This window comes from Elephas maximus, chromosome 2 (genome assembly GCF_024166365.1).
Source record: "Elephas maximus indicus isolate mEleMax1 chromosome 2, mEleMax1 primary haplotype, whole genome shotgun sequence".
In the NCBI taxonomy this organism is placed as follows: Eukaryota; Metazoa; Chordata; class Mammalia; order Proboscidea; family Elephantidae; genus Elephas; species Elephas maximus.
The window spans coordinates 130,212,962-130,285,050 of NC_064820.1; the positions used below are offsets into that span (position 1 = coordinate 130,212,962).

The 72,089-nt window shown below is 37.5% G+C and overlaps 1 protein-coding gene across 1 annotated transcript; it reads right to left on the reverse strand.

Annotated features, from left to right (window-relative positions):
• Positions 1 to 6,490: 6,490 nt before the first annotated feature.
• PRRC1 (proline rich coiled-coil 1) lies at positions 6,491 to 41,474 on the reverse strand. Its single transcript, XM_049873357.1, has 9 exons — positions 41,361 to 41,474; positions 36,088 to 36,212; positions 35,046 to 35,435; positions 32,363 to 32,523; positions 27,187 to 27,289; positions 25,243 to 25,406; positions 20,544 to 20,647; positions 14,302 to 14,404; positions 6,491 to 10,182 (listed from the first exon to the last, which is right to left on the reverse strand). The coding sequence occupies exons 2-9, from the start codon at positions 36,188 to 36,190 to the stop codon at positions 9,973 to 9,975; spliced, it is 1,338 nt and encodes a 445-aa protein (XP_049729314.1). The 5' UTR covers positions 36,191 to 36,212; positions 41,361 to 41,474; the 3' UTR covers positions 6,491 to 9,972.
• Positions 41,475 to 72,089: the final 30,615 nt, after the last annotated feature.

Sequence of the window (72,089 nt, forward strand, 5' to 3'; positions counted from 1 at the left end):
TCTGTCACCAGTCCTATCTCTTTCCGTAAGTCCTGTCATTTCTAGAACACAATTTTATAGAAAGGGCTTTTAGGAATGCATATATCAGATTATAACAGAAATGCCTGTATAGTCAAAACTACCCTTGAAAAAACCCTGCATCGTTATTAAGAAAGCCTATATTGGAGATTGACATGCCTTATGGTAAGTCCAAAAACAGTTCATTCTCCAGCACTGAAGCAGATAAATTTAAGTAGATAGCTAGCTTTTAGGGGTTACATTTCATGAAAAATTCCTATTTTTAAACATCAGGAAACAGTGTGGGTATAAGTTCGTAACACATATGTTCTCAGGAACTGAGTGTGGGTTTTGCACCTTTTATTTCCCACAACAGTCTTGTGCGTTGGGTCTTACCACCTGTATTTTAATAATGGAGATTCTGGGTTCGGTTCCAAACCAAACCCACTGCTGTCAAGTCAGTTCTGACTCGTAATAACCCCATAGGGTTTCCAAGGCCATAAATCTTTATGGAAGTAGACTGCCACATCTTTCTCACACGAAGCCACTGGTGGTTTCAAGCCACTGGTGGTTTCTAACCACTGACCTTTTGGGTTAGCAGTTGAGCGCTTTAGCCACTGTGTCACAACAGGAGATATTGAGGTTTGGTTCCAGACTACCACAATACAGCAAATATCACGATAAAGCAAGTTACATGAATTTTTTTGTTTCCCAGGGCAAAAAAAGTTATGTTTACACTATACTGTAGTCTATTAAGTGTGCAGTAACATTGTCTAAAAAAAAATGTACATACCATAATTAAAAATATTTTATTGCTAAAAATTGCTAACTTGCCTTCAGCAAGTCATAATCTTTGGCTGGCGGAAGATCTTGCCTCGATGTTGATGGCTGCTGACCAGGGTGGTGGTTGCTGAAGGGTGTGTTGGTGTGGCAATTTCTTAAAATAAGACAATGAAATTTGCTGCATCAATTGCCTCTTTCTTTAACGAAAGAGTTCTCTGTAGCATGCGATGCTATTTGATAGCATTTTACCCACAGGAGAACTTCTTTCAAAATTGGAGTCAATTTTCTCAAACCCTGCCACTGCTTTATCAACTAAGTTTATGTAATATTCTAAATTCTTTGTTTTCATTTTAACAGTGTTCATAGCATCTTCACCAGTAGTTTCCATCTCAAGAAACCACTTTTTGCGCTCATCCACAAGAAGCAACTCCTCATCCATTACAGTTTTAGCACGAGATTATAGCAATTCAGTCACATCTTCAGGCTTCACTTCTAATTCTAGGTCTCTTGCCATTTCCACCCATCTGTAGTTATTTCCTCCACTGAAGTCTTGAACCCTTCAAAGCAGTCAACTGTGCAACAGACCATCAATTGCTCATATACAAATTGAAGCTAAAGAATTAGAACGGTCCACAAGAGCCAAAGTATGGCCTCGCGTATATTTCACCTGAATTTAGAGGCCATCTCAAGAATAGGTTTGACTCATTTAACACTAATGACCAAAGAGCAGAGAGGTTGTGGAATGACATCAAGGACATCATACATGAAGAAAGCAAGAAGTCATTACAAAGACAGGAAAGGAAGAAAGGACCAAAATGAATCTCAGAAGAGACTCTGAAACTTGCTCTTGAGCACAGAGTAGCTAAAGCAAAAGGAAAAAAATGAGGAAGTAAAAGAGCTAAACAGAAGATTTCAAAGAGCGGCTGGAGAAGACAAAGTATTATTATGAAATGTGCAAAGACCTAAAGTTAGAAATCAAAGGGAAGAACATGCTTGGAATTTCTCAAGCTGAAATAACCGAAAATTCAAGCCTCGAGCTCCAATACTGAGGGATTCTACAGGGAAAATGTTAAATGATGTAGGAAGCATCAAAAGAAAATGTAAGGAATACACAGAGTCACTGTACCAAAAAGAATTGGTTGACGTTCAGCCATTTCAGGAGATAGCATAAGATCAAGAACTGATGGTACTGAAGAAAACCCAGAAACAGTTGCTGCAGTACATCAACAGGAATTCCAGCTGGATTCAGAAGAGGACATGGAATGAGGGCTGTCACTGCTGATGTCAGATGGACGTTGGCTGAAAGCAGAGAAAACCAAAAAGATGCTTACCTGTGTTTCATTGACTACGTAAAGGCATTTGACTGTGTGGATCATAACAAATTACAGGTAACATTGCGAAGAATGGGAATTCCAGAACACTTAATTGTGCTCGTGCAGAGCCTGTAAATAGGCCAAGAGGCAGTTGTTCGAGTAGAACAATGGGATACTGTGTGGTTTAAAAATCAGAAAAGGTCTGCACTTGCATTGTATCCTTTCACCATATTTATTCAATCTGTATGCTTAGCAAAAAATGCGAGGAGCTGGAGTATATGAAGAAAAATGCTGGGTCAGGATTGGAATAAGATCATTAACAACCTGTGATATGCAGATGACACAATCTTGCTTGCTGAAAGTGAAGAGGATTTGAAGCACTTACTGATGAAGACCAAAGACTACAGCCTTCAGTAGGGATTACTCCTTAACAAAGGAAACAAAAATCCTCACAACTGGACCAATAAGCAACATGATAAACAGAGAAAAGATTGAAATTGTCAAGGATTTCTTGACTGCTGCCCATGGAAGCAACAGTCAAGAAATCAAATGATGTATCGCATTGGGCAAATCTGCTGCAAAAGACATCTTTAAAGTGTTAAAAAGCAAAGATGTCACTTTGAAGACTATGGTGCACCTGACCCAAGCCATGGTATTTTCAATCACCTCATATCCATGTGAAAGCTGCACAGTGAATAAGGAAGATCAAAGAATTGATGCCTTTGAATTACAGGATTGGCAAAGAATACTGAATATAGTAGAAGAAAAACAAATTTGGCTTGGAAGAAGTACAGCCAGAATGCTCCTTAGAAGCGAGGATGGTGAGACTTTGTTTCAAGTACTTTGGACATTTATCATGAGGGACCACTCCCTGGAAATGAACATCATGCTTGGTAGAGGAAGACCCTCAATGAGATGGACTCACACAGTGGCTGCAACAACAGGCTCAAACATAGCAATGATTTTGAGGATGGCACGGGATTGGGCAGTGTTTTGTTCTGTGGTACACAGGGTAGCTGTCTTAGTTATCTAGTGCTTCTATGACAGAAATACCACAAGGGGATGGCTTTAACAAACAGAAACTTATTCTCTTACCATCTAGGAGCCCAGAAGTCCAAAATCAGGGTGCCAGCTCCAGAGGAAGGCTTTCTCTCCGTGTTGGGTCTGGGGAAAGGTCCCTGTCATCAATCGTCCCCTGGTCTAGAAGATTCTCAGCACAGGGACCCTAGGTCCAAAGGATGCTCTCTGATCACGGCTCTGCTTTCTTGGTGGTAGGAGGTCCCCCTAACTCTCTTCTCGCTTCTTTTATATCTCAAAAGAAACTGACTTAAGATACAACCTAATCTTGTAGATTGAGTGAGTCCTGCCTCATTAACATAACTGTCTCTAATCCTGGCTCATTAATATCACAGAGGTAGGATTTACAATACATAGGAAAATCATATCAAATGGCAAAATGGTGGACAATCACACAATACTGGGAATCACGGACTAGCCAAATTGACACACATTTTTAGGGAATGCAATTCAATTCGTAACGTTCAATCCGTAACAGTTGCTATGAATTGGAACTGACTCAACAGCACCTAACAACAACATTCTTCAAAGTCAGAATTACATTTATTTTAAATGTGTTTTTATTTAAAAGAAATAAAACAAACTATCCACTAAACAATGATGTTGCATGATACAGAAAGAATATGGCCTATGGGGTCAGACTTGAGTTCCTTTACTTAAAAAAAAAAAAAATTATTAAGTGGTTAATTGCGCCAGGCAATGGGGTATAGTGGCATTATTGACAGTTGTAACACTAGTTCCACAGAAGCCTAAGAGGCAAGTGGAATTTACAATAATGGGCAGTCACCACGTTGCGGACATGAAAGTTCAACTTGCACTGTGAAAAGTGGCTACTTCAGAGCAAAAGCCACGATGACCAATCATCCAAGTACCTGTGACTCTCCTTCGCTCCAATCAACAGGCAAAAGTCTCAGAGGTGTGCAGGCTGTGGAGTTGGGAGTTGGCTGTATACAAAAACTTAATTTCTTTATAGTTCTACTTGACACATTATATTGTAAGTCAAGTTACCTGGAATTTTAAAAGGTTTCTACAAAAAACTTCGTATTTGAAAATCCCTATCGAACCATAAATCCTGTAGTCTTCCCTGTGTGCTTAAAGACCAAAAGCATCTAAACAAAGTACATTTCACTTATAGCAAAATCAAGTTAGGTTGTTTAGATCCAACCCTCCCACTGAGAACAAACAGAAAAGCTGGACAAAATATTATGAGAAATATCTGCTTGAAATTATCAGAAAGCTACTGAATAGGTTAGAATTGGTACCACTTAAGCAACACCTTACTCATAGAAGGTATACAAGAAGTTGACTGAAATCCAGTTTCCATTTTATAGATTTAATTTGCTAAATACTGGAAAAGGTAAATAAACCAACAAACCAAACCTGTTGTCGTCAATTCTAACTCATAGCGACCCTACAGGACAGAGTAGGACTGCCCTACAGGGTTTCCAAAGAGCAGCTGATGGATCTGAACTCCTGACCTTTTGGTTAGCAGCCGAGCCCTTAATCGCTGTGACTAGGACAAAGTCCTCACGCCATTACAGCCATACGCTGTAACGTTGTCCGTTCAAATAACATTCGACAACATATACATCCATGGTCCCATAAGGTTATAATAGAGTTTGAAAATTCCAATTGGAGAACAGGACACACTGGACATAACTGGACGTAGCGAATGTTAACAGCTTCTTGCACATAATGCATGTATCTCACGTCTCCTGTATATGTAATACAGTGTTTGCACAATGTCCACATCACATTAATGTCCTCTCACAGAACATATAGTGGACGTTAAGCGGTGCTTAACTATATGAATTCTGATTCATTTGGCAAATATTTATACGATTAGTTATGCACCCATAAATTCCTGAAGCAAATATTCAGCATGTCGTGAAATGAAAATGGTTTAGCAAGTGGTACACTTCTATGTTTGAATTCTATCTCCGTGACTCATTTGTGGTGATGATCTTGGGCAAGCAGCTTAATATAAGTTACCTCATCTATAAAAACAGGAGTAATAAAATGTAGTCATTCGGACTAAATACCGCAATGCAGACTGAAGTGCCAACTTCAGTGTCTAACTAGCCATAGGTACGTATCACATAAATGCTATCTCCTCTTACTTTCTCACTGCTTTAAATACTTAAAATGAGTTTCCTTTAAGGAAAACTTAAAAGATTTCCTTTATCTGTAAATTCTTAAAACTCCTTCATACTCTAATCTTGTCAATTTTTTTTCTATTACCAAAACTTTTCCTCTCCAATTAATTTTGAAACTAAGTATAAATTTACCAGGGCCTTTCCTGGACCCTAAATTGGTGTTTTTCTAGTTTATTGGATACAATATTATCTTTTGTCTAACAACAACAAAAAAATCAATATTCTATTGTCTCTTGGCAAATACTCCCTCTACCCCCAAATCAGAACAAAAATTTCTTATTTTGGCATCATAGGCTCAGAATAGCAAATACAGTAAAGAATAATTAAAAAGACACTTCTGGAGGTCAAGGGTAAATTACTGTCTCTTTATGTACACAGGCCTTACTTAACTTGTTGCCTACTGCCCCTATCTCCAATGTATCCTCTCCTCTAAATATTCTACTTCTTTGAAATTGGAAGTTAGCAAGTCTGGTATATTTGAATGTTACAGTTCCACTAGAAAAATGGGATTTTGAAGTTGCTGTTCTACAAGAATTCTTGGCAGCCAATAACCAGTTCGCAGAAAAAAAGGAAAATGTATCCATCTCATACAATATTAATATTAAATTGGCATTTAAAAAAATTATTATACACTTTTGTGAAACCAAAATATCATTTATTTATAACATATTTACATACTTAGAAAATTGGTTTTATCCACTTAAAATGAATACCATATACTGGGAATAAAAATATGCAAGTCTCTTCATAATTTATGGATAACTCAACATCTTCTAGAACATAAAACAGCATCAATTTGGCGTAATGGAACACAAATTCCTGCTTAGAATTTTTTCTAGTAAAGGAACAAAGCAAATTTAACGACATATTAAAGAAATTTAGTTGAACCCTGAGTATACTGTTAATTTGCATAGTTTTTGAATAAATGTACGTAACACTTTCATTTATACTCATATACGATCACGCACCATATAACATTTGTTGGGGCAATGTCTGACCGTATATCTGCCCGTGGTCCTGTAAGGGCTATAACAGAGATCAGAAATCCCTACTGGAGAATGGGACTTAGCACAAGTAACAGAACGTGGCAGACGTAACTGGATGTATCAAACACAACTTCCCACATGTGACATGTGTATCTCTTGTATACAGACAGTCCCTGAGTTACCAACGAGATCCATTCATAAGTCTGTCTTTGTGTCGAATTTGTAGGTGAGCTGGAATAGGTATATATGGTTCTTATTTAGCATCAGTCAAACGTTTATCTTACTGTATAGTACATATTTTACCTTTCTATGCACATAAAGAGCCCTGGTGGTGCAGTGGTTAAGAGCTCAGCTGCTAACCAAAAGGTCAGCAGTTCAAGTCCACCAGCCACTCCTTGGAAAACCTACGGGGCAGTTCTACTCTGTCCTATAGGGTCACTATGAATCGGAATCGACTAGATGGCAATGGGTTTGTTTATGCATATAAAACACTTAAGAAACACCTGCAAACCATGCAGTGTTTTCAAACACATTACAAAGTAGTGCATGTGTTCATTATTATGAACCACTGTATGTATTTAACTCAAATTTTTAATATAATAGGCTTTATGGCAGTCCGTTATTCAGTATGAGTTGTCTGTAAGTCAGATGTCTGTAACTCGGGGACTGCCTGTAATGTGTTTGTACACGTGGAAATCACATAACGTCCTATTTCACAGTATGCATAGTGGATATTAAGCTACACATGACTGTCTATCTCTTTGTCTATATTCATCCATCTCAATTTTCTATCTCATTAATCCTCGAGAAATAAAAGAACAAAGACTGGGGAAGTATAATGACAAGAGACTCAGAGGGGAGAACTAAGACTGTTCCAACTCCAGAAGTCTATGGCACAGTTCTAGGCCCAAGGTTACCTCAATCACTTAAATGTAGGAGGGTCTTAAACTGAATAATCTGATAACCTTCTGTCAACTGAGGTTGCGGTTAATTTACTCTTTCTGCAGCTTTCCTGTTCTTTTTCAAACTATTTAATTAAAACAAGAAAGTGTATATAAGCTTATAAAATTCAGTAAGTAATTCCTGGAGCTCCTCAGGAGAAACTATACAACAAAAAAGACCAAAACAACATTGGTAAAGAACTATGTTAAACATAGGTTTTCTCAAGAAGCTTGAGGGAGAAAAAAGGAAATAAAGCCCCCCTCAAAAAAAAAAAAAAAGGTAAATAAATGTTAGTGTGGGAGCTATAAGCAAATGGGCAGGAAGAGAAAAGAAGGGGGAGAAGGAGTTAGATAATTGGTAAAGGCAACTGTGCCTTAGATTTAATGATTAGCATATTTTATGCCTAAATACCACCACTAAAAGGCTGCCTGGATAAAGTTGCCACGGTGTGTTAGAGATAACGAGTTACTTTTCTTGCCTCTTCTTAGTCTCGTGTACAACAGAGAAAAAACCAAGGATGAAAAAATAAATAAGAGATTGGGAAAGCTGAGCACGTGGAGTCAGCCATGGTCTGATGCCTTCCAAAGATAACTGGGCCAAAAAAGCAACCAGAGAGGCAGAACCAGTTCACGTATTTCTCTTCCATCTGCCCTCCTCTAGTCCTCCTCACCACTCACACAGCGACACAGAGCAGAAGGCTCACCAGGTTACCAGGTGCAGAAAAATTATCTGGCTTCGACCAAGCCATGGCATAACCCTGCCATTGCTCTGTGGAGATTCTAGGAAAGTCATCACATGTCTGGTTACCAATGTTTGTGATTCTATTAAAACAACACTCAAAAGCAACAAATAATAAGATAAGTGAAACTTAGTAAAATAAAAAGAATATACAAACTCCGATATTTCTAGAACCTGTAAAAATCTGCTATAATGAGGCGGTGGGGATAGCAGAAATTCCTTCAATCCCTGATGAATGACTCTGTTGTGCTTGTCATAAGGTCAATGCCATGACAAAATACTGTTAGAAAAGGGTAGCTTCTGATTTACTTTCATGGGTGATTCCGATTATTTTGCTTTGACATTAAAATAATCTTAATTTTTTTTTTTTAAGATAAAAGGTAGAAGCAAATGGTAGAAAAAGGCTTCTCTGTCTTACTCATGCAAGGTGAAGAAAGCATAGATAAAATATTCCAAAAATACCAATAGAGGAAAAAAAAGTGTTCTGTCCCTATTATTCTTGGGCAAAAAAGTTCCACTGCGACTGGCTCTGTCTTTCTCTCATTACTTGTAATGACAAAGAGGCCTGAATTTGTCTGAACAGTCATTATGCAGTGTTTGGAAATCAACATATACCATGATTGCAAAATTAATATTCTTTTCAACCTCAAGTAAAATATATCAGAAATCAAATAACTACTTGCAATAATATTCTCAATACAAAGCAAACTTTACATGTAAAGGCAGTGCAGGATAAGAGTTTCAACACCTTTTATAAAACTACAAGGGATTGTGCTGATCCTTTTACATCTCAAGAATTGTAAAGAGTAAATAAAAATTAAATTACATTTATACAAGAAAATATCTTCAAAAAGTTTATTTGAACTTGCAGATATAGAATAGTATAAGGGAAAAATTATTTGATTTATATAAATCCAAAAAATGGTAAAATATATTATTGGGTGGGGAACTTTCACTAAATACAAAATGGACTAAAAAAACTAGATTGAATATAAAATAGTTCTTTGAAAACTTCCAGAAAAAGTAATGACAGAATGGCAATGGCACAAAATTAGAAAAGTAGTGTTTAAGGCTAACCAATAAGGAGTAATCTTAACTAAACTAAGAGACATACAATCCCATAAACAATAATTCCCTCTCAAAATTTCTCTATCACAGCTGGGTGAATATGAGTGGGACAAAACCAATGGCTGCTGTCAGAGTTTATACTTGAAGTGTTGAACAGTATTAAACAAAATAACATGAATACTTCTGATTTAAAATATACTAGAATCACTTGCCACTTAGTTACCACGTAGCAATGAACAAACAAAATGCAGTACTCTGACGATCTTAGTAGGAATCTGTGGATGCCAAAAATGACAATAAAGTGGAATCTTTCAGCCTATACGTACACATGATGACAAAAAGAAAATGCTCAATTCACTTTGGCCCATGTTGTTAAAAGTATGCATAGAAAGGTACACCATCTGCCTACAGGCAAGTCTGTGATGCTAAACTGTGGAGCACAGCGCTCAGCATCAGCCCTGAGATCATGTGCGCACACAGACGCTTCCCAGACTGACGGGGAAGAGACTCATCAGGAATAGAAAGAAACAATGCTTTACTATTCAGTAAACACATTTTTTTAATTAACTATGTCTTCTTAAAAAAACAAAATAATCAAGTATATATCATTAATTTAAATGTTTTAGCACATGACTTTCCACCTTATAAATTTGATATATCAAATTGTGCTATAAATGTTTATATATTTTCTTTTCTGAGAACTATGGTATATGAAATTATATGATCTTAAAAAGGATCTGTTCCTTTTCATGTTAGAATAACATCATGCCTTTCCAGAAAAAGAAAAATTGGAGCCTACAGGAAAATTATAAAAGCTGGATTCATTGCAGCTGTTCAACTTAAAGAAGGTACAAAAGCTTCTTTTACATCAAGCTGAGAGGAAAAGGCTCAGTATCCCACACCAGTCTTCTCTCACAAGGTCCTGGGTGGTAGGCGCTGCTTATACATGCCTGCTAGTGCTTTGGCTGCACTGTAGATCATCTGTCGGCGAGACATGCCAGTAAAAGCCAGGTGCCAATCAGTCCGGCTGACGTTCAGTAAACTCTTTTCCAAGACTTCACCCACTGTTACCAAAAGGCCTGACCACCTTAAACTGTAGTCCTGGGGAGTTAGAATTTGAGCCTATGAAAAAAATTAAGTAGATATTATTTATAATACATTTAAAAATATCACTGGAACAAGCTGTGTTACTAAGTGACATTTCAAAGTCTCTCAGGTTACTTTTAATATAGGTTATGAGAAATCCTGAGAAACACACTAGGCTGCCAACTGCAATGAAGTTACAGGGCTATAAAAAAAATCAAAACAATACTGCATACATCTACTTTGTTTAAAGTATCTACAGTAAGCTCATTTTGTTGTTCAAATATAACCAAAGGCTTAAATCTAATGACCCCATCTACTAACGAAGTTCAGTCAGAGGGTCTAAGTTCTAGTTCTATATTCAGTGTAACCTCTAGCTAATAACTGGATTAGTTCTAAATTGGAAATATTACTTGTATCTTTTTACAGTCTTAAAGTTTCTACCAGAAAGAGGGGAAACTTAAGGCTTCAACTCATTTAGAAAAGAGTTGCTTAATTAATTTATACAAGTATATTCCCAGAAACTGCACTGGTATTTGAATAAGTTAATGTTGCTGTTGTTAGTTGCCGTAGATTTGATTCCAACATTTGGTGGCCCCATGTGTGCAGAGCAGAACTACTCCACAGGGTTTTCAAGGCTGTGACCTTTTGGAAGCAGGTTGCCAGGCTTACTTCCGAGGCACCTCTGGGTGTGTCTGAACTGCCAATCTTTTGGTTAGTAATCCAGTGCTTAACCGTCTGCACCGCCCAGGAACTAATGCCTATCGATATTATCCAGTCCAGGGGAGCATCAACTATTGTTATGTCATTTATACTTAACCCAACCTATGTTTGCTCCCACTCAAATCATTTCTTCATCTACACAAGCACAAGAGAAGAATAAACTCATTGCTTGATATCCACGAATAATGTGGTTTTTCTGTTTTAGGGTATCGGATATAGTCTAGAGGAATATACCCATCTATAAAATGGATCTATATCACGGTCCCCAAATCTGCTGTATATCACAATCTTCTGACAACCTTTTATAAAACCAATTTCTCAAGCCCCACCTAAGAGTACTAAACTGGAAACTCTGTAGCTGGGTCCCAGAGAAACGATACACTATTTACAAAATAGCTCCCTGAGTAAGTCTGATGCAAACAACCCAGCATATGGGAACCACTGTTTTAAGTTATTATCTTCCATAATCCACACTGCACTATCGGTATTTTACTGTTTCAAAGAAGAGAAATAGCAGATGTATCACTAAGGTGTTCAGAGTCACTAGCAGAACTGTGTTTCTCAAACTTTGATAAGTGTAACAATTACCTGAGGGTCTTGTTAAAATGCAGATCCTGATTCAGTAATTCTGGGCTGAAGTCTGAGTTTCTGCATTTTTAACAAGTTCCCAGGTGATGCTTATGATGCTAGGCTGAGGATCATACTTTTGAATAGCACCCAAAAATCAAACCTACTGCCAGTCCAGCTGATTCCAACTCACAGAGACTCTATGGGACAGAATACAACTGCCCCACAGGGTTTTCAAGGCTGTAAATCTTTATGGAAGCAAACTGCCACATCTTTCTCCCAAGCTGCTAACTGAAAGGTCAGTGGTTGAACCCAGCAGCTAAGTGCTTAGCCACAGTGCCATTGGGGCTCCTTATTTGAATAGTAAGGTATTTGATATTATCAGCGAAAACCCAGAACAGCTGGGTTTTTAATTGGGGGCTGAGAGGAGATCATTTATACTTAAGTTCAACAAGCAAAAATTATGAAAGTGTATTTTCCAGACTTTCACTTATAGGATTAACATACTAATGAAAGTTCTAATTCCCTGAGAGCTGATTTCTATTCCCTTAAGTAAAAAATTTCAACGATAAAGAAGCACAAACATAAAACAATTCAGGAAGGATAAAAAATAAATGGGTATCACTAACTATACTCCAGGGAGAGGAGCTGAATAGCTAAGGATGGAAGACATATCAAGGTATACACTTTTGTACCTTCTGAACTTTGAACCATATAACAAAAAAGAAAATAAAAGCAACAGAATTAAAAGCTGAGTAAAAAGCAAATGACACCGTTTAAATACCACTCCCCAGAATGAACCACTATTAATAGTTTGCTGTGTTATCTTTCCAGGCCTTTTTCTTTCTATTCACTTATATACATTTTAAAGCTCATTTACCCTCCGTGCCAATAAATGGGATCGCACTAGATGCACTGTTTTTGTTTTTAGTGTATGTCTGAGGTATCTTTCAATATTAATACATATAGGCCCCTCTTTGCTTTTTGACCACCATGTGTCTTTCTTTCCTCAAAAAAAAAAAAAATTTTTTTTTTAATTGTTCTTTTGTAATAGAACACCCAGAGCAGGAGTCGGTAAACTTTTTCTGAAAAAGGGCCAGATTGTAAATATTTTAGGCTTTGTAAACCAGGTAGGCTCCACTGCAACTACTTAATTATAGCTGTAATGTGAAAGCAGTCATAAGCAGTAATGTAAACAAATGGCATGGATGTGTTACAATAAATTTAGTTAGAAAAACAGGCAGTAGGCCAGATGTGGCTGTGGGCCATTATTTGCTGACCTTAAATCAGGTGCAATCATAGTGACAGTGACAAGGATAGCAGCATCCTTAATTACAAGGTTTATAATGTCTTATCAGTAGATCTGACGTTTGCTTTGATTTTCCAGTACACGCATACACTTCTATTCATCATTAGCAAATCCCTTTCAACATCTATTAAAATTTTTTCTCCTTCATCTGTTCATATATTGAATTATATATTGATTTGCTATTGTTGAACCATCCTGTCATTACCAGGACAAATCTTCCTTGGTCAAGATACAATGTTCATTTAATAATTCTAATTTTGACATTTATTTCCTAAATGATACTGAAGTAAAATATTCTTTGGTGTTACCATGTGTTTAGGAAACAGATAGGTCTCACAGAATGAACTAGAAATCTTTCTACCTTTATTTCTGATACTCTACACAACATGAGAATCATCTGTTCCTTGAATATTTGGTAGAGCTCACTTCCCAAGCCATAAGGACTCAGTACTTTTGGGAGCTAGGTGGATTTCTTTTGTTGTAATGCTTCATCTGGATAATCTCATTAAGTTGAATCATATGAAATTGCTAACATTTGACTATTTTTGACCTTCAAAGACAGCAATTTTATATGGTTCAATCTAATACTTATTCTTTAGTCAAGTATAGCAATTTACATTTTCTTAGAAAATCAACCATTTCATCTAATTTAGCAGTATAATAAATCACGCATAGTATTTGCTTATAAATCTTTTAATCACTTTCACACTGGAGTATGTTTAACTTTCACATCTATAAAAATGTTTTCTTGAACTTCTCAAAATAAGTTATGGTAAGACTGTGGCATAAATGAGAGGTTCAAGAAAATTTCAAAGTTCCAAGTGTCAATTCTTAGGCCCCTTTCTGAATTATAAACCTCCAAGAGTGCTTGAGGTGGCTTTCAAGGATTCTGTGAGCGTATATGCCAAATCTGTATGTAACTGCATACTCGTTTTATCAGGACCCAATAGTTTTATCAGATTCTCTCAAATGCATACAAGTCCCAAACAGCTTTCAGAGATAGTTTTAAAATAACATTAAGCAATGTATAAAAGTATAAATATGATAAGACAGATTACATAAGGAATCAACATCATTTTACATTTATGCCTGTATTCTTCTGAAAACTATGTTGATGTAAATATTAATTCCATTTTCAGTCAATGAAACTTAAGACATGTGCCTATCGCCTAAGGTTTCTAATACTGACTTGTTACTGAAGGTGAACAATTAGAGAAAGACCAAGTCAAAGGAAAAGGAGAAGGTAATAGTAGAAATAAAATGGGAGATAAAGGGGAAAGCGGTGGGTATAAAACAAGCAGAAGAGGTTAATCTTTTTCTAATTTAAGGGCAGGAAACACAATCATAAAAACAAAGGAAAAAAATAAGGAAAATACTGATTAATCATGCATTATCTATTCAAAGATGGTTGGAAAACAAGGAAAAAGGCTAAAAGAGAAAAGACTGGTCAAAATTAAGAATGTATATTTCAACAATATATCTAATACAAATTTTTATTTTGAAAACAGTATTACAAGTTTCTTCAGAAACATAATGAAAAAGAAAATAAGAAAACCAACCTGTCGTACAAATTCCAAAGGCACCGGTGTGGCTTGTGTAAATGTTTCTAGATGAATGCCATGGACAGGATCTTCAACTATCAAACAACCAATGTCAAACCATCTGTAATGGAATATATGAGTTTCACACTGTTTATATGCTAAAGAAAAGTTGCAGTGAATAGACAAAAAGAAAAAGTAAGTACTACTACTCAAATATTAGCAGATTCCAAAAAGGAATTTTTTTATATCAATTTGCAAGTGGATAATCCAAAAAATAAATACATAAAATTACCATTTTGACTGACTTCTAACAAGTAAAAAAGAACTAGGAATAAAAATAACATAATATGAAGAAAATGTCCTGCATCCCATTTTGGTGAGTGGTATCTGGGGGGTCTTAAAAGTTAGTGAGTGGCCATCTAAGATACATCAATTGATCCCATCCCACCTGGAGCAAAGAAGTATGAAAAACACCAAAGACAAAAGGAAAATACTAGCCCAAGAGGCAGAAAGGGCCACATAAACCAGAGATTCCATCAGCCTGAGACTGGAAGAACTACACGGTGCCTGGCTATTACCAACGACCGCCCCAACAGAGAACACAACACAGTCCCTGACAGAGCAGGAGAAAAGTGGGGTGCAGAACTGAAATTCTAATAAAATGACCAGACTTAATGGTCTGACTGAAACTGGGGGGACTATGGAAGACATGGCCCCTGGACTCTGTTAGCCCAGAACTGAAACCATTCCTGAAGCCAACTCTTCAGACAAAGATTAGATGGGACTCTAAGACATAAAATGATACTCGTGAAGAGAGTGCCTTTTAGCTCAGGTAGATACGTGAGACTAAGTGGGCAGCTCCTGTCCGGAGGCAAGATGAGAAGGCAAAAAGGGACAAAAGCTGGTTGAATGGACACGGGAAATCTGGGGTGGAAAGGACAAGTGTACTGTCACATTACAGGGAGAGCAACTAGGGTCACATAACAATGTATATATAAATTTTTGTATGAGAAACTAACTTGAACTGTAAACTTTCACTTAAAGCACAATTAAAAAAATAATAATTTAAAATTACTTATTAGGGAAAGATCACTTTTCTTGCTAGGATGGGGAGAGGAATAAAAGTGGGAGGGTTCAAATTTGCAGCAGATAAATTTACACTCATTTAAACATGAAAACAGCCTATCATGGTTACTATTTTTTAAATGTCACTTGCTAAAATATCAGAAATTTTGTATTACCAACCCTATCATTAATACGTAGGCAACTACTAGCAAATTAAAAATACGCTCAGAAAAAATAAGTACTCTTATCATTCCTGAAAAACCCTTCTAATCACATTTTCTGAATTATTCACAATGAGCCTGTCTTCAAAAACAGCTTTATGATACCAGGGAAACTTTCTTCCATTTAAAGATATTTATAAATTATAAAAAAGTGGTATATTTGCAAATTGACTTAAGTCAACTGCAGCACCACTAGCATTTTAGCTAACCAGGATCATAAAATAGTCAGATCTCCTGAAATCATGAATTTAAGTAATAAGAAGATATGGAACAAGTAAACGTTCAATGTGTCTATTTTTAAAAAACATGGGTATCTAATAAAGCACAATACATGTGAAATAGTGTAGAAGCCTTGTTTGCAAACTCAAAGAAATAACAAAAGTAAAATATAGGGTAACAAGCAATTTTCCTGAACAATAAAATGGCAATTTGTAATGTCTATGGTGTTCATATTCTAAAACTGTTTTTCAAAATTAAGAACATTAAATAATGGGATTTATTTTATTTGGTTACTAATCAATATTTGCTATTTTGTTATGACAACTTTCTCAGTCAAGGTAATGTGTTTGCTAAGTCTCCATAAAGTCAAGTGCAGCTAAATTTTATTTTGTATTATTTTGCATGACTTATGTACAATAATGTACATGGTACAGAGAAATACACTAAGTTATCAGGCATGGACTTCCTGAAAAGTAGTCACTGAAGGGCCGTAAGTAGAGTCTCTCCTTTGATGTCAGTGAATACACATTAGAAGAACTCCAAGGTTCACTTTATGCTGTAAAGCACTATCATGCTACCATTGAACATTTCGATTTGGATGTCCCATTCTCAATAAATCTAAAACTGCAATCACTGTCATTCCACCAAATAACTTTTCCATTTCTTTCACTGGTGCTACTGTCTAAGGAAACTTTCAGTTTGTCTTCCCCTCCTGCCTACTGTCCTGCAACTGTACCTCTCCTCCATCCAAGAAGGAAGAGTGGTAACCTGGACTGATCACGTTCAAGGACAGTCACCGAGGATCCCAATTTCTTTCCCATCATTCTTCTCCACGTGGCTGGTGAAGTAAGACGGACTTGACCAATTCTATCTGGAAGTCCTTTTGACTTGAAAATGCCTTAAGAAGAATTACAGTTCCAAGACATTCAGATTTCCTTTATCAGAACAAAATTTCAAAAAGGAGTCTGGGGAACTGATGTAGGTATGTCAATTTGTATTTATTTATTTTTTAACCAAAGATCTACTACCACCAATCAATTCATAAAAGAAAGAACATTTTAACACCAAGCAACTAGACTGGTTAATCTTATAGTCATGCTCAAATTGATATTTTTCCATATAAGGTATAAATCATCCTAATTTTTCTCATTTAGCATGAATTAATATAAAGTTCCTCAAAGACAGCACTAGAAAAACACTAGGTCTATAGTTAAGCACTCAAATATTAGCTGAAAAGTCGGAGGTTCGAAACCACCCAGAGGCACCACAAAAGATAGGCCCGGTGATCTGCTTCTGAAATGTCATAGCCTTGAAAGCCCAACGGAGCAGTTCTACTCTGCACACATGCGGTCATCATGAGTGAGAATCAACTCGATAGCAACTAACAACAACCTACTAGCTCTATTCTTTGCTAGGGACCAAACACTTTTGGGATTTCTTCTTTTGGGTGACTTGCTCTTCCTGAGCTGGTCTTTTCTTGCCTGAGTTGTTAGCATTCATTTCCCACAGGAACACTGAAGAGATAAGCAGCCACAGCAGGAAATATCAGGTATTTTTTGGAATCCTGGGTTATCTGTCCTCTTGCCCTCCCTATTCCGTATTGGAAACCATCAACAGACTTCCTAATACTATTTAATATTCTAACCTTCCTAATACTTTACTCTTCTGCTCAAAAGATATGTATTTGGTGAGAAAAATATCAATTCTATGTAATGTGGAGCAACTAATGGTCAATGCTTCCACTGAAAAGCTGGATGAGTTATAAAAAGCATACATTTAAAGGCATAAAAGAGCTATAAAAGCAAGGCAGAAAAAAAATGGGACTGAAATTTCTGATAGGGGTAAACCTCTCAAGGGTGACCGTGAGGGCTATCCAGCCTTAACTCAGCTCAGTCTGTGACTAAAGTATACCACACTATCCCCTAACCCCATACCCACCTCTGCCAACTCTATCAGAAGCAAGACAGAACCTTCTCAAGATCAGCTGAAGGCTCTAGAGTTTTTTATACAGTGTCTGGCTTTCAAAGATTACTAGGCATTCAAAGATACCTCACCATACCATATCAGCAAACTGAGGGGAAAAGGAGACTAAAGAGGTAGACCCACAAGTGATCCAGACACTGGAATTAGTATAGAAGAATTTTAAAATAACTGTGATTCATATGCTCAAGAAAATAGAGGTAAACATATTCAGAACAGATGAAAAATTTTTAGGTATTAGATAAATGGAATCTATTAAAAAATTTAAGAACTCATTATATAGATTTAACAGTAGACTGGACAGAGCACAAGACAGACAAATGAAAAAATACCCAGACTGAACAGCAGAAAGAAATAAAGAGGGCAAAAATTAAAGGAAAAAAGAATTTATAATATGAGAAATGTAAAAAACATGCTTAGACCATGTTATATCCAATAACATGTAACTGAAGTCCTAGAAAGAAAGGGGAGAAAAAATGGGACAGAAGCGATATTTGAAGAGATAATAACCAAGACTTTTCCAAAACTGGTGAAAGGCATTAAGCCACAGAATCAAGAAGCTCAATGAATCCACACACACAAAAAAAAAAAATACAAAAAGCAAAGAAAGCAAACACACCTAGAAAACAAAAGTCTAGTAAACCACAAAATAAAATGACAGAGAATATCCCAATCTCAGACGGAAAACAAAACAAAACAAAAAACACATTACCTTCACTGAAACAATAATAAGGTGGACAGATGATTTCTTAATAGAAATGACAGAAACCAGAAAACAACTCAATGACATCTTTAAAATGCTGAAAGAAAAAAGAATTGCCAAACTAGACTTCTACATCCAGCAAAAACATCCTTCAAAAATAAAGGTGAATTAAATATGCTTTCAGAAAAATAAAAATTAAGAGCATTTGCTGCCAACAGTCCTACATAGCAAGTAGTACACCAAAGAAAGTTCTTTCAGCAGAAAGAGAATGATCTCAGACAAAAAAACAAAAACGTAGGAAGGAATTCAGACAGTAAATACAAAAGAACACTGACTGTACAAAACCATACTAGTAATACCTCAGGAGTTTAAAATATATGCCTAATTAAGATACATAACAATGCCGCAAAAAGTGGAAGGGGAGTAAGCGGTGTGGCAAGTGTTCTGAAGTTCCAGTATTATCAGGAAACAAAGTAATAATTTGTATTATAATGTAATGTCAAACATATACTGTGATCTCTACTGTTAGCATTAAAAGAACAGTGAAAGTTTAATAAACAAAAAAACCAAATCCACTGCCATCAAGTAGATTCCAACTCACAGCAACCCCGTAGGGTTTCCAAGTAGCGGCTGGTGGATTTGAACTGCCAACGTCTTGGTTAGCAGCCTGAGCTCTTAACCAATGCGCCACCAGGGCTCCAGAACTTTAACAGAGGGGGAAAAAATGGAATGATCATCATCACCGGATAGTTCCTCAGTGCTTACATGGAAAGTTCAAACTTCTCAACATGGCGTTCAAAGCTTTTCACAATTCTTCCCCAAACCACTTCTTGACTTCCTATCTAACAAACCTTCAGCCAAGCTGATATAATCACTGTCCCCAAAATACATCTTAATCATCTTCAAACTTTCTCTTCCACCCAGAATGTCCTACCGATTCTTTTCCACTTATTTAAATTTTACCTACTTTTCAAAATCCAGTTCAAGCCTTAATCGCTCATTAATCACATCTGACACCACTCCTCACTCAGTAATCTCCGCTGAACTTTTATGTAACATTTCTTGTCAGCAAAAAATTACATAGCTTCTTATATAGCTATTTAAACTATTTAAAGTTTTACAGATGGTCATGTGGGTATATACTGCCTATTCTCAGAACTGGAGTACATTTTTGTATACTACTGTCACAAAGAGGAGCTCTGGTGACACACTGGTAAAAGCACTCGGCTGCTAACCTCAAGGTTGGTGGTTCAAACCCACCAGCTGCCCTGCAGGAGAAAGATGTGGTAGTCAGCTTCCGTATGGATTTACAGTCTCGGAAACCCTATGAGGCAGTTCTATTCTGTCCCTTAGGGTCACTATAAGTAGGAATCAACTTGACAGCAACGGGTTTGGGGTTTTTTTTTTTTTTTTTGGTATAGCCACAAAGTACTAGTAAGTGTTATTCAATACTGAACAAGCAAACAAAATAAATAAAACAACAAAACCACAATGTGATTTCAAAAGAAGGTAGATTTCAACAGTTGAGAAATTATTTTAATCTAAATCAATTCAGCCTATAAAAAACAACTTCTCCCACGAAAAAGTGATCTATTAAAAGTATGGAATCCTCAAAAATGATGAGTTTTGCTGCCTGGGATTTTTTTCCAATCTAGATGAAATAAAGCTCAGCAGAACAAAACCTGGTAACTACCACTCAGACCCTCTTGCCCATAACCTTCCATTACTCTGCATGACTATGTAAATCAACACTGTGCTTACTATTAGTCATCAGTTACACCTGAATCAATAGACCACTGCATCATCTTACTGTTAGTACTATTACATTAACTGATTATTAATACAATCTTAGAAAGCAGGTATTACTATTCCCCATTTTATAAAAGAGAAAAAACGGTAGAAATGTCAGCTGAGCTACCCTAGGTTACACAGCTAGTTAAGTGATATAACTAGCACCAGAATATCCTTTTCTCTGTTTCCATATTTGGACATACTTTTTGCTAGGTATTCACTGTGAAGCTCCTAGACTCTTTTTCTTTTGGCTTCCAAGAGAAACATAATAAGCCTCTTACTTGTCAGGTAGCAATTCTGCAATGAAGTTTTCTACTGACACAGCTGTCTGTTTTTCATGAATCACTCCAGTTCGACGTAAGCTATCTATCCGTTCCTGGGCTCCCTGAACAACAAGAGCAGGGATTAGAAAATGATTTCAAGTTATTCAATACTATATATATTTATGATTACACAATACATACATTTATACACGAACACATGAATATTCACTGAAAACATTCAAATATATACACATACAAAGAAGGAAGTTAAAAAGTCCAGTCCTATTCCCCACCATATTAACAGTTTGGAGTATACCTTCTAAATTGCCTCTACATAATTATTTTGGTTGCTCTTATGATTTAGATCATTTTTATATCACATTTTCAAATTGGTTATTACTAATATAAGAAAACTATGTATTTTTTTATAATGTGGATCTGGCAAAAGGCCATCTTACTGATCTTCCATTAGCTCTAATAGTTTTTTAGTTGATTCTCTTAGAGTGTCAAGGTAGGCAATCATGTCAACAGTAAATATTTTTTCTGTTTCTTCTAGTTCCCTTTAAAAATAACCTAAAAAAAAAGTACCAAAATGGCCAGTTATTTAAAACTTAAAAAAAAAAAACTACAAATGTATACATTACATCAAAGCTTATTCAGGGAAATGGCTGCCATTTATGAAGTAAAACAGAGAGGCTGAGAACACTGTAGAGATAACTCAAAATCATGTATTAAATGTGTACCTTATTGTAGAAAACTAAAAGCTGGATTACTGAAGATAAGGTTGCTGTTTACTCTTTTTATCTGAATCATTTCATAAATAGTAAACACAAATAATGTGATGTGTATTCAGTAAGCAAGAGAAAAATCTATTTCTTAACAAAACTAGCCATAGATAATAATATATCTATTTTTAATATGGGCAATGAAGCTAAATAGTGAGTATAAGATTAAGGGGTCCATTCTTACTCAAACGAAAATTAAGACTAGGACACTTCTGAGGCAACTGAAATAAAGATGACAAAGTGATAACAGTACGACAGTAGGTAAAATGATTTTAAAGTTTAAAAGATGAAGGATAAGATACTATTTAAACTGCAACAAAATCAGAACTGTGTCTATGTTTTGCCCACCCCTGTATCTCCAGTGCCTAGCACAGTATCTAACCCAGTAAGTGTTCAATAAGAATTTGCTAAATGAATAAATTTAACAAAAGATAAAACAAAGGGCAGCAGTGAAGGTGTATATGGCTAATGTTAAGAATCTAAGCAGCATAAATATGGAGTTGCCAAATCTAATAATACTGAAATGAGCAGGCAACTCTTGAATTTGACAGAAAATATAACACAAAAGATTAACTTAAGTCTTAAAAGTAAACTTACAATTGAGAAGTTGTAAATTTGCCCAATTCACTCCTCCCAAGAGGTAGTTATAGCTAAATTTTGATTAAAAAGAAGTTTAAATAAATATTAACTCAGTAAAAACTACTGAGGGATTAGTGGATGTTTAGAGCTTCCTCTTCCCTAACTTTTTGAAGGTGATACCTCAGCTATGCACTGTAACAAAATATTCCTGATACTTCCAGGGAACACTGACTTAGTTTGTTCATTTTCCATTATCATATAATACAGAGCTTTATAATTGATAGGATTCTCAAAATATTTAGCTGAAATTAATAAGTAACTACAAGAGAATAATGAGTTAGGCAGACCGGTTTAATCCTTTTTTGTTTATGAAATCCAGAAGAGAAAAGGAAAATGAGGTGATGATTGGCCTTTCTTCTCTGACCACTACATTAATTAAACGTGACATCTTCTAGGAGCTTTATTTGCAAAGAGAGAAGACTTAGCATTAGTCTCTGCCAGCGTTTCTAGGATGGAATTTTATCTTCACTTCTCAGCAAGATAGGAGACCAAGAATTAGGTAGTTCAGAGGCCACTAAGGTAAGAAGCAGAAAGGGCCCTAGAGCTTACACTGTGCTCTAAGAGCTACTACTAAGCAACTTGATTCAGATGAATAATTAAAAATTTATGCTTCTTCATAAATGCCTGCAGGTATTAACTACATCCTTTATTTACTGAATATATGCTACAAAACAATGATCGTAACTATGATTGGACTTCAATAAAATGAATACTTGGACAAGTTTCAGATGCTTCCTAATTTTAATCTTGGCTGAACTGGTTTATTTCCTTAAACAACAACTTATGTTTAAGGGAAAACTTAAGGATAGTTCACTTCAAATAAAATCTTATGGAGAGAAAAAACTCAGTTAAATTTTTAATATTCTAAGAGTCTACATTATTTTTCTTCTCTTCAGCTCCCTCTACTGTTTCTGGAAAAAAAAAAACGGTAAATTTACAAATCACTTACCTATATTGAGTTTCAGTGAATTTTAATTTTGAGCTTGTATTAAAGATTGCGGAAAAGGAATCCCACATGCTTAAATTTTAAGGGCAAGACCAAAAGCAAAACTGAATCTGTCAAATACTAATAAAATCACAATATAAATCTAACTACTAATAATATCCGTAATATAAGGCTTTTCTTAAAGAAGAAAAATAATCCCATTAGCTTTTCAATTTCATTACATATCAATCTTAAATATCTTCAGTGTAATATCAGATGTAACAAAACATTTAAGATCTATGCTTTTAAAACCATAATGAAAAATGCAGACTCTCACGCAGGAATCTAGCTATCTAAATTCACATTTATTTGTGACACTAATGTTTTATAAAACGCTTCTCTTCCTAATTAATATTAATTGAATACCATCTTCATAAATATTCTCATATTGCCTCCTTCCTTCATATTCAAAACTCACAGTTCAGGACCTGGTAAGCTTTCTGAATAACTGAAACCTTGGTATCAACATGCTCTATTGGCCAAACCGCCATAATCTTTACCACCTTTGCTCAAATTCTCACCCTGAAACACAAAGCCATAAATTCTAATTTTCCTCATATGACAAATTCAAGTTCTAACCTCTCGGATTTAAATATTTTTTATCACAACTAACAAATACCCTTATCACTCTTTTTTATAGTAATACCAGTACCAACATCCACGTTACATGTATATAATGCTTTAATTTACAGAAAGCCCTTGCTGTAGATCTTCAAGAAAATACACTCACCATTTCTTCTGTTGTTGTCCAGTAACCCCTTTCTACCTTAGGATTTTCTTCAGGTTACCCTCTAAAAATAAATCTTAAAAAGTCTTCCTTCCCAGATCTATAAACTCTTTCTAATTTGAAAAAGCACCTTTGAAATCTTAAAAGTAAAGCACAATCTTAATCTAGGTATTTAATTTGTTCTGTTGTTCTTAGATGCCACTGAGCTGGATCTGACTCGTAGTGACCCTATGTACAACAGAACAAAACACTGCCCGGTCCTGAGCCATCCTCACAATCATTGTTATGTTTGAGCCCATTTTTGCAGTCACTACATCAGTCCATCTCATTGAGGGTCTTCCTCTTTTGCGCTGACTCGACTCTACCAAGCATGATGTCCTTTCTCCAGGGACTGGTCCCTCCTGATAACATGCCCAAAGTATGTGAGACGAAGTCTTGCCATCCTCAATTCTAAGCAGACAAACTTGTTTGCTCTTCTGGCAGCCCACGCTATATTCAATATTTTTCATCAACACCATAATTCAAAGGCATCAATTCTTTTTAGGTCTTCCTTACTCATTGTCCAGCTTTCACATGCGTATGAGGTGATTGAAAATATCATGACTTGGGTCAGGTGCAGCTTAGTCCTCAAAGTCACATCTTTGCTTTTCAACACTTTAAAGAGGTTTTTTGCAGCAGATTTGCCCAATGCAGTATGTCCTTTGATTTCTTGATTGCTGCTTCCATAGGCACTGACTGTGCATCCAGATGAAATTAAATCCTTGACAACTTTACTATTTTCTCCATTTATCACGATGTTGCTTATTGGTCCAGTTGTGAGGATTTTTGTTTACTTTATGTTATGGTGTAATCCATACTGAAGGCTGTGGTCTTTTATCTTCATCAATGTTTTTAAGTCCTCTTCACTTTCAGTAAGCAAGGCTGCGTCATTTGCCTATCACAGGTTGTTAATGAGTCTTCCTCCAATCCCAATGCCAAATTCTTCTTGATACAGTCCAGCTTCTCAGATTATTTGCTCAGCATACAGACTGAATAAGCATGGTGAAAGGATACAACCCTGATGCATACCTTTCCTGATTTTAAACCATGCAGTTCTTCCTAGTTCTATCCAAACAACTGCCTCCTGGTCTATGTACAGGTTCCACATGAGCACCGTTAAGTGTTCTGGAATTCCCATTCTTCGCAACTTTATCCATAACTTGTTATGATCCACACAGTCGAATGCCTTTGCAAAGTCAATAAAACACAGGTAAACATATTTCTGGTACTCTCTGCTTTCAGCCAAAATGCATCTACCATCAGCAATGATACCCCTTGTTCTACATCCTCTTCTGAATCCGGCTTAAATTTACGGCAGTTTCCCGTTGATTTACTGCTGTATCTGTTTCTGAATCATCTTTAAATTAAAACTCCACCTATATGTTCATAATACTCAGAGTTGTTTAACTAAGAACAAAGTCGATCACTATTTCAGTATGTAAAAACGCATAAGCTCCATATAAAATACATGATTATCATCAGGATTATGAAAAAAATTAACTGCCAGTTTCTATATCCTAAAAAAGGTATTCCATTACTCACTTTTAATCCTGCTGCATAGCCCACTGGTTGTGGTGCAATGTTGGACTGTCCAGCTTCCCCTACCACCACAGCTAAGCCAAAAACCTCCTGGAAAGCATCTCGGACAGCAGCAACTTTTACTTCTTTATTTGAGGTCACTACAATATCCAGTTCACCTCCAGATTCTACAAAGACCAGAAGAAAATTTTAGTTCCAAATTCAAATAATAATCAAATTCTCATAATTACTACCATACCATATGCTAACACTTTATTTACATAACTATTACTAACCTCAAAAAATCACACGTGATAATGAATTGAGAACTCACAAAAAGAATGTAACAAGTTTAACTGCGTTAAATCCATTTCTAATGGTTCTTGTGCACTCTCTGTACATTTGAAATTGTTAAATCGAGACATTTCTGTATGTGTAAAAATTTAATTTTGAGTTCTACTTAGATCACAATGGTCTTGCTTTTGCTGCCTGTCAGTGTGTCAGCTTTTTCACACAGTTTTATTACTTTCTAAAACTTAAAATTATATGGTACTATAAATTGATATTTGTTAATAACAAATTTCATTTATCTTTTTTTCCTTGGTTTCATGCCTCTTTCTTGATTTGAGAGATCACTGGCTTCAGAAGTGGTTAGTCTTGGGTTTGAGTCCTGGCTTCATCATTTACTAGCTTTGTTACCTTGGGAAGTCACTGAGCTTGCTTCTTCTAGAAAAATACCTCCCACCTCACAGGGCTGGCTCAAAGGATTAAATAAGATAATTGCTTTCGAAGTCTAACACAGTACCTACTAAAACAGCAAGAGTTCCATATATTTTAATTCCTTTCCTTCCTTCAGTCGAAATACATACTGGTGAAGAAAATATATATAATGTATTTATTATGTCAAACTTATTATGAATACATGAAATCAATACATGGTAGAATACAATTTCTGAATCCTTTGGAAAGTGATAAACACAAAATACAATTCAGCGAATTTAATTCTTGATTCGATTTTTTACTTCAAGGGGACAGAGTGGTCAAGTATAAAAGAAACGCACATGGATCCAATCTAGTTCCACCAAGCTATGAAACCTAGAATAATGAATTTCTCTGAACCCAAATTCCTCATCTAAAACTTGAGGAAAATAATTTCTACCTTGCAGAGTTCTCGTGAGAATTAGTACCCGGCAGAGCAAGTATGTAATAAATGGCACTAATCATTGTTAGGTCTTGTCCTTCAACATTTACTAGAGAGTAAACTATCAACACAGCCAACATTAGTGAATGCTACTGGCTTTTTATTACCAATGAAAATCCTGGTTCAGGTACCTGGCAGCTTTGGCCCCGTAAGGTGCTATCTTTTACAGGCTTACTAACAACCGGTCATTGACACTGCTAAGTGATATGTACATAAAAGTTAAACAGCAGACAGCATCTCTACATCAACTGTCCAGAGGATTCTTGAAGATGATGGCTCAAAGATGGTTAAAATAGCTTTCCCAATAAACCTAGTAATCTGGTATTAGTAAACAGATTAATATCCTCTAAAAATATTATTCGTGGATTAAGCATAACCACATTTATTTAAAATAATCAGAGAAATGTTGAAACCAAATATGAACAAAGCTTCACTTCAAATGTCAACAGAGAATAAAGTAAAATTCATATAAAGCTAAACACTAATCCATAATTACAATTAGAATCAGTAAGTATACTAATAATTCATATCTTCTTTACCCCTCCAAAGTTCATTCCACGGCATTTTCACAATCTATTTAACGGTGACTAAAAAAAGATGACTAATAATACCAGTAAACTAAGATCATCAACTTAATATAAGAATATGACAGGTATTTCCACTGATTACATAATCCAAGGAAATGAACTGAAAATTACAATTAGTGGTTGACACTGACACATACTTCGGAAAAAACTGGCAGATACTGGTCTAATGTAAGTACATACTGATATATGGAGCCATGCCAGGATCCAGCGTTGTAATCATGCTTTCTACCGAATGTTTGGTTTTATCAAGGACCGATTTCACCATAGGATTCCCAGCCACACCCTGCGTAAAACAAATTAATAAATAAACACAAGCTATACTTTTTCTGTGGTGTTGGTGAAGAACATTGACTATACCATAGACTGGAGGAAGTACAGTCAGGATGCTTTGTAGGAGCGAAGATGCGAGACTATGTCTCTCTTGTTTTGGACATTTTATTAGGAGGTACCAATCTCTGGAGAAGGACACCACATTTGGTAAAGTTGAGGGTAAGTAAAAGAGAACGACCCTCAGTGAGATGGACTGATACAGTGGCTGCAACAATAAACTCAAACATAGCAATGACTGTGAGGATGGTGTATGACCTGGCAACATTTCATTCAGCTATACATAAGGTGGAAACCCTGGTGGCGTAGTGGTTAAGTGCTTCGGATGCTAACCAAACGGCTGGCAGTTCAAATCTCCCAGGCGCTCCTTGGAAACTCTATGGGGGCAGTTCTACTCTGTCCTATAGGGGCGCTATGAGTCAGAATCGACTCGACAGTACTGGGTTTTTTTTTTTTTAATACATAAGGTCGTTATGAGTGAGAGTCGACTTTACAACACCTAACAACATCTTTACGTAACAACAACGTTCTTGTCTTATTAGATGTATTAATAGACTATGACTCTCATTCTGAAGCAAAGATGCCATGATCATGTGATCATGTAGGACATTTTTTAAGTTTACAGTTCATCGCAGACCCGTAGTTTTGTAACATATTTGAATAACTGCTCACTGATACTAAGGGATAAGTACATAAAAATTGCTATAGAAGTTTCTGAATACTTAATCTCTCTTCTTCTCTCGTCGTAGACAAAAAACAGTCTGCAGACCACACTTTGAGTACTGGCCTATGTTATGCCATATATGCACAAACACACATACGTGTATCTGCATACTTAGATATATTTGTTTCATTTCATTTCTATTTATATAAAGTTACGTAAAAACTTGTCCATCAGAGTAAAAAATAAAGTCTATAATCAGATGTCTTCATTAGTCCTCTCTTCTCTAATAATAAATAAAAATAATCATCTTTTATCCTTCAGAACAGTTACCTATTACCTTAATATATAATATTCTGCAATGTTCTGCTGAAGGTTCTGCCTTTTGTTTCTACTTGCCTTTTCTCCTCATGTTCATTCTCCCAAATATCCCATTTTAGCCAGACTTATTCCTCTGGATTCTTAAAACTGTTCTATTAGATAGGAAGAACCCAAGACTTTCTTATTTCTTTCTATGCTATACTCCTCCCACAGTAAAAGTCACTAGTGGGAGCAGTGCCCCGAGATGGTTATCTCACTAACAGGCAATGATTCCGCCTCTCCCAACCTACCATCAACCTAAGGTGATTCAGAATAAGATAAATTTATAACACGGAAAATTAAGACTGTCAACCAACTGTATGCTAAATATCTGAAGAGTTACTATTTACAGTCCTATAGAGTTGAACTGGTAACACAACTGGTAAGTGATACTGCTACATGCTTTTAACAAGGAAAAACAAGTTGTAGCCTGGTGTAGCGGTTAAGTGCTACAGCTAACTAAAAGGTTGGCAGTTCGAAACCTCCAGGTGCTCCTTGGAAACTCTACAGGGCAGTTCTACTCTGTCCCATAGGGTCGCTTTGAGTCGGAATCGACTCGACGGCAGTGGGTAGTCACTATACGAAGAAAGCTTTTAAAAAGCGAGGGGGGAAACATAACACCAAACGTGGGTGAACTGCGCACAGCTTTACCAAGCTAAATAATGTCACTAAGATGTACACAAAGAAAAGGGCCTTCTTTTAATTGCTTTGACATATAAAATTTTGCCACAACAGCAACCACCACCAAAAAATACATGTGTGGGTATATATTTATGCACGTATGTGTATAGGTATGTATATGTGAGTATATATATGAGGGTATGTAGACGTATATGCATGTATGGGCGTGGATGCATACATATTTATATACATAATTAAGCACATAGGGGTACAGGTATGGGCACTACTTAGACATAACCAAATACCTCACAGGATTGGTTTTCTGAGTTTGAAGGCTTAGGGCCATAGTCTTGTGGCACAACTCAGTCAATTGACATAATATACCATACAGTTCGTCAAGTTTATGTTCTAGTGTCTGGGGTCTGAAAAGCTTCCTAGCAGCTATCTAAGATACAGCTATTGGTCTCTACTTGTCTACAGCAAAAGAGAAAGATGGAAACCAAAGACTCAGAAATGAAACTAGTCTTCAGGACTAACTGTAAGAACCAGAGCCTCATTTACCCTGAGACCGGAAGAACTGGATGGTTCCTGGCTACCACTACCGACAGTTCTGATCAGGGCCACGATAAGTGGATCTTGATAGAATGGGAGAAAACGTAGGGGAGAATCTCAAATTCTTAAAAAATCCAGACTTACCAGACTGGTTGAGACTGGAGGACGCCCCTAGATTACTGCCCTTAGATACTCTTTAAACCTTGAACCGAAACTATCCCGAGACCACCTTTTAACTAAATAATAGACTGGCTCACAAAATAAAGAGCATCACCTGTGAGTACTACATTTCTTTAAAAAATCGTCTATATGAGACCAGTCAACTATTACATTAAAACAAAGATGAGAAAGTAAGGGGCCAGGAAAACTAGATTAGTGGAAACAAACAACCGGAATGGGAACAATGAGAATGTTCACACACTGTGAAGAATGTAACCAATGTCACTGAACAATTTGTGTAGAAACCATTTGAATGGGAACCTAATCTGCTATGTAAACTTTCACTGAAAACACAGTAAAATATTGTTTTAAAAATAGTACAGAGGGATATAAAAAAGAAAGCTTAGAAAAATGCTGTATTCCTGAAACATGAAGCCCAACTACTGTAAATCAATTAGCTACCTACTAATTAAGAAAATGTTTAATATATTTAGTGAAATTGCAAACAAATCCCCAACAAAATATTGGAAAGAACCTGGCAGAGTGATTCTAAAACTCACTGAGAAAAAGAAATGGTAAGACTAGTGAAGAAAAATTTAAGAGAACAGAAATTTGCAACCTATAAAACCAAATACCGGTATTTTTTTTTTTTTTTAATTGCGCTCTAAGTGAAAGCTTACAATTCAAGTCAGTTCCTCATACAAAAACTTAATGCATGCATCGTTGTGTGACCCTAGTTGCTCGCCCTACAATGTGACTGCATACTCTTTCTCTCCACCCTGTATTTCGCACCCATCCATTTAACCAGCTCCTGTCCCTCTCTGCCTTCTCTCCTCATCTCTAGGCAGGAGCTGCCCACATAGTCTCGTGTGTCTACTTCAGCTGAGAAGCACACTCCACACCAGTAGCATTTTATGTCTTATAGTCCAGTCTAATCTTTGTCTGAAGAGCTGGCTTCAGGAATGGTTTTAGTTTTGGGCTAACATAGAGACCGGGGGCCAGATACTGGTATATCTTTATAAATGCTTAGAACTAACCTTTTTGTCTTATTCATCATCCTCTATCCCCACCTCAGCACACAGTAAGCTTTCAAAAAGTATTAGTATAATAAATGAACATACCAACCCAAAAAACCAAACCCGTTGCCGTCGAGTCAATTCCAACTCACAGCAACCTTAAATGAACACAGAGTTACAATGATTAAAACAGTGTGGTACTAATACAAGGACAGGCAAAGAAGTAGCGCAGAGTAGAGCCCAGACAGTGATTTTAACATACCATTTAGTAACTAATATAAAGTTGACATATTGAAACACCACGGATATGATGTTGGATATGGTGTTGTAACAATCAATTAACTAGCTGGAAGAAAATTGTTTGACTTCCACTTCAGATCGTATAATAAAGTAAATTTCAGCTATGTTAAATTGCTAAGTGTAAAAAATAAACCATTAAAGAACTAGAGGAAAACAGTTAAATTGCTAAGTGTAAAAAATAAACCATTAAAGAACTAGAGGAAAACCGTTTTGTGGTAGAAAAAGTTTTTTAAGACTAAAAATAAACAAAATAAAAGCTTGGCAAAAAGAAAAAGTGATAGAAATGGCTCCTGAAAAGTAAGACACTTAAATGTAAAAAAAAAAAAATTAAAATATAAACTAAAAATGGAGAACCACACAATACATGACAGCATAGGATAATATATCTTTACTATATTACTATATTAAGAGCCCCTACAAATCATTGAGAAGAAAATCACCTCAACTTAAAACTGGGTGAAGAACATGAACAGAGAATTAATAAAAGAAGAATATAAATGGCCAAAAATCATATGAAAAAAATGTGCAAATTCAGTAGCAAAGAAATGCAAATTAAAACAAGGAGGTATTACTTTTTGCCTGTTGAATCAGAAAAGGTTATGTTTCAAATTAATTACCAGTTTTGGCCAAAGAAAACCGCTATGGCAGTCTATTTCAGTATAACCTTCCTAGAGAGCAATGTGTATCAATAATTTTTAAAATTTTCACCCTCTGACAGTCATCAAGAATTAATCCTGATTAGAGAGAGATGCACAAAGATTTGTATACAAGAGTCCTCATCATACTTTTATTGGTAAGAGTTAAAATTAGAAGATATCAGTAGCAGATGAGTATAATAAAACATGCAATGGGATGCAGAACAAAGCATCCATTAAAAAGAAAAATCACATTTCTAAAGAATGTTTTATGGCTAGCAAGATGTTTATGATATGCTAGGTAACAACAACCAAAAGACACAAAATAGTGACCACGATGTCACTCTGTAATTTGGTTTTTATTAAAAAGGAAGTATATCTACATAGACATGAACAGACAAAAGACTGAGAAGACCTATAGAAAACTGGTAATAAGAATGAGGATTATTTTTTTATTTATACCATTTTGTATTTTCAAAATTTTCTTTAATGAGCATCTATTACTTTCATAATAAAAAATTAAACATAATTTTTAAATTAATTACCCCTTACCTTAATAAGGAAACCCTGGTGCAATAGTGGGTAAGTGCTACAGCTGCTAACCAAAAGGTCGGCAGTTCGAATCCACCAGGTGCCCCCTAGAAACTCTGTGGGGCAGTTCTACTCTGTCCTCTAGGGTCGCTATGAGTCAGAATCAACTCGATGGCAGCGGGTTTTTGGTTTACCTTAATAAAACCCCAGATTCCACCAGCAGATGCTTCATCCTGACCTCCCCCAATTCTAGGATCTTCTTGTTCCTCTGGGAAAGTAATGGCTGATGTGGTTCCAGTTCCCTGTGCCACAGACGTCAAGCTGGCTTGCTGAGTAATAGGAGCTGGTAAAATACCTAATTAGTAACAGAAATTTTTAATGTGTCACTGAGTCCATAAACTGTTTCTTACAACAAAACACACACATGATGAGCAGTTCAACACAACTAATAACTGTGAACTCAAGCATCTCAAGACTGACCTATGAACCCAAAAAACTACCTGAACCTTAAGAAAATGTAAATTAAGCAAATTCAAAAAAGAAACTTCTTTCCCTTTTCATAGACTCACATCAAATGTCCTGAAAGTGAACCCAAAATATATATTAAAAAGTCCTTCATGTTTGTCCTATTTAGCACTTAGACGTTGATAGCTACAGATCAACCTCTTTAAGTCATAAAAATAATTAATGTAGGTACCCAAGCCCCTCATAAAAGCATTTAACAATTAGTACACATACTCCATATATCCCATTTCAACTCAAAAAGAAAATTCACATATACACACATGGGTTTAACTTATACTCTGCAAAAAACTCTCTCTGTAAAAATAAAGTTGGATAACAGAAATCACAGCACAGTTGCTTCTCTTCCCTAAAATGAGAGACAAGAGGCAGAAGACAACAAGGATAAAATTTTGCTTTCCAATAACCACCCCAGGGAAGCAAAAAAAATGTAGGCGTAACTGATCTGGAAAAAGAAATGGCCTAATACCACTAACTATGGCACACAAGAGGTTTTATTTTGTTTTGAATAGCTAGCTAAATAAACACTACTCCCTGGACTAGCCAGTCTTGATCATTTTTTTCTTTCACGTTAGACTTTTTGGTTATTTATAAATTAACTGAAAGACTAGCACTCTATACTACCCTTAATGGTCTTTTGTGTGTATGTGCATGGTAAATATATGCAACATAAAAATTTGCCATTTTACCCATTTTTAGGTAGAGAATTCAGTGACATTACATTCACAATGTACAATCATCACCACTATCTATTTCCAAAATTTTTTATCATACCCATTAAGAAATAACTCCCCGCACTCCCAGTCCTGAAAAATTTTTAAAGAAGATATACTCTTTTTATTATTACTTTTTATTACAGTGAACAGTCCTGATCATTTAAGTGAAGCTTCAAAAACTCTCAGGCTTCACTTTGATATACTTCTCTACAAGTACAGAAACGTTAGGATAAAATTTTGGAATTTTTTGATATCCTTAAAAAAAAAAAAAAACCCACATACTAGATTCCAGTAACTTTATTTTACTAATTCAAGTGGCAAAAACAGAAACTCCAAAAAAAAAAAAAAAAGGCAAGAATAAAACATTAATTAATGTAGAGAAATCAGAACCTTCATACACTCCTGGTGGGAACATAAAACTGTGTAGTTGCTTTGGAAAAGTCTGGTAGTTCTTCAAAAGGTTAAACACAGAGTTTCTATATAACTAAGTAATTTTACTTGTAGGTATATACCTAAGAGAAATGAAAACGGATGTTGTTGTTGTTAGGTGCCATCAAGTCAGTCCCAATTCACCGCGACCCTACGCACAATGGAACGAGACACTGCCCGGTCCTGTGCCAGCCTTACACTCGTTATGCTTGAGCCCCCTGTTGCATCCACTGTGTCAATCCACCTCGTTGACGGTCTTCTTCTTTTCCGCTGACCTTGTACTTTATCAAGCACGATGTCCTTATCCAGGGACTGATCCCTCCAGACAACATGTTCAAGTATGTAAGACACAGTCTCGCCATCCTTGCTTCTAAAGAGCATTCTGGTTGTACTTCTTCCAAGACAGATTTGTTCATTCTTTTGGCAGTCCATGCTATATTCAATATTCTTCGCCAACACCACAATTCAAAGGTGTCAATTCTTCTTTGGTCTTCCTTATTCATTGTCCAGCTTTCACATACATATGATGCAATTGAAAATACCATGGCTTAGGTCAGGTGCTCCTTAGTCTTCAAGGTGACATCTTTGCTTTTCAACACTTGAAAGGGGTCCTTTGCAGCAGATTTGCCCAACGCAATGCATCTTTTGATTCCTTGACTGTTGCTTCCATGGGTGTTGATTGTGGATCCAAGTAAAATGAAATCCTTGACAACTTCAATCTTTTCTCTGTTTATCATGATGTTGCTTATATCCACCAAAAACTCATACATGAAACAGTTGTACAGGTAGCAACATTATTCACAAAAAATAGAAAAAACCAAAAGGTCCACCAACTGATGAACATACTATCATTCACCCACAAAAAGGGATGAAGTACTGACACATGCTACAACATGGATGAACCTAGAAAACATGCTAAGTGTAAGAAGCCACACACAAAAGGCCACACACTATATGATTCCATTCATATGAAATGCTCCAAATAGACAGTCTATAGAGACAGAAAGTACACTAATGGCTGCCTAGGGCTGGGAGGATTGGGGGAAAAGGGAGAGTGACTACTAATAGGTACGGGATTTCTTTTTGAGGTGATGAAAGGTTCTAAAATTGATTGTACATTTTACATGGGTAAGTTATTTCTCAATAAGGTTGTTACAGAAAAAAATTAACTATAGCCGTTTGATTAAAAGAATTAATAAGAGAGAATTACCTGTTACTGCAGGTGCGGAAAATGATGGCATCAGGGGTGTCTGGGGGGCTCTTCCTGCATGACCTTTTGTAATGTCATAAGTTGAACCAACAGAAAATCCTGATGTAGGAGGGCTTGACGAGGTAGCAGACAAAAGAGTGCTTGGGGCAGAAGATGAAGGTGGGAAGTGGGATATAGGAGGACTACCGAAGATGGCAGCAGCTGATGGAGAAACAGAAGGGGGTACAGAAGTAACAAGTGGTGGGACAGAAGGAACTGGTGAAGGAGCCACAAACGGTAAAGGTGCTGAAGGCTTCACAGGAGGAAGGGATGGCTGAGGTGTAGAGTATGCATGGGGTGGCAAGGACTGCATGGAGGATACATTTGGAGAAGAAAAAGAACTGGTTGCAGCTAAAAAAGGGCGGAGAGAAAAAAAAGCACAAAATAGGAAATGCTTTTTACTTAGTTTTCAAACAATCTCATTACTTTCTCTTGCAAAATTTTCAAATTTGACAGACTATACCCCAAGAATTATTTCTAAATATATAACTTAAACTATACAACAACTATGATTGAGAACAAATGACTTTCAATTCCCATTTTAAATATAAGCAGCAGCTATAGCCATTAAGTTATAACATTGTTCAACAGAATTTTGTTTTTTCCATTTGTTGTTTTGGTATATTTTTAATCAATAAAGCATTCTTTTTACCCCTGCTAATCTGAACATAAAAACCTACAAACTGAAGGTTCAAAAACTTTAGTCAGATTAATCTCCACAAAGTCATTAGAACTTTAGACAAGGCTAACAAATGCTTTTTAGGATATTTTTGTCATTACAATAAAGACAACTTATAGTCAATATGAATATAAAGAACAACTCTACTTAAAACATACATGTCCACTTTCTCTGAGCTTAAATGAAAAAACGGTATTTTTCTTCATCTGGATAAAGATTAGAAAAATTTTTAGATATGTATTTTTTTTTTAATTGACTCTGAGGGAAAAAAAATAGTATTTAGGCATCCTCAAAACATACTAGATGCCAGACAACTACATGTACCTAAAGGAACTGGTGTAGAAGACATAACAGCAGCAGCTAGTCCTGCAGGATTTGGTGGAGGAGTGCCAGGTGGTGTCGTCTCTATTCCACTCTCTTCCATCATTTTCCTTCAGTTATGGTGTACTCTAAAAATATAAAAATGTAATATTACACAGTAACAAAAAGTCTGCTTTCAATGCTTGCATAGAGAACAATTAAACAGTCCATGAGAATATTTAGCGTGTGAACTGTCTATGACACTACCATATACATACTTCATAAGTGGGAAACAACTTTATGTTAACTATATAATTAAATATGTTTCAAATAGTAAATTACTAATTTCTATCACATAAGTGCTCGTTACACTGATGTCTAGATTTCAGTCACTATTATAGTCAAAATAAAATATTTAACATATTTTTGAAACCCTGCTCTTCCTCCCACAAAGCATTGATGTGGGTCACTCCTATCAACATAAAGTAAAAAGTTAAAATGTGTTCAACTTGATAAACACATCAATTCCCCACTCTCCTAGTTCAAATTGTAAAACACACCCAGTAATGGCTAATTATCATCATGCCTCAGCTTTTAGAAAAGTTAACTACAGCAAAAACAGCACTAGAAAGCAGGATCCTAATAGAAAGTAATGGATTACAAAATATGGGAAAATTTTCTTAGAACCTACAAATTTTCAAGCCCACCTAAAGTATAAAACCAAAACTCCTAAATATACTAAATCTGTTTTTGATGTTTTTATTCATTTAACAAATATTCAAAATGTCAACTACATGCCAGGCACTGTACTGGTCACTGGATATGCAATGGTATGCAAAAACAGAATACTGACAGTCTAGTACAAGAGATAATCAAATAATCGTACCACTAAACAATGAAATGTAACCCAAATGAAGTGCTCTGAGGGCAAGGAACATAGTTTCATTTGACAACGAAACTGATTCTGACTTGGAGGTCAAAGGCTTCCCCACAGAAGTCACATATAAACTGAAATCTGGAGGATGAGCAGAATTTAATTAGGCAAAGGAACCAAACCAAACTCACTGCCGTTGGGTCGATTCCGACTCATAGCAACTCAAAGTAGAACTGCCCCATACGGTTTCCGAGGAGTGGCTGGTGGGTTTGAACTGCCAACCTTTTAGTTAGCAACCGAACTCTTAACCACTATGCCACCAGGGTTTCCAGGCAAAGGAAAGAAGATAAAAAGGGCAGATTCTAGAAAAAGTGACTATATGGCATGTATAAAGCCCTTGTAAGCAAGAGGGAGCAAGACGCATTCGAGACAAGAATAGTCTGCAAAGAGGACTAGAGAGATCCTTATAAACCATATTAAGGAGTTTACTTCTGTAAAAACAGGAAGTCACCGTAGGACACTGCTTTCCCCAATAATGGCATTTGACATAACTATCGTACAATGATCAAACCCAGAAAACTGACATCGGAACAATACTATTAACTAAACTATAGATCTTATTTGGATTTCACCGGTTTTTTGCATGCACTCTTTGGGAATGGTGGCAGCAAGGCATATAGTTCCAGGGAATTCTATCACATGCACTGACTCCTGCAAGCACTATAAAATCAAGATATAGACTGGTCCCTCGCCTCAAAGAAAATCCTTCATACTACCTGTCATGGATTGAATTGTGTCTCCAAAAAATATGTGTCAACTTGGCTAGGCCATGATTCCCAGTATTGTGTGACTGTCCACCATCTTGTCATCTGATGTGATTGTCCTAAGTGTTGTAAATCCTACCTCTATGATGTTGACGCAGGATTAGAGGCAATTATGTTAGTGAGGCAGGACTCAATCTACAAGATTAGCCAATCTGTTTTGAGATATAAGAGAAGTGAACAGAGAGACGTGGGGACCTTATATCACCAGGAAACAAAAGCCCGTCTCTTGGCGGGGTTCCTGTGCTGAGAAGCTCCTAGACCAGGGAAAGACTGATGACAAAGACCTTCCCCCAGAGCTGACACAAAGAGAAAGCCTTCCCTTGAATTCTGACTTCTAGCCTCCTAACTATGAGAGAATACATTTCTCTTTGCTAAAGCCATCCACACTTGTGGTATTTCTTTTATAGCAGCACTAGATAACTAAGACACTACCCTTTCGTCATAACCTACCCTCCAACACTAAGCCCTGGCAATTACTGATCTATTTTTTATCATGATAATTTTCTCATTTTGTGAATTTCATATGTGTGTATATATATATCTATAAAAAATCATAACAGCATGTAACCTTTTGAGTTTGGCAGTTTTCACTCACCATAATGCCTCAAGATCTATCCAAATTGTTGCATTTATTACTAGTTGGTTCTTTTTTTATTGCTGAATAACATTCCATTATACAGATGTACTACAATGTTACCCATTCACCTGCTGAAGGACATTTGGGTTGATTCCAGTCTTTGGCAATTCATATTTGTGCTTTGAGAAGACTCTTTTGACCAAAGAATCCAGATTGGGCCAGAGGGCAGACACAGCAGATGCACATAGGCCATTAAGGATACAGTTCAAACATGAGGTGATTATACCCTAGAAGTAATGATTCTCAAATGGGAGTTGCCCCTCCAGGGAACATCTGCCAGTGCCTGGAGACAGGGGAGACATTTTGGGTTGTCACAATGGTTGGGAGTACTAACGGCATTTAGAAAGTACAGGCTAGGGATGCTCCTAAAAATTCTATAATGCACAAAACAGCACTCCACAATAAACTATCCAACTCCAAAAGTCAATCAACAGTGCCCAGGTTGAGAAACTTTGGACTAGACTAAGGAAACGACAGTGAAGATGAAGAAAAAAATATTTAGGTGGTCAGTATCCAAGATTTAGTGACAGGGTGGATATGGGAGCAGGGAGGGCAAAGGTATGGCTTATACAACTGGATGGATGTTGGTGCTATTCACTAAGACAGGCAACACTGGAAGAGATGAAGGTTTTTGTTTGATGTTGTCTTTTGGGGATAGAAGGGGAAGAGTATACAGTGTTTGGTCTTAGACATGCTGAGTTTAAGCTCCCTGAAACATCCAAGTAGAAATACTGACTTGGTCTAGAGCTCAGAACCTGCATAAATGTAGGTGTCATCAACGTACTAACAGTCTCTAAAGTCATGACCTGGGATAAGACAATCTAAAGAGAGTGTACCAAGTGAAAAGAGATGACGACTTAAACCAGTCCTTGAAAAATGGTCAGGTAGAAGATCAGCCTGCACAGAAGGAGGAGAAATGGCCAGAAAGATAAGAATAAAACCATAAGAATGTGGAATCCAAAAGTTAAAGAACATTTCTAGGTTGGAATGTTCAACGGTATCAAATGCTAGAGATGCAAATTAATATGATATCTGAAAAATCCAATGGATTTGGCATACTGGAGGTGAATTTATTGAGAGCTATTTCCTTGGAAGGAATGGGGATAGAAGCCTGTTTGAATTGATCTGAATAGAAGTGAGGCAAATATGCACAATACTTTTAAAAACTTTGGCTGTGAATGCAAAAGTAAGGTCTACGGCACTAAGCAGAGGATATGAGATCCAGGGAGGTTAAACCTTTTCATGCAGTACTGTCTACACCAAAGGTAGATAATCTGGGACAGAAATGGCCCTCAGGATTTTATCACTCCCCATCAAAGCTACCTCTTTTCTACTTTTCCTCATTTTTTTATTGGTCATTTATCTTGCTACTACAGATGCTACCTAATCCTTAGAGTAGCTAAAGGAAGTCAGATTTAAAGACAATGTGATCCCTAGCATTAATAAATGTGTTGGCAAAAGAACTTGTACAATGAATACAACCCATAACATGGAAAAACCGGTCAATTTCTTTCCATCTTTGAAAGCTTTACTCTTTGAGAATTGGGTTATTGACAATATTCAGCTATACTTTATATGCATAAACATAATTGTTATGTGCTGTTGAGTCAATTCCAATTCAAACCGACCACATGTGAGAGTAGAATTGCCCCAGGGAGTTTTCTAGACTGTAATTTTTATGGGAGCAGATCGTCAGGTCTTTTCTTCTCCAGAGCCACTGGTGAGTTCAAACCTCCCACCTTGAGGTTAAGCATTGTGCCATCAAGTCTCTTATAGTAACTTCTACTAAGTAACTATGGTAGAACAGTGAAGTGTAAGAATTGGCAAAGGCTGTAGTATAAGGTCGCTATGAGTCGGAATCGATTCCATGGCAGTGGGTTTGGTTTTTGGTTTGTACTGCTCAAGTCTCAGCACAAAAAGTAGTACTAGCGAATCACTTCTTTTTTTTAAGTGGTGGAATGGGCTGGAAAGTTGAGTCCTCCCTCTCAGGCCCAAATAAGCTCTTTTCTCTAAAAAGGTGGATGACTACTTATAGGGATACAAGAAAATAAGTGGAATAATGAAGCTTTGATAAATTTAAAAGCAACTATTACTGTTAATGTACTCCGTGCCATAAGACTACCACTACTGCCAGACAGTGAGTGCTGGGCCTAAGTTTTGTCTCTGCATTCTCAGCTCTTTTTCCCCCAAAAACTTACAAAAATGTTAACTGATTTGAGTATATATTGCGGCTGTGCAGGAGAAAGACTGGAACGCCAAAAGATGTCACGATCGCACATGTACATGTCATCTTCTAAAACAACTACATCGACAAAAACTCTCTTAGGTATAAACACTGCCAATTTAGGACTCTGCAAATCGGTCTGAGACATGACCCAGTATCGAACAAAGAGACAACAAAAGTCCTCTGAAGTGGCCTCAGGAACCTATCCGGGAACCTCCGGGAAAACGGGCTTCGCCCCATTTTCCGTCCAGGTTTGTTGACTTAGGAGTCACCAGGGCGGGAGCGGCCGAAAACCCGTTCCAAGAGAAGGCGGCCTCCCCTAAACTCTGCCACGTCTCCAGGCGGGCTGGGCCGGACAAAGGTCCGCGGGTGCCTACCGCTGGTCTCGCTCCTTCGGCCAGTGCGTTAGAAAGTGAGGCCTGACGGTCAGGGGCGCCCATCTCGAGTTCTCGACAGGAGCAAAGTGCCGGGAGGAGACCCCCGAACCGCACCCACACGGCAATCTGCAGTGAACCCTGCTAGCCTTGCGACGCGCACCTCTGGCCGGCCGCACCCCCCACATGCTCCCATAGGCCGCGTCCGGGCCGCTCGGCTGGGGTCTCGCAGGCGACCCTCGCAGCCTTCCGTTTCGGCCGGCCCGCCCACCTCTCAGGGCTGCCTTCCTGGGGTCCGGCTTTGACGCCCACATCCAACGCCCACGCTTTCTTGCAACCACTCCGCTGCCAGTATGACGCTCACCTGCGGTCCCGAGACAGTTCCTGCGCGGCAACTGCGGTCGTCGGAGGGTAAGACTACGGCTCCGAGAAGACCAGGAAGATGCAATCAAGAACTCGCCACCGCGCGTCCCCGCCTCCAAGATGGCCGCCGGCCGGCGCATGCCCCTGCAGCTGCCACGTCGGCCGCGCGCCGACAGCCCCGCCCCCGCCCCGGAGCCCCGCCTCTCCCTTTCCCACTGCCTGGGAACTGGACCCCAAGGCCTGAGGTTAAACCCGTTAGATCTAAACTCCAGCCAGGCGGTCTCCAGTGGAGCTGTTCTTTCCGTTCCGTAGCCCACACACGTGAAAATAGCACCCTGGGTGGCGCAGTGGTTAAAGCGCTAGCTGCTAACCTAAAGGTTGTTGGTTCCAACCCACTTGCTGCTCCGCCGGAAAAAGATGTGCCAGTCTGTGGGGAAAAGATGTGATAGTCTGCTTCTGTAAAGATTACAGTCTTGGAAACTATGGGGCAGTTCTACCTTGTCCTATAGGTTTGGATTTTTGGTTTTAACCAGGTATAGTTCATTTATCCTGTGCCATAACCACCCACGGGGATGGAGTTGAGCCAGTGAAAGTCACTTAGTCCAGTCCCCACCAAGTAGGACTACTCTTCTCAGACAGGGGACTTATCCTATGTGTTTTCAAAGACTTCCAGATAACAGCAGTTACATCAGGAGAGAGATGGTGGAAAAGGGTAGCAGTTACTGTACTCTGATTTTTTCCCCAAGTACATGTATTACTCATTTCGATATTTTTCTGTAGAAAAAACCAAGACAAAGATTACCAACTTTCTTATCCTTACCTGCTGCACGTAAAACAATACTGGAAGCAAAGTTGGTGCTCAATAAATGCACATTAAAGAAATCAATGAATGGAGTGCAATGGAGAAAAACAAGGAATTTGAAATCAGAATTGCGTCTGGGACTGCATGATGTCAGAACTTGTGCAGTTGTATGCCCTTGGGCGAGTCGCTTAGTTTCCATAAGCATCATATCTCTATCTTAAAAATGAAAATATTATTATCTTCCATCCTTAGGCAGGTAGCATATGAAAATAAAGTAAGGCATATATGAAAGCACTTTTTAAAGTGCTGAGAGTGAGACAGATGAAACATTGTTTTTTTGTTCCCAGATTTCTTTCAGAAATCCGTTCATAGGTATAACATTAAAATATCTCTTGAGCTTGACAGTTTTAAGTGTTCTAGAATAATTCACTGAAAAATTACTATTTAGCAATGAATGCACTGACTTCAGACCTCACTTTGCAGCTACAATGTTGATTACAATATAGGACTGTCCCTTTGGTGGTGATTCTTATCCTAACCACTGAGGTTGTGTGTAGGTGGTTATCTGGGCTACTCTCCAATTTAGGGTGGTGCTTGAAATAGATACCATCTCCATCTTCTTTGGACAACACCCTTAAAAGCTATAAACTGTTGATTTCTTCATTCATTCAACAAATGTTTATTCTGCCTTGTGCTAAACACTGGTACTGGAAATGCAACAACAAACAAGACAGACAAGGTCCTGACACTTAGGGAGCTTTCATTCTAGTAGGAGAGAAAACTATGAACAGGAATATAAACAAGGTAATTACTGCTGGTGATGGACACTTTGAAGAAAATCAACAGTGTGATGTGACATAGACAGCAGTTGGGGTAGGCCATTAAGATAGGATGAATGGGCAAGGTTTCTCTGAGGAGGTATTGAGGAGGCAGACAGGTGATAACCTGGAGGAGTTTCCCAGACAGAGGAAATAGGGTGCAAAGGCTCTGAGGAGGGTGTGTGCTTGGCGCATTTGCAGAAGAGTAAGGAAGCTGGGATTAGGGGAGTGGTATGAAATGAGGTCAGAGAGACAACAGGGGTCAGATCGGTCGATCCTTGCAGGCCAGGATAAGGGCTTTGAGTTTTATTCTTAGAGAGATGGGAAGCAGGAGGAGGGTTTTGAGAAGAGGACTGACAAGATCTGACTTCAGTTTTAAAAGGATCACTGATTGCAGTGTGGATTGTACGGGGAGCAAAGACTAACGAAGGGTGAGCCAAAATGGGATGATGGTGGTTGAGAGTAGCCAATGGGGGTAGAACTGGTCATGGTCTGGATGTATGTCAAAGGTTGAGCTGTCATGATTTAATCAGTGGATTGGATGAGGGCTGTATTCATTTTCTAAAGCTGCTATAACCTTTTTTTTTTTTTTTCTTTAAAAAAATTATATGGCTTAAAACAACAGAAATTTCTTGTCTAAAGTTCTGGAGGCTAGGCATTCAAATCAAGGTGTTGGCAGGGTCATGCTCCCTCCAAAAGTTCTAGGGAGTGAATCCATTTCTTGTCTCTCCCAGCCTCTTATGGCTCCCTGCATTCCTTGGTTTCTGGCAGCATAACTCCAATCTCTATCTCCATCTTCACATAGATTTCTCCTATGCCTCCATGTCTCAAATCTCTTCTAAGGGTAACCGTTGTTGGATTTTGGACCTACCCAAAATCGAGGAGGATCTCACCTTAATATCCTTAATTTAATTACATCCACAAATACCCCATTTCCAAATGAGATCACATTCACTTATGATAAAATGAGATGTGTTCTTAGAAGGAGGACAATGAGGGACTTAACAGAAAATCATAGCTTGATCATAGCTTAATAGAAGAACAAGGAGTCCTGATGGCATGGTGGTTAAGTGCTCAGAAGCTAACCGAAAGATGGGTGGTTCAGACTCACCCAGTGGCGCTGTGGAAGAAAGACCTTGCGATCAGTTGCTGTAAAGATTATAGCCTAGAAAACCCTTTGGGTAAGTTCTCCTGTGTCACATGGGGGAACTATGAGTCAAAAACAACTCAATGGCACCCAACAACAACAATGGAAAAGCAAAGAACTGCTTGAATTTTTCAGTTGTTGCTAACAGAACTCATAAGGTTTCTCCTTATAGGAAGTCTCTGATACATACTGGAATGTGTATTGCTGATTATAGCTTACAAATATGTGAACTATAATGAGAGATATGGTGCTATAGTGGAATTTTGCTTTTATATCTCAAGAATAAAAGCAAACAAAACTATTTCCCACTTAAGTTGAGGCTATTTTCTAGCTCAATTCAGAGGTAATACCTCTCTTTGTAAATATTTTTAAGACAGTCCCTAATGTTTGTAATATTTATATGAGTATTCACACATGTATTTCCAGGTGGGTACAAGACGCAGCTAAGACTCTGGGCATCTGCAGCATAACCAGGAGTAGAGGCAGAGCTGATTTCGGTTTGAGAGTCAATAGGTTCTGCTGAGAGAATAGCCCACGAGTTATACGACCCAAGCAACAGTTGAGCGGATGTGACAAGGGTACTGGTCAAAGTGTACAGATCAGGGGACCCACACCCACACCCAATTCAGGCGAAGAGGATGTGTAAGTTCCTTCAGCAACTAGAAGCCCTGATAGGAAGGATGACAGGGAGAAGGATAACAGTTGCCCCAAATACTGCATGGGACATACTTATATTAAAAAGTTATCATTATTTGTCTAAAATTCAAATTTAGGAGGCAAGCCAACCAGCCATAAGAATCTGAGAGAGACTGTGGTGCCAGAGGGCCTGGATTTGAACCCTGGCTCTAGCACCAGCTAGATTAACAGCTACCCTTGGGCTTGGGACTTAAAACTCATTGTGCCTCCATTTCTCCACCTCTTCACGAACACATACCTCATAGTCCTACCCCATTAAATGACATAATATGCCTGAAGTGCTTTACGGTGCCTAATATGGAGCATCCTCTATGTAAGCCTTGTGTTTTGACTTTTAAATTGCCTGCTAATGACTGCTTTAAACCAAAAAAGACTATTATTTAGGTGATGCTGAATTGTTAACTGCCAAACTCAAGTTTTTGTTTCTTTGTTTTCTACCAAAGGAAATGTAGTCACTTTAGTTTACTTATAAATCGATGGCAGTGGTGGAGTGGGGTTAGTTTACTAATAAATACGGTGGCTCTACATCTCAATGTGCCCAACACATTCCCAATATATGGCTGTTTTCCTAGCATTATTACTAGGAGTACCCACCTTTCACTCTCGAAAGTGTTTCAATTTGTACAATAATTCTTAAGATCATCCTAGTTATAGAGATACTAAAAAGTTACAATTTTTTGCACATATGAGTTATAGTATGAAAATTTCAATGCCTGCCCCCAGTTCCCGTGTACATAATCATTATGAGAAGCTGAATTATCTTTCTAAAATATGTACAAAAACAAACATTTTATTACTCTATGTTGCCTACATGGTAAAGCCTTAAAAACTCAAATTAACCTTTTTTCCAGATTCATCTCCTCTTTTCCCTGCATCCTCCTCCATACCCTGAAGCACCAGCGGAAAGAATGGGCCCCATCTCAGCCCGAAGCCACGTGCCTTTGACCTTGCTCCTTCCTCCCTCTGACATGCTTTTCCCCTTTCCACCATCTGCTGAGAAGCTGAGTGTATTCCAAGTCATAACTACTCCATATGACAGAGTAGAACTGCCTTACAAGGTTTCCGAGGCTGTAAACTTTATGGAAGCTGATCACCAGGTCTTTTCTCCTGTGGAGCCACTGATGGGTTCAAATTGCTAACTTTTTGGTTGGCAGCCCAGCCCATGCTTAACCATTGCACCACCAGGGTTTCTTTTGCTAACAGACACTGTTCACTTTTTTCAAGGACCACCTCAAAGATTTTTTCCACCATAAAAGGTTTTCATATTGTATTATTGTTGGTTGTACATGTCTGTTTTCTTGTTCATTTATGAGCTCTTTGATTGCAGTGACCTCATCTTTCTAATCCCATTGCACTCCAATTTTTACATGGAGTGGATACTCTATGAACATTTTTTTTTTTAATTTTCTGATTTTTTAAAATAATTTTTATTGTGCTTTAAGTGAAAGTGTACAAATCAAGTCAGTCTGTCACATATAAGCTTATATACACCTTACTCTATACTCCCACTTATTCTCCCCCTAGTGAGTCAGCCCGCTTCCTCCTTCCAGTCTCTCCTTTCGTGACCGTTTTGCCAGTTTCTAACCCTCTCTACCCTCCTATCTCCCCTCCAGACAGGAGATCACAATACAGTCTCAAGTGTCCACCTGATACAAGTAGCTCATTCTTCATCAGCAACTTTCTCCCACCCATTGTCCAGTCCCTTCCATGTCTGATGAGTTGTCTTCGGGAATGGTTCCTATCCTGGGCCAACAGAAGGTTTGGGGACAATGGCCGCCAGGATTCCTCTAGTCTCAGTCAGACCATTAAGTCTGGTCTTTTTATGAGAATTTGGGGTCTGCATCCCACTGTTCTCCTGCTCCCTCAGGGGTTCTCTGTTGTGCTCCCTGTCAGGGCAGTCATCGGTTGTGGCCGGGCACCAACTAGTTCTTCTGGTCTCAGGATGATGTAAGTCTCTGGTTCATGTGGCCCTTTCTGTCTCTTGGGCTCATAGTTATCATGTAACCTTGGTGTTCTTCATTCGCCTTTGATCCAGGTGGGTTGAGACCAATTGATGCATCTTAGATGGCTGCTTGTTAGCATTTAACACCCCAGTCGCCACATTTCAAAGTGGGATGCAGAATGTTTTCATAACAGAATTATTTTGCCAATTGACTTAGAAGTCCCCTTAAGCCATAGTCCCCAAACCCCTGCCCTTGCTCCGCTGACCTTTGAAGCATTCAGTTTATCCCGGAAACTTCTTTGCTTTTGGTCCAGTCCAGTTGAGCTGACCTTCCATGTATTGAGAATTGTCCTTCCCTTCGCCTAAAGTAGTTCTTATCTACTAACTAATCAGTAAATAACCCTCTCCCAACCTCCCTCCCTCCCCGCTTTGTAACCACAAAAGTATGTGTTCTTCTCAGTTTATACTATTTCTGGAGAACTTATAATAGTGGTCTTATACAGTATTTGTCCTTTTGCATCTGACTAATTTCACTCAGCATAATGCCTTCCGGGTTCCCCCACGTTATGAAATGTTTCACAGATTCGTCACTGTTCTTTATCGATGCGTAGTATTCCATTGTGTGAATGTACCATAATTTATTTAACCATTCATCTATTGATGGACACCTTGGTTGCTTCCAGCTTTTTGCTATTGCAAACAGAGCTGCAATAAACATGGGTATGCATATATCTGTTCGTGTAAAGGCTCTTATTTCTCTAGGGTATATTCCGAGGAGTGGAATTTCTGGGTTGTATGGTAGTTCTATTTCTAACTTTTTAAGAAAACGCCAGATAGATTTCCAAAGTGGTTGTACCGTTTTACATTCCCACCAGCAGTGTATAAGAGTTCCAATCTCTCCGCAGCCTCTCCAACATTTATTATTTTGTGTTTTTTGAATTAATGCCAGCCTTGTTGGGGTGAGATGGAATCTCATCGTAGTTTTAATTTGCATTTTCTTCTTCTTTTTCAGTAATGCTTTACTTATCCGGAGCTTCTTTCCCTTCCATATGAAGTTGGTGTTTTGTTTCTCCATCACATTAAAAAATGTCATTGGAATATGGATCGGAAATGCATTGTATATATAAATGGCTTTTGGTAGAATAGACATTTTTACTATGTTAAGTCTTCCTATCCATGAGCAAGGTATGTTTTTCGACTTATGTAGGTCCTTTTTAGTTTCTTGCACTAGTACTTTGTAGTTTTCTTTGTATAGGTCTTTTACATCCTTGGTAAGATTTATTCCTAAGTATTTTATCTTCTTGGGGGCTACTATGAATGGTATTGATTTGGTGATTTCCTCTTCGATGTTCTTTTTGTTGATGTAGAGGAATCCAAGTGATTTTTGTATGTTTATCTTATAACCTGAGACTCTGCCAAACTCTTCTATTAGTTTCAGTAGTTTTCTGGAGGATTCCTTAGGGTTTTCTGTGTATAAGATCATGTCATCTGCAAATAGAGATAATTTTACTTCCTCCTTGCCAATCCAGATGCCCTTTATTTCTTTGTCTAGCCTAATTGCTCTGGCTAGGACCTCTAGCACAATGTTGATGAATAAGAGCAGTGATAAAGGGCATCCTTGACTTGTTCCCGTTCTCAAGGAAAATGCTTTCAGGTTCTCTCCATTTAGAGTGATGTTGGCTGTTGGCTTTGTGTAGATGCCTTTATTATGTTGAGGAGTTTTCCTTCAATTCCTATTTTGCTGAGAGTTTTTATCATGAATGGGTGTTGGACTTTGTCAAATGCATTTTCTGCATCAATTGATAAGATCATGTGGTTTTTGTCTTTTGTTTTATTTATATGGTGGATTACATTAATGGTTTTTCTAATATTAAACCAACTTTGCATACCTGGTATAAATCCCACTTGGTTGTGGTGGATTATTTTTTTGATATGTTGTTGAATTCTGTGGGCTAGAATTTTGTTGAGGATTTTTGCATCTATGTTCATGAGGGATATAGGTCTGTAATTTTCTTTTTTTGTGGTGTCTTTACCTGGTTTTGGTATCAGGGATATGGTGGCTTCATAGAACGAGTTAGGTAGTATTCCGTCATTTTCTATGCTTTGAAATACATTTAGTAGTAGTGGTGTTAACTCTTCTCTGAAGGTTTGGTAGAACTCTGCAGTGAAGCCATCCGGGACAGAGCTTTTTTTTGTTGGGAGTTTTTTGATTACCTTTTCAATCTCTTTTTTTGTTATGGGTCTATTTAGTTGTTCTACTTCTGATTGTGTTGGTTTAGGTAGGTAGTGTTTTTCTAGGAATTCATCCATTTCTTCTGGGTTTGCAAATTTGTTAGAGTACAATTTTTTGTAATAATCTGATGTGATTCTTTCAATTTCAGTTGGGTCTGTTGTGATGTGGCCCATCTCATTTCTTATTCGGGTTATTTGTTTCCTTTCCTGTATTTCTTTAGTCAGTCTGGCCAATGGGTTATCAATTTTGTTAATTTTTTCAAAGAACCAGCTTTTGGCTCTGTTCATTCTTTCAATTGTTTTTCTGTTCTCTAATTCATTTAGTTCAGCTCTAATTTTTATTATTTGTTTTCTTCCGGTGCTTGATGGATTCTTTTGTTGCTCACTTTCTATTTGTTCAAGTTGTAGGGACAGTTCTCTGATTTGGGCTCTTTCTTCTTTATGTATGTGTGCATTTATTGATATAAATTGTCCTCTGAGCACTGCTTTTGCTGTATCCCAGAGGTTTTGATCAGAAGTATTTTCATTCTCATTGCATTCTATAAATTTCTTTATTCCCTCCTTAATGTCTTCTATAACCTAGTCTTCTTTATTGTTCAGTTTCCAGGTATTTGATTTCTTTTCCCTAATTTTTCTGTTATTGACTTCCACTTTTATGGCCTTGTGGTCTGAGAAGATGCTTTGTAATCTTTTGATGTTTTGGATTCTGCAAAGGTTTGTTTTATGAGCTAATATGTGGTCTATTCTAGAGAATGTTCCATGTGCGCTAGAAAAAAAAGTATACTTTGGAGCTGTTGGGTGGAGTGTTCTGTATAAGTCTATGAGGTCAAGTTGGTTGATTGTAGCAAACAGGTCTTCCGTGTCTCTATTGAGCTTCTTACTGGAAGTCCTGTCCTCCGAAAGTGGGGTGTTGAAGCCTCAAACTATAATTGCAGAGATGTCTGTCTCACTTTTCAGTTGTGTTAAAGTTTGTTTTATGTATCTTGCAGCCCTGTCATAGGGTGCATAAATATTTAATATGGTTATGTTCCTGGTCTATTGTCCCTTTAATCGTTATTTAGTGTCCTTCTTTATCCTGTGTGGTGGATTTAACTTTAAAGTCTATTTTGTCAGAAATTAATATTGTTACTCCTGCTCTTTTTTGCTTATTGTTTGCTTGATATATTTTTTTCCATCCTTTGAGTTTTAGTTTGTTTGTGTCTCTAAGTCTAAGGTGTGTCTCTTGTAGGCAGCATATAGACGGATCGTGTTTCTTTATCCAGTCTGAGACTCTCTGTCTCTTTATTGGTGCGTTTAGTCCATTTACATTCAGCGTAATTATAGATAAGTATGTGTCTAGTGCTGTCATTTTGATGCCTTTTTATGTGTGTTGTTGACAATTTCATTGTTCCACTTACTTTTTTGGGCTGAGACGTTTTTCTTTGTAAATTGTGTGTTCCTCATTTTCATAGTATTTGACTTTATGTTTGCTGAGTTGTTATGTTTTTCTTGGTGGTTTTTATTTTGAGTCATGGAGTTGTTACACCTATTTGTGGTTACCTTAATATTTACCCCTATTTTTTTAAGTAAAAACCTAATTTGTATTGTCCTATATCGCCTTGTATCCCTCTCCATATGGCAGTTTTATGCCTCCTGTATTTAGTCCCTCTTTTTGATTATTGTGATCTTTTACATATTGACTTCAATGATTCCCTGTTTTGAACATTTTTTTCTTTTTAAAATTAATCTTAATTTGTTTTTGTGATTTCCTTATTTGAGTTGATATCAGGATGTTCTGTTCTGTGACCTTGTGTTGTGCTGGTATCTGATATTATTGATTTTCTGACCAATTTCCTTTAGTATTTCTTGTAGCTTTGGTTTGGTTTTTGCAAATTCTCTAAACTTGTGTTTATCTGTAAATGTTTTAATTTCACCTTCATAGTTGAGAGAGAGTTTTGCTGGACATACGATCCTTGGCTGGCAGTTTTTCTCCTTCAGTGCTCTATATATGTCATCCCATTGCCTTCTTAACTGCATGGTTTCTGCTGAGTAGTCTGAACTTATTGATTCTCCTTTGTAGGAGACCTTTCTTTTCTCCCTGGCTGCTTTTAAAATTTTCTCTTTATCTTTGGTTTTGGCAAGTTTGATGATAATATGTCTTGGTGATTTTCTTTTTGGATCAATCTTAAATGTGGTTCGATGAGCATCTTGGATAGATATCCTTTCGTCTTTCATGATGTCAGGGAAGTTTTCTGCCAACAGATCTTTAACTATTCTCTCTGTAGTTTCTGTTATCACTCCCTGTTCTGGGACTCCAATCACACGCAAGTTATTCTTCTTGATAGAGTCCCACATGATTCCTAGGGTTTCTTCATTTTTTTTAATTCTTTTATCTGATTTTTTTTTTAAGCTATATTGGTGTCAATTCCCTTGTCCTCCAGATCTTCCACCCTGCATTCCAATTCCTCGAGTCTGCTCGTCTGACTTCCTATTGAGTTGTCTAATTCTGTAATTTTACTGTTGATCTTTTGTATTTCTGAATGCTGTCTCTCTATGGATTCTTGCAGCTTATTAATTTTTCCACTATGTTCTTGAATAATCTTTTTGAGTTCTTCAACTGCTTTATCAGTGTGTTCCTTGGCTTTTTCTGTAGATTGCCTTATTTCATTTCTGAGGTCATCCCTGATGTCTTGAAGCATTCCGTAAATTAGTTTTTTATATTCTGCATCTGGCAATTCCAGAATTGTATCTTCATTTGGGAAAGATTTTGATTCTTTAGTTTGGGGAGTTGTAGAAGCAATCATGGTCTGTTTCTTTATGTGGTTTGATATCGACTGCTGTCCCCGAGCCATCTGTAAGATGTAGTAATGATTTGTTTTATATTTGCTCACTGAGTTTTATCTTGTTTTGTTTTCTTTCAATATACGTAGATGGGCTACTAGATTGCGTTGTCTTGATTGTTGTAGCCCTTGAATCACTTATGTCCTATTACCAGCTGGTTTGGGCTGTTACCAGATATATAAGCCTAAGAGTCCATTCATTATTTTTGAGTAGAATCTGATTTTGGGTCATCAAGTGTGTGGTGCAGACTGTCACCTATCCACCTAGAGAAGTAGTGGTGATAGTTGTGTGCAACAGTTGTGTGCAGGGGTTCACACTCCAGGGGGGGCAGGATGCTGACAGACTTCCCCCAAGTGCCAGTGAGGTAGGTGTGTCTCTATTCCTAAAGCACTTTGGTGTGTGGGCTCTGCAGCTGTACCTTAGGCCCCCAATGCAAGTACCTCTACAGATTGGTAGGTGTCACCCTCCTTAGACCCCTAAGGCAGGAGACTAGGTGATCTGGGGGGAGCTTCAGCCCTCAGTTCCCTGTCGTGGGTCAGTGAGGGCTCTGTTTAATACGCAGAGATATCAGACCTGGGAAACGTCTTTCCAGTAATCCACTAAAACAACTACAGTCAGATCTGAAACTTGCTCTTGAACGTAGAGTAGCAAAAGCGAACGGAAGAAATGAAGTAAGGGAGCTAAACAGAAGATTTCAAAGGGCAGCTCAGGAAGTCAAGGTAAAGCATTACAATGAAATGTACAAAGACCTGGAGTTAGAAAACCAAAAGGGAAGAACATGCTCGGCATTTCTCAAGCTAAAAGACCTGAAGAAAAAAGTCAAGCTGCAAGTTGCAGTATTGAAGGATTCTGTGGGCAAAATATTGAATGATACAGGAAGCATCAAAAGAAAATAGAAGAAGTACACAAAGTCACTGTACCAAAAAATTTGGTCAGCGTTCAAGCATTTCAGGAACCAATGGTACTGAAGGAGGTCCAAGCTGCACTGAAGGCATTGATGAAAAACAAGTCTCCAGGAATTGACAGAATACCAATTGCAATGTTTCAACACATGGATGCAGTGCTGGAGGTGCTCATTCATCTATGCCAATAAATTTGGAAGACAGTCACCTGGCCAATCAACTGGAAGAGATCCATATTTATGCCCATTCCAAAGAAAAGTGATCCAACAGAATGTGGAAATTACTGAACAATATCAATGATATCATAACCAAAAAACCAAACCCAGTGCCGTCGAGTCGATTCCGACTCAGCGACCCTATAGGACAGAGTAGAACTGCCCCATAGAGCTTCCAAGGAGCACCTGGAGGATTCGAACTGCCGACCTTTGGTTAGCAGCCGTAGCACCTAACCACTATGCCACCAGGGTTTCCATTAGTATCATACACAAGTAGAATTTTGTTAAATATAATTCAAAAGTGATTGCAGCAGTACATCAACAGAAAACTGCCAGAAATTCAAGCCACATTTAGAAGACAACATAGAACAAGGGGTATCATTGCTGATGTTGAATGGATCCTGGCTGAAAACAGAGAATATCAGAAAAGATGTTTACCTGTGTTCTACCGACTGTGCAAAGGCATTCAAATGTGTGGATCATGACAAATTACAGATAACATTGCAAAGAATGGGAATTTCAGAACACTTAATAGTGCTCATGAGGAACCTGTACATAGACCAAGAGGCAGTCATTGAAACAGAACAAGGGGATACTGTGTTTTTAAAATCAGGAAAGGTATGTGTCAGGGTTGTATCCTTTCACCATACTTATTCAGTTTGTATGCTGACCAAATAACCTGAGAAATTTGACTATATGAAGAATATGGCATTAGGATTGGTGGAAGACTCATTAACAACCTACAATATGCAGGTGACATAACTTGCTTGCTGAAAGTGAAGAGGATTTGAAGCACTTACTGATGAAGCCTTCAGTATGGTTTACACCTCAACATAAAGAAAACAAAAAGCCTCACAGCTGGCCAATATGAAACATCAGGATAAATGGAAAAATATTGAACTTGTCAAGGATTTTATTTTACTTGGATCCACAGTCAATATCCATGGAAGCAGCAATCGAGAAATCAAATGACGTACTGCATTGAGCAAATCTGCTGCAAAAGACCTCTCAAAAGTGTTGAAAAGCAAAGATGCCACTTTGAGGACTAAGGTGTGCCTGACCCAAGCCATGATATTTTCACACACATAGGATATTTTCATATGTGTGTGAAAGCTGAACAATGTATAACTGAGTTATGGTGTTGGCAAAGAATGCTAAATGGACCGCCAGAAGAATGAACAGGTCTGTTTTGGAAGAAGTACAGCCAGAATGCTCCTTAGAAGCAAGGATGGTGAGACTTTGGACATGTTATCAGGAGGGACTAGTCCCTGAAGAAGGATATCATCCTTGGCAAAGTGAAAAAGAGGAAGACCCTTGATGCTATGGATTGACACAGTGGCAGCAATAATGGGCTCAAACGTAGCAACAACTGTGAGGACATAAAATGTAGGTTACTTCATGTGAGCCAATTAAACTTGACCTGAGAAATGTGATCTGAAATTACATCGTTTTTAAGTGTAATCACGTGGCATTGTCTGTGGCTTAACTTTGCAGATATAATAATAGTCCCTGGAAATATTTCAAAATCTTCACCGAAAAATCAAGGATTATTGAGTAATGTGCTATGCTAGAAGCCACAGACGAGAAATAACATGGACCCATTCCTGCCCTAAAACAGATCACAATCAGTAGGAAAGCACTAAAATTCTAGAAAGAAAATGTCAGGTGCTATAACAGATGTTCACACAAAATGATAGGGGAGATTACAAACTGTGTGGCATGACTACATGGCGTTTGGGAAAAACACTTTACTTTTTTAGTACAGTTTTTGGAACAAGAGTAGTGTCTCTGGGTGGTGCTAATGGTTTGCACTTGACTCGTAACCTAAAGGTTGGCAGTTCGAACCCACACAGTGGCACCAGGAAGGAAAAGCCTAATGATCTGCTTCTGTAACGATTACAGCCAAGAAAACCCTATGGAATAGTTCTTCCCTGTAGCACATGGGGTCACCATTAGTCAGAACTGACTCAACAGCAGCAAGTTTGATTTTTGGTTGTAGTTTTGGGACAAGAGTAATTCCAGCTAGCAATCAGGAAATGGATGATTGCCAGTATTTTTATGGAAGTAATGACATTTTTTTTTTTTAGTAATGAGGCTTTTTAAGACTCTTTTTTTTTAGATCTGTGAGGTTGCACTAATCTGTTCTTCTACTGTCTTTCTGATTACTACTTCTCACTTACAAAATTCATTTTCCTTCAGAGTTTTTCCTCCCTTTTTATTTGAGAAATATCTATCTCACCTATCTCACTAGAATACAAGGGATTGAATACCAGCTCTGCCACATTTATGCCTGCTACCTCCAGATACGAACTGATGAGAACCAACACTGGGGCTTAAGTCACCTTCCTTCAGTTGAGAAAGGCAGGAAGAAGCACATAGTCAACCAATATGCCACCTCCAGCTTGCAAGAATCAATATGTATCACACGCTACTGTTGCTACTCACCCCACTACATTAGACAGAATGGGTTCAGACACTTGACACATAATTTTAGGGATTGGTTATCCCCATTGTTTGTTCTTTACTTGTAAACAAAAGAATCTACTCTTAGATCTTTAAAAAGAAATCTTCAAATCTATATCTCTCTCTCCAGAACTTCAGTTTCAATTTCTAACTACTTAGAATGCTCACCGTATTCTCAAATTCACCGTCTTAAGAGATGAGTTTATTACCTTTTCCCTGAAACTATACTCAAATCTTGCCTTTCCAATTTCATTAATACTATCATTATTATCTGGAGGCATTGTGGTTCAATGATAGAATTCTCACCTTCCATGTGAGAGACCTGGGTTTGATTCTCAACCAGTTCGTCTCATGGGCAGCCACCACTTGTATGTCCTTGGAGGATTGAGTGTTGCTATGATGCTGAACGGGTTTCAGCAGAGCTTCCAGACTGAAAAAAACAAACTAGGAAGAAAAGTCTGTTGATCTGCTTCTTAAAATCAGCCAGTGAAAGCCCTATGGATCACAACAGTCCAATCCCCAACTGATTATGAGGATGGTGCAAAAATGGGCAGTGTTCTGTTTCATTGTGCATGGGTTCCCCAAGAGTCAGGGGCTGACTTAACAGAAGCTAACAACAACAACATCATTATTATCCAATAACTAGAAACAGTGCTTGACAGATCCACCAACTACTATTGATTCCTGTCTATGGCCTTACCATCTCCAATGTTATGGCAGTAGCTTAAGCTCCATGTCTGAACTCCTGACATAAGCTCTAATTTCTGCATACCACCACCAGTTCCACTACATAATCCTGTCACCACTTTGCTTAGAAACTTAGATTTTTTTCCGCCTGTCCACAGGATAAAGTCCAAACCCCTTATCATGCATTCCAAATTGTCCTACTGTGGTGCCATTCTACTTTCAACACTGAACTCTCACCATCTGTTTACCTAAACTCTCTATGGTTACTCTTATTTACTTGCCTTTGCCATTCCGAGTTCTTCAATACTTTATTCATATGGGACCTATTCTTTCTTAATCGTTCCCCCTCCTTTTCCTTTCTGGAACCTTTTTACTGCCACTGTTCAGTTATTATGCTGCTTCTACCAGGAAGTTGTAATCAACGGGTCCTGCAATCTCTCTGGATTATATATATGTTCAGCACTACCAGATCCTGCCTTGAATTTTGATATATATATCACAATTGTGTGTACTTATCTTGTCTCCCTTCATAAAGAATAAATTCTGTTATGGCCAGGACCACCGCTAGCCCTTAAATTTCTTTACATTCAGTATCATACTTACCCAACCCAACCCATTGCTACTGAGTCAATTCTGACTCATAGCTGCCCTATAGGACAGAGTAGAACTGCCCCATATGGTTTCCAAGGAGCGCCTGGTAGATTCAAGCTGCCAATCTTTTGATTAGCAGCCAAAGCTCTTAATCACTATGTCACCAGGGTTTCCAGTTTCATACTTAGTAGATACTAGATACACATATGTTTATTGCAAATGACCAAAGACTGGATTCAAGTCTCAGTTTTGTTTCTTACTAACTGATCTTGGACAAGTTACTTAACTTTGAGTCTGAGTTTCAAGAATGGAAAGTTCCTATGCTCCATTTTCAAGAAAGGAAAAGACTGATTGCTCTTTAGCCGTAGTACCTACCCAAGAGCAAATAACCTCTGAAACCAGTTTTAAACCGACCCCAATGGATCAGTGATGACGAACTTTAGTAACCACTCTTCTAAAAACCAACCAATAAATGATTACTCCATGCATCAGAAACAACTCACTCCAACAACCGCACTTTCTTGGATTGGCTAAAGATCAACCAGTCTGAGCCGGCTTCACGTGTGCCTGCCATGCAGTTACGCAGTGCTCCCCTCTCAGAAGAGCCAGCACTTGGTGCAGTGCTGTTGTCACCATCTTGAAATTGAAATTCTTAGATCTTACAAAAAGCACCTTACCTTTTCATTTTGTATTGCATCCCACAGTTGATGTAACTAATCCTGCACCCTCTCTGAAAGAGAACCGTTCCCTGAATTCCATGCTCACTAAAACTCTGTATAAGATCGGTGGCTTGCTTTGTCCAGAGGCTGGATCCTACAAGCACAGCTCTCCTTTGCTTAAAAAAAAAAAACAAAAGCAAAAACTGCCATTCAGTCGATTCCAATTCATAGAGACCCTATAGGAGAGAGTTTCCAAGAAACAGCTGGTGGATTCAAACTGCCGACCTTTTGGTTAGCAGCTGAGCTCTTAACCACTGCGCCACTACAGCTCCATAAATTAAGCCTTTTGTTTTAGATGTTAAACATTTTCTAAAAGTTTTGTTTTATTTTGTTTTTTGGCATACGTGAACTACAGACCTATGTATGTGATACATTTGCAAATATTTTAAGTATTTTGCCTTATTTATAATTTGACTTTTGAGTTTATGGGAGGCATGTGTGTATGTGTTGTTGTGTATAACTTTTAGATTTTTATGAAGTCAAATTTATTAGGCCTTTTATGCCTTCCGGATTTTGGGTTATATTAATAAAGGCCTTTACACTTGAATTAATACCTTAATTGGAGACTCTGGTGGCGTAGTAGTTAAGTGCTACGGCTGCTAACCAAAGGGTCAGCAGTTGAAATCCATCAGGTACTCCTTGGAAACTCTATGGGGCACTTCTACTCTGTCTTATAGGGTCACTATAAGTCAGAATCGACTTGATGGCACTGGGTTTGGTTTTGGTTTTAATACATTAATTATATTCTTAAAACCTTCTCTCCTGTTTTCTGTCAGCCATTTTATGGTTTAATTTATAGATTTGATGAGTCTGGATTGATTTTCATTAACAAGAGAGATGGGGTTCATCTGTACTGTCAGCCAAAAGCTATGCAGTATTCTTTATAACTACATTTCACCCCACTGGTATAAAATGCCATAATTATTGCATACCAAATTCTCACATATTTTTTGATTTTCTATTAGATTCCCTAATCCATCTCTCTAGTTATGTGCTAGTATCACACCGCTTTAATAAGTATAGCTTTATAATATGTTTTAATATCCAAAAGAGCTACTGCCCTTTTGTTGGTCTTATTTTCCTGAAATTTTATGGTTATTTTTGCTGGTTTGCTTGTCTGTAAGGTCTTTACAATCAGCTTCTATATATACTTATCTAGGGTAAAATAAAGCTCAGATGACATTTAAATTACTAGATGGCATTAGAGAGAAATGTTATCTTTATTATGGTAAGTCTTCCCATCCAAGACTCTTTTTGTCTTCCACAATAGCATTGACTTTTTAAAAAAATATACATCTTAAATATTTCTTGGAAAGTTTTTCTCAGGTATTCTATTTTCTTTTCTTGCCATTATCAAGAGCCTTCCATCATATCTTCTAACTGGTTATTGCTTACATATAGGAAGGCTATTTATTTCTTCATATTAATTTTATAACCAGTTAGCTTGTTAAATTATATAGTTTCCAATATTCAGCAAATTGATCTGCTTTTATTTACTCACTCTTTACAATATTTACACTTTTTATTTTTTCTATTGTCTAACTTCCCAAAATTGACTAAGATTTTATCTGTAGTCTAAAGCATGGTCAGTTAATTCCAATGTTCTATGGGCAGGAGAAAAGAATGTGAAGTCTCTTTTCAGAGAATTTAATTCTATGAAAAGCAATTGTTGTCATTATTTTGTGCTGTCGAGTTGATTCTGACTCATAGTGACCCTAAAAGACAGAGCAGAACTGCCCCATAGGATTTCCAAGGCTATAATCTTTATGGAAGCAGACTGCTACGTTTTTCTCCCACAGAGTGGGTTCCAACTGCCAAACTTTGTTAGCAGCCTGAGTTTTTTAACCACGGTGCCACCAGGGCTCCTTGAAAAAAAATTAGATTTACCTTTATTACTTACATTATTTATGTGCTCCATTACCAAAATCATTTTTTATTCACCTGCTATATCATGAACTGGGATATGTGAATTAAAATCTCCTATTTTTTTTTTTTTATACCCATGCCGTGGTGGTACAGTGGGTAAGTGTTCAGCTGCTAACCAAAAGATTGGCAGTTCAAATTCATCAGCCACTCCTTGGAAACCCTATGGGGCAGTTCTACTCTGTCATGTAGGGTTGCTATGAGTAATTGACTCAATGGCAATGGGTTTTAGTTTTGGTATACCTAAGGTAAGGAGCCTTGGTGGTGCAGCGGTTAAGAGCTCAGCTGCTAGCTGAAAGGTTGGTGGTTTGAACTCACCAGCCTCTCCATGAGTGAAAGATGTGGCAGTCTTGGAAAACCTATGGGGGCAGTTCTACTCTGTCCTGTATAGGATCACTATGAGTTGGAATCGACTTGATGTAAATTGGTCTGGTTTTGAGTTTATACCTAATATATTTCTATTTCATCCTGTGTTTCCTATAATTTTTTTATCTAAGTATGTCAGTACAAAGTTATTTGATTCATACATATTCATAACAATGAGATCATGAAAATGGATTGCACTTTTTATCATTTTCTTCACAATTGGCTTTGCTCATTTTTTAATTTTCAATCTTTATAAGTTACTTCATCTTAGGCATGTCTCTTAAATTTGAAAATATAATTAAATTTTGCTTTGTGATTCAATTAGAGGGCTTTTCTTTCAATGAAGAGCTAGTTTATCATTATGTGACATGTTTAGTTTGCATTTGACATATGTTATGTTTTCTGTTATATCGATTTTGTAATAATTTTTCATTATATTGTCTATAAGGTTTCATACATGTGTATATTTTTTGATAATCCAGAAAGTGGCTTTTTTTCTAATAGTTTCCCTTTTAATTATTATTTCATGTAATATATTTGATCCTCTGTATATAGCGTCTACTGATTTCCTACTGTGAGCAAAGATTAAACCAGAATATGCCCACTGCCTCTCCTGACTGCCAAGACCCCATTTTAGATGGTTATGTATTTTTTATAGCATCTACTTTTACCTTTTAAAATCAAACACCTGTTCTATTTGGTTTTTTGGGTTAATACAATTCCTACGACCCTCCCTAGTCTCCCAGTCTGTATCTCCAACCCTAAGTCCTCACATCTAATCTGAGAAACAAAATCAGAGTCCAGGACAAGGGAGACACTAAGTCACTAAAGCAGAAAATCCGAGCAGGGCAAATGCAAAAATCAGTGGCTATAAGCAGATCTGGGGTGTACATTTTGAGAAATTTGGGGAAAGAAGAGAAAGGAGGCATTATAGGAACCAATGCTTTTCAATTAAGTTGAGGGAAGCAAGTGAAACTGACTTGGTATTTGAGAATAGTCATGGAAGCGAAGCATCCTGTTGAGTTTGTGAAGTTGGAGCCTGTGAAGCTGGGGTCAGTGAAGCAAAATAAGTTGCACTCTGAACACTGGGTTTCTCTGTTACTATCTAAAAAGCAGAGGACGCTACTTGTTGTAAAGTGAAATACAGTACTTGAAGATTAAGAGGTAATATAGGCTGTCTTCTTCATTTATGAACGTCAGAGATCTTGTACCTGGATATGAGCAAAGTAAAACAGCATACCAGGAACATCCCCGAGAACAGTAGACAAGGGTGGTGTATTCCACTGGAAGGTTTACAGACGCAAAAATAAGCGATGAGCCAGGACTGACTACCTCCTCAGTGCAGAGAGCAATAGTGCTTGTGGGAAGGAAAAGACAACTCTTCCTCACGTATTTAATCACCGTCAATGGTTTTTGGCTAGAAGTACAAAGCAGGCAGCCAAAAATGTAACAAGATAAAGCTAAAATGTTAAAAGTCACTGTGTTGGTTTTCAGTTAGAAAAGATCTTGGCAACTCTTGACACTGTTCCTGCCATATACTCCAGTGATCTTATTTTGCAATCAGATTTTATTCCTGCATAAAGAAGAAATTTTAAGCATCAATAAGAAGTGCTACTTGTACTGCACTGTATGCCGTTTTGCTTTTTCAAAAATCTGGGCAGATACTGGATTTTTTCAAAAATTTTCTCTCTGATGTTTTGAATTTTGAAGGGATACAGGAAATACCTATGCGAATTTGTTTAGAGTGCTTACTTAGCACAAATACCTTGACTGTAGCAAGGACTTAGCATTTACAAAAAGCAGGAGCAAACAAATGGAAAAATGAAATTTTGTAGCAATGTTATCTTTAGAAGAGCAACCACCAAATCAAAATTTCAACTGCACTAAAATGTTACTATGATTGTTAATTTAAATTTTACAACACAAGTTATGTGAATTTAATTTCAGAAGCAAAAGAGAAATTACTGGTTGATTCATGAGACTATACATGCAGGTTCAATTAGTACATGCTTATTTTGTTGAGTTTGGGGGTGGGGTTGAATGTGAATAAGAAACCAACAAGTTGGGATTGGTCTGGCCCAAGGAAACCTGGATTCTTGGCTATGAACCCACAGCACAGGCTTTCCTAGATACCCAGGAAAGAAACACCACCACTGCTGAGGCCACAGCCTACTGAATTGTTAGTGTCTGAAGCAATTGCTCCCTTCACTTTACTTGCCTTTTTTTTTGGAAAAAAAAAAAGATAAACAGCTTTATGAGACAAAATTCACATACCATACAATTTATCCATTTAAAGGGTACCATCCAATACCTTTAATATATTCACAGAGCTGTGCATCCATCACCACAGTGAATTTTAGAACATTTTCATTACTATCCAAAAATCCCACTGTCCTTAGTCATCATTCCGTCCCATACCCCAGCCCTAGGAAACCACTGATCTTTGTCTCTACAGATTTTCTTTTTCTGGGCATTTCATATAAATGAAATCATATAATATGTGGTCTTTTATGACTGGCTTCATTTACTTAGTACGGTGTTTTCAAGGTCCATCCATATTGTAGCATGTGTCAGTAGTTCATTTATATTTATTGCTGAATACTATTCTGTTGTATGGATATACCACACCTTGCGTATCTATTTATCAGTTAATGGGTTTGGGTTATTAACTTTTTGGCCATTATGATAATGCTGCTAAGAACATTTATGTACACAATTTTGCATGGATATATGTTTTCATTTCTCTTGGGTGTATATCTAGGAGTAGAATTGCTGGGTCATATGGTAATTCCATGTTTAATTATTTGAGGAACTACCGAAATGTTTCCCAGTGGTTACACTGTTTTACATTCTCACCAGCAGTGTATGAAAATTCCATTGAGGCCTAACCTGTTATTACGAGGCTAACACTTGTTATTATCTGTCCTTCTTAGCAGGTGTGAAGAGGTATCTCATTGTCCGTTTGAGTCACGTTTTCTTAATGGATAACGTTCAGCATCTTTTCATGTGCTTAGTGGGCATCTGTACAACTTCTTGGGACAACTGTCTTTTCAGATCCTTTGCCCATTTTTAAATTGGGTTAAGCATCTTTTTAATATGGAGGTACAATTGTTCTTTACATATTCAAGATACAAAATATATGATTCGCAAAATTTTTCTACCATTTTGTTGGTTCTCTTATCGCCATCTTGATGGTATCCTTTAAAACACAAATTTTTAAAATTTTGGTGATGTCTATTTTATCTATCTTTTGTTGTTGCTGTTTTATGTTTTGTGTGCTATCTAAGACAGAGTTGCCTAGTCCAAGGTTGTGAAATATATACCTATGTTTTCTTTTATGAGTTTTGTAATTTTAGCTCTTATATTTAAGTCTTTGGTCCATTTTGAGTTAACTTTTGCATATGATGTGAGGTAGTGGTCCAACTTCATTCTTTTGTTTGCAGTATCCAGTTGTTTTAGTATCATTTGGTGAAAAGATAATTCTTTCCCCCATTGAAGGGTATCTTGGCACCCTTGCTGAAAATCAATTGACTGTATATGTCAAGATTAATTTCTGGAATCTCATTTGTATTCCATTGATCTATATATCTGTCTTTATGGCAGTACCTCACTATCTTGATTATTGTAGCTTTGTACTAAATTTTGAAACTGGGAATTGTGAGTCCTCCAACTTCATTCTTCTTTTTCAAAATTGTTTTGGCTATTCTAGGCCCCTTGAATTTCCATATGAATTTTAGGATCAGCTGGTCAATTTCTGCAAAGAAGTCAGCTGGGATTTTTATTGGAATTGTGTTGAATCTATAAATAAATTTGGTAAATCGTCCCATCTTAACAATATTAAGTTTTCTGAGCCATAAGCATTGGATGTCTTTCCATTTATTTAGGTCTTTTCAAATTTCTTTCAGCAATATTTTGTAGTTTTTAGATTATAAGTTTTATACTTCTTTTGTTAAATTATTTCTAGGTATGTTGTTTTTGATCTATTGTAAGTGGAATTGTTTTCTTAATTTCACCTTTCGTTTGCTCTTTGCTACTATATAGAAATACCATCGAATTTTGTGTGTCGATCTTATATTCTGAAATCTTGCTGAACTTCTTTTTTAACTCTAATAGTTTTCTTAATGGATTTCTTAGAGTTTTCTAAGTGCAAGATTATGTTATCTGCAAATAGACAGCTTTACTTCTTTCTTTCTAATCTGAATGTCTTTTATTTCATTCTTGCCTAATTGACCTGGCTAGAACTTCTGGTGCTATGTTGAATAGAAGTGGTGAGAGTGGATATCCTTGTGTTATTACAAATGTAGGGAGAAATTGTTCAGTCTTTCACTATTAAGTGAAAGCTGTGGGGTTTTCCTAGATGCCTTTTCTCAGGTTGAGGAACTTCTATTCCTAGTTTCTTGAATATTTTTATCATGAAAAAAAAATCATGAAGGGGTGCTGAATTCTGTCAAATGCTTTTTTTGCATGTATTGAGATGATCATGCGGCTGTTTCCCCACTCCACATTTATTCTACTAATATGATATGTTACATTATTTTCAAATGTCAAATCAACCTTTCATTCCTTGGATAAATCCCACCTGGTTATGGTATATAATCTTTTTTATATATTGCTGGATTTAATTTACTAGTATTTTGTTGTGGTTGTTTGAATCCCTGTGTATACGAGATGCTCTTCTATAGTTTTCTTTTCTTGTGTTGTCTTTGTTTGGTTTTGGCATCAGGTTAATACTGACCTCATAGAATGAGCTGGGAAATGTTCCTTCCTCTTCTGTTTTTTTTGGAAGAATTTATGAAGCATTGGTGTTGATTCTTCTTTAAATATTTGATAGATTTCACCAGTAAATTCATCTAGTCCTGGGCTTTTCTTATTGGGAAGTTTTTTGATTACTAGCTCGATCTCTTTTTTCTTTTAGGTCTATTCAGATTTTCTGTTTCTTTTTTAGTCAGTTTTAGTAGTTTGTGTCTTTCTGGGGATTTGTCCATTCTATGTATGTTATCTAATTTGTTGGAATGCAATTGTTCATAATATTCTATTATAATTTTTCTGTAAGGTTGATGCTAATGTTACCTTTTTAATTTCTGATTTTTTAGTAATTTGAGTCCTTTTTATTCTTGGTTAGTCCAGCTAAAGGTTTGTTGATTTTGTTGATCTTGCAAAGAACCCACTTTTAAGTTTTGTTTATTTTCTCCATTATTTTTGTATTTCATTCATTTCTGGTCTAATCCTTAGTATGTTGTTCCTTCTGCTTCAATTGGATTTCACTTGCTGTTCTTTATCCATTGTCTTAAGGTGGAAGGTTAGGTTGTTAATTTGAGATCTTCTTTTTTAATGGTGGTGTGTACAGCTATAAATTTCTCTAAGCACTGTTTTAGTTAACATTCCATAAATTTTGATGCGTTGTACCTTCATTTTCACTTGTCTCAAAATATTTTCTAATTTTCCTTCTAATTTCTTCTTTTGCCTATTTGCTTATCTTTTTTTGACAACTCTGCTTGAGCTGTCCAAAACAGTAGCCACTAGCCATATGTGGCTTCTTAAATTTAAATTAATTAAAATATAATAAAATAAAAAATTTTGTTCCTTAGTTGCACTAGCCACATGTCCAAGTGTTCAGAAGTCACCTGTAGCTAGTGCCTACCATATTGGACAGCATACAACATTTCCATCATCACAGACAGTACTGCTGTACAGCACTGTATAGCATGCTCAGAGAGAAGAATTCAATGACAAAGCGCTAGCTCACAATAAACCTTAGTAGCCATTTTACCGTCTATTTTAAAATACCACTTAATTTGCAAATGTCAAGCCAGTTCTATACCTCATTTGCATGATGTATTCTAAATATTACTCCTTATAGTGTCCTAATAGGGATGCTTGCATTGGTAAGCAATGTCAGTGGTTGATCTCCTTTTTAGCGCATTTTCTGCATCTTCAATTACACTTTGCTTCTGCTGCTGTTTCTGGTAACTTCTTGCCCTTTTGTGTTTGGCAACATTTAGTAACTATCAGGTATTAATGTCCACAGAAAAAGGGAAAGCTAGAAAACCCTCTGGATCACAATGGTCCTGTTTGCAGCCAGTCATGGGGATGACACAGGACTGGGTAGAGCTTCATTGTGTTGTGTATGGGGTTGCCATGAGGTGGGGGCCAACTCTATTGCAGGTCAAAGCAAGAAGGTAACAACAAGAAGAAGAGTTAATACACATCGAATACCTAGGGTTTACCAGGTTCTCTCTGGAGTTTCTCACACATGAGCTCACTCAAAGTCCACAATAATTGTAGGAAGTAAACATTATTATCTTCATTTTCAGAAGAGAAAACAAGTCTCTACAATGTAAACGCCAAAGTCCATACAAACTATAAGTGGAAAAGGCAGGATTTAAATCCTTGTCAGACTGGAAAGTCCAGTCTGTTTTCACGTACTACATCAGGCTTTCTTAAACATGCACAGTTCTTACACCCTGTCCTGATTCTAGCTACTAATATTTTGTGAGCTAACATGATCTCATGAGCACACAATTCCACAATAGCTACAGCTTACATTTGTTGAGTGTTTACTACTTCCTAGGCACTGATTCTAGCATTGTAGCTAAGTAACCTCCTTATCTCCACAATCCTCTGATGTAGATATTATTATTAGTCCCATTTACAGTAGAAGACACCCAAGGCACAGAGAAAATACTTAAGTTTCCAAGGTCATACAGCGTGTATTTCAAGCCAAGCTTTAGCCCACGCCCTCTGAACCCAGAACCTGCTCTAGCAATCACCTCACATAACCAAGTTATTGATAAGGGAAGCGTGGCTGCCACAAGAACACATTCTATAAAATATCATTCTTCATTCCCTCTCAGTCTTTATGGAGTTTATTTTTTATTGCTGCCTCTCTCCACTAGAATATAAACTTCACAAAAGCTGGGACTTTGCTTTATTTATGGTTGCAGCACAAGGGCCTGGGTGCTCAATAAATATTTGTTGTTTCGAACTGACTGTGATCATGATAGTTTGCCTACAATTACAAACTGTACAATATAAGAACATTATAGGAAAAACAACTCACTTATTAACAAGCGTGTACAAATTAAATAAGTACTCTAAAATTTAGGAAGATAAAGGTAATCTTTAATAAGAGTTTTTATCATCATGCACACATTGAGAAGACATGCAATTAATTCTCTTCCTGTCATAAGTAAGTTTGTTGTGTTTCCCCAGGAGTGAGAGATTGGACTAAATAATGTCAAAATCTGCATGTGGCTCTATCTAAATTCTATTTGTAATACTTTAAATGAAAAACAGAGTCCCTGAGTGGTAAAAATGGTTAAGCACTGGAGTACTAACTAAAGGTTGGTGGTTGAAATCCACCCAAAGACACCTGGCAAGAAAGGCATGGTGGTCTGTTTCCCAAATGTCACAGACTTGAAAACGCTGAGAGCAGTTCTACTCCGTACACATGGGGTCACCATGAGTCAGAATGGGCTAGATAGCAGCTAACAACAACAAAATAAAATCTCTTAGCTTGAAATTACCTTTCTGTCATTTTTGCAAACATCCATTAGGGAGAGAGATAATGTACCTGTCATCAATAATGTAGCTGGCAAGGACAGGACGTCCCTCCAGCAACATTCAGATACCCATCGGTTCTTCACCACCATGGACCCTTCATTTAAAGTGAAGCAGCAATCCGAATACTTTAGAAAATTTTTAAACATCTTTCACCAAAACCCAAGCCCATTGCCATCGAGTGGATTCCAACCCATAGGGTTTCCAAGGCTGACATCTTACGTAAGCAGACTGCCACATCTTTCTTCTGCAGAGCAGCTGGTGGCTTCCAACCGCCAACCTTACATTTAGCAGCCACGCCCTTAACCACTGCTTCGCCAGGGTTTCTTATGGGAGATAATTAACGAATCGAAGTTTTCTTATTGTTTCTGGGAATTTTCGCTCTGTGCCGGCAGAGGGAGCTCAAAGCTTAAAAAAAAATTTTTTTCCTGCGGTTTCAGCACGTGACTGCCTTTGCTGGCATTTTATCTTTAAACTTCTAAATTTTCCAAGATTTTTTGAAAAGATAAATTAGAAAGGCTGGAAATCTAACTTCGTGTGTCTACCTGCTTAAGAAAATAAATTTCTTTTAAGGGATTACCTTATTGCAATAACCGAAAATATATCACAGCGTTTAGAGAATAATTTAACTATGCAAATTATAGTTTAGAGCTCCTTGCGAGGTAAAGAAAAAAAGGAATTGTTTTTACAAAAAGGCACAAAGAGCGCACATGACCTTAATATAACGAAATCTATAGGCGACATCCTATTGGCATTTAGTAAAATTTGAAGTTCTTACTTTCTGCAGTAAGTTCTTTCCTAATGTATACATTTAAATTTCTCTTTAAATTAAGCTTTAGATGCACAAGTTTTGATATATAGGGATTTTTTTTTACATAATTCAGTTCTAGTTATCTTATAATTTCCACTATTAATTCTTCTTTTACCTATGACTTAGAAGTGTGTTTTAAATTTTCCAGTCATATGAGGATTTTGGTTTTGTCTATTTATTGATTTCTGACTTTATTACATTGAGATAAACGAACATGGTATGGATCATGTCATTTCTTTAGTATGTGCTGGGACTTGCATTGTGTGTGTGTGTGTGTGTGTGTGTGTGTGTTTTAAGAGTCCTATTTGTTAGCGCAAAGGTAGGGCAGTGTGTGTGGAAGAGAGTGACTTTTAAGCCATGACTTTATTTGTTGTTTCAGTGTTTAGCAGAGGTCCCACAGGCTGCCAGTGTGCGTCTTTCCTGGGCATTCTGAATGTAAGACTGCTTTTCCAATCCTTAGATCATTACTAACTTCAAGGTTGGATGAGACTAGGCTTAAGGGCTGATTAGGCAACAACAAAGAGGTGAGAAAGGAAGCATTTCTTTAGAAAGAGAGTTGGAGAGCTGTGGCATTTCTTCTCTGCATCCAAATGTTACCCCTCCTTTTTAGCAAATCAAGGGGCATGTTTCAAGAGAATCTGGAATTTGGGGACACAGTAGTGGGTGCCTAACTCACAAATAAATATCCTAAAGTTTAGAAAGTCAGGCTAAAATGGTCTCCCTAGGTATGGACTGCACTTTAAAGTCTGTTGGGGCCAGAGTGGATGCACATATCTCTCAAGATTTTATAGATGCTTAAGAGGGAGACACCATCCAAGAGCATGACTAGGAGGGATGACCATGAAAAATGGGTGGACTGTTGGAAGCTAGTGGCCAAATTAGGGGTTTGTAATCTACAAATAAAAAAATCCCTAGAAGTGTCTCCCAAAAGGGCCAGAATTTAGGTGTGGGATACAAAGCAGAGCCTTGTGCCAGACTGTAACCAACTTGGCCTTGAAAGCTAGTTCTCCTTTACTTACCAGTGGCCTTTAAGTTGATTTTGATTCCTGGTGACCCCACGTGTGTCAGAGTAAAGCTGTGCTTCGTAGAGTTTTCAGTGGCTGGGTTTTTGGCAGTAGATTGCCAGGGCTCTCTTCCAAGGTGCCTCTGGGTAGATTTGAAACTCCAACCTTTCTGTTAGCAGCCAGAAGTTGCACATTAACTGTTTACACCACCCGGAGACTCCCTCCTTTCCTTTGTGCTCCCTTTACTACCCTTTCCTTGGCTAAAAACACATCTAAAAAGTTTAGAAGGGAGTAGACTAAGGAGGAGAAAAGATGCCAACCACCTCCTTCTTCCCCATTGTAGGCTTTTGAAACCACACTAGCTGAGTTGAGGAAGGAGAATCATCCAAAACTGGATGAGAGTGTAGAGTTGTTTATATTGCACTGAACTGGATTTTTATTACCTGAAAACGACTGGAAGAGCCATAAAACCTGTCAAGATTTCGTTCAGAAACAAAGTCCTCATATCAGTTGAAAGATTAGTTGGTTTTCCTTGTGCTCTACAACCCTCTTGTTAGTTCAATACACCATCTCTAAAGATACAAACAAACATTCAAGTTTGTCTCTTAATTATTCATGCTCTGATATTCCACAGTAATGTACCTTGGTAAGGGGCTATTTTTTTTTTTCAGTCATTGGGCCGTGCATTCATTGGGGCCTCCCTAGTCTGGAATCTAATGTCCCATGGTCCTCAAATTTTCCTATGTTGTGTCTTTGATAATTTTCTTCCCTCTGTTTTCTGTTCTTTTTCTGAAACTATTATTTGGATATTAGAGTCCCTGGAGTAATCCCCTAATTGCCTTATCCTTTATCTCTTATTGTCCATTTGTTAGTTTTTGTTCTGCTTTCTGGGATTTTTTTTTTTTAATTAACTTTTATTGAGCTTCAAGTGAACGTTTACAAGTCAAGTCAGTCTGTCACATATAAGTTTACACACATCTTACTCCGTACTCCCACTTGCTCTCCCCCTAATGAGTCAGCCCTTCCAGTCTCTCCTTTCCTGACAATTTTGCCGGCTTCCCACTCTGTCTACCCTCCCATCCCCCCCTCCAGACAGGAGATGCCAACACAATCTCAAGTGTCCACCTGATATAATTAGCTTACTCTTCATCAGCATCTCTCTCCCACCCGCTGTCCAGTCCCTTTCATGTCTGATGAGTTGTCTTCGGGGATGGTTCCTGTCCTGTGCCAACAGAAGGTCTGGGGACCATGGCCGCCGGGATTCCTCTAGTCTCAGTCAGACCATTAAGTATGGTCTTTTTATGAGAATTTGGGGTCTGCATCCCACTAATCTCCTGCTCCCTCAGGAGTTCTCTGTTGTGCTCCCTGTCAGGGCAGTCATCGGTTGTGGCCAGGCACCATCTAGTTCTTCTGGTCTCAGGATGATGTAGGTCTCTGGTTCATGTGGCCTTTTCTGTCTCTTGGGCTCTTAGTTGTCATGTGACCTTGGTGTTCTTCATTGTCCGTTGCTCCAGGTGGGTTGAGACCAATTGATGCATCTTAGATGGCCGCTTGTTAGCATTTAAGACCCCAGATGCCACATTTCAAAGTGGGATGCAGAATGTTTTCATAACAAAATTATTTTGCCAATTGACTTAGAAGTCCCCTTAAACCATGGTCCCCAAACCCCCGCCCTTGCTCTGCTGACCTTTGAAGCATTCATTTTATCCCGGAAACTTCTTTGCTTTTGGTCCAGTCCAATTGAGCTGACCTTCCACGTATTGAGTGTTGTCCTTCCCTTCACCTAAAGCAGTTCTTATCTACTAATTAATCAATAAAAAACCCTCTCCCTCCCTCCCTCCCTCCCCCCCTCGTAACCACAAAAGTATGTGTTCTCCTCAGTTTATACTATTTCTCAAGATCTTATAATAGTGGTCTTATACAATATTTGTCCTTTTGCCTCTGACTAATTTCGCTCAGCATAATGCCTTCCAGCTTCCTCCATGTTATGAAATGTTTCACAGATTCGTCACTGTTCTTTATCGATGCGTAGTATTCCATTGTGTGAATATACCACAATTTATTTACCCATTCATCCATTGATGGACACCTTGGTTGCTTCCAGCTTTTTGCTATTGTAAACGGAGCTGCAATAAACATGGGTGTACATATATCTGTTTGTGTGAAGGCTCTTGTTTCTCTAGGGTATATTCCGGGAAGTGGGATTTCTGGGTTGTATGGTAGTTCTATTTCTAACTGTTTAAGATAACTCCAGATAGATTTCCAAAGTGGTTGTACCATTTTACATTCCCACCAGCAGTGTATAAGAGCTCCAATCTCTCCGCATACTCTCCAACATTTATTATGTTGTGTTTTTTGGATTAATGCCAGCCTTGTTGGAGTGAGATGGAATCTCATCGTAGTTTTAATTTGCATTTCTATAATGGCTAATGATCGAGAGCATTTTCTCATGTATCTGTTAGCTGCCTGAATATCTTCTTTAGTGAAGTGTGTGTTCATGTCCTTTGCCCACTTCTTGATTGGGTTGTTTGTCTTTTTGTGGTTGAGTTTTGACAGAATCATGTAGATTTTAGAGATCAGGCGCTGGTCGGAGAAGTCATAGCTGAAAATTCTTTCCCAGTCTGTAGGTGGTCTTTTTATTCTTTTGGTGAAGTCTTTAGATGAGCATAGGTGTTTGATTTTTAGGAGCTCCCAGTTATCGGGTTCCTCTTCGTCATTTTTGGTAATGTTTTGTATTCTGTTTATGCCTTGTATTAAGGCTCCTAGGGTTGTCCCTATTTTTTCTTCCATGATCTTTATCGTTTGAGTCTTTCTGTTTAGGTCTTTGATCCACTTGGAGTTAGTTTTTGTGCATGGTATGAGGTATGGGTCCTGTTTCATTTTTTTGCAAATGGATATCCAGTTATGCCAGCACCATTTGTTAAAAAGACTATCATTTCCCCAATTAACTGACACTGGGCCTTTGTCAAATATCAGCTGCTCATATGTGGATGGATTTATATTTGGGTTCTCAATTCTGTTCCATTGGTCTA

Bases quoted from the DNA above. Each gene is read 5' to 3' on its own strand.
- PRRC1 (XM_049873357.1), bottom strand. From the start codon at position 36,190: ATGATGGAAGAGAGTGGAATAGAGACGACACCACCTGGCACTCCTCCA. The intron at 14,405-20,543 runs GTAAGAGGCTTA...ATTCCATTACAG, and splicing joins GCAGAATTGCTACCTGACAA to ATGGTTTGACATTGGTTGTT. The intron at 10,183-14,301 runs GTTGGTTTTCTT...TTTTTTTCATAG, and splicing joins CTTTGGAATTTGTACGACAG to GCTCAAATTCTAACTCCCCA.